Raw genomic sequence first — 72,089 nt, 5'->3', positions numbered from 1 at the left:
CATGCGATGACGGAGCAGGGAAGTCACCACTTGGGGTGGAGTTTTTTTTCCTCTAAATTGACGGAAAAACGCCTCTGCAGGTATGGCCCACGGGTGCTACGTCAGAGTCCTGTGTCAGCCGCAGCCTGAGACAGAGGGCAGCATGTGGGCGGCCTGTCTTTTGTGACGCGACATGGGCCACTGAGCTAACGCTTCCCCCTGGCGAATTCACGGTAACGGTTACAAAGGGGAATCGATTCACAGACACGCGGCCTGAGAGCAGAGTCTGGGATCTGGTTATCAATTCTTGCCACGCATGGTGACAACAAGAGAGAGAGGAATAGAGAGAGAGAGAAAGAGAGAGAGGGAGGGAGGAAGGCAGATATAGGAGGGGGCAGAGAGGGACCAAAAGATAGACCGAAGGAAAGAGGGCAGAGAAGATGAGAGGGGGAGAGGGAGAAAAGGAGAGGAAGCACGATGAAAGAAAAAAAGACAGGGGGAGATAGACAGATGGAGAGAAGGAGATAGAGGGGAGAGACAGCATGAGAGAGAGAGAGAGTGACAAGGAAGAGAGAGATGAGGTGTGAATAAATTCACAATGAAATGAATGGATGTGGAGCAGTGGCCAATGCAGTGGTGAATCTGACTGTGCACATTTAGGGGGACTGAATCAGCTTAGCACCTCATTTTTCTCAATTTACACCAGTAATGGGGGGTGCCCCGGTGATGGCAGGAGGGACTAGAGAGCCAACACCCACAGATGGAAATGAAAGCCCCAGAGGGAATAACACAAACAGTGACCTGTACAGCAAGTCCTTCACATCAAAGGTGACTGGCTATGTCTGGCATCTCACTGAAGCTTACCTGATTACAAATCTTTTAGGTATATTTATTCTAGAGAAGTTGATGGCAATATTACAATAAGGTAATGTAGACACATCTGCACTATGGCCTGATATAATTACTTTTTAAAATGAGCACTGCTATTGATACTTAAGTATTCCGTCCAACTTTACGTATTCACTGTGTTGTGACGGTTTTTATTTTGGTTTTGTTTTATTTTCTCTGTGCATGGAGTCATATTTGTAGCACATGTATACTTATATTTCATGTTGCCCTGAAATGAATGTATATCTATGAAAATTCCCATGAAAGAGGAGTCTAGTTATGTCCAAGACCCTCTGTGGTGTGACAGGTAACTCGCTGAAGGAAGTGCTGATCTTGTCCCATAACACAGGGATAAATGCAATTTGTCTAATGGAGCATTGTGTAAGGAGCTACTGAAGCTAACAGGTTTATAACCAGACCAGATGGTGCCACTCAACTGCAAGGCTGTGCATAGATACATTGTACTAGCTATAATTACACAAACTAGGGCCAGCAATGTAGCATAGTGGTAAGGATTTAATATTTTTAAGTGCAATGTGACAATGTGCATGTACTTGTGTGCATATTTGCATTTTTCCTCTGTAGGTTTTATAGATTTGTTTGGACCAGTATAAGTACAGTTTAAATGCACAGACATTAAGGTTACTGAATGTAAAGTAGGACAGACCAAATTAGTGACACTTTACGCCACTCCGCCACTTCGTGCAAGGTAATGTTCAAGGTCTTTGCCCTCTCTCTACAGTCCCTGAGGTTTTCTGCTTGTTTGCTGGCATCAATTCTGCGCACATCCACAAATCCTTATATTACATGCATGATTCCAATCATGTGTTCCTACTGATTGTTTTACCAATCCAGATGATGAAATGATCAGTGGATCTGTGCAGTGCCTGCTTTGCGCTGATGTCTGTGACCATGCATGGCGTGGACAGCTTTTTGTCATGACATCCACTCTCGTCAACCCCCAGGAGGTCCCGTCAGCCTGGCGTGCCCTTAACTGCACCTGCTGCACTGTGCTGACCCACAGTGGCGGAGCTGTTACTGTTTTGAGTGCCGTACTGCCGTTCAGCTGAGGGCAGGACCAGGCCGCGCTGGGAAGGGGGAGCTGGGGCGACACGCTTGTGATGGGCTGAGCCAGCCGCTGACATCACAGGCGCTTGGGAATTTCCTGTGTGTGTCCCCTGACACTGTTACCCTAATAACACTGTCAGCTCGTACTGCATGATGCATGATGAGAGTCAAAGCAAGTCGAAGAGAGAAGGTGGGGGAAAGTTATCAGGGTGGGTAGGAATCTGACATCAGAGTAGGTTGGGCTATCATAGCGGACAGGGCCTGGTTAATGACTAAATGACTTCTCTAACACACTTCCCAGCCCAAAAGTAAGAACAGACAAATTTTATTGCTTTTTTCTCTTTCTCTCTCTTTCTCTCCATCCCCACTTTGCCTTGTGGGTGACTGAAAAGAAAAGAAAGCCACAAACCCATCACTCATACAGAGCGTCTAGCTGCGGGAGGTGGACGAACTAGGGGGGAGAGCAGACCTACTTAGTGAAAGCAGCCACCGCCATAGGACTGCTTCGGTAAAGCAGGAGACAGAGGGTCCTCAGAGCAGGGATTTTTAAATGCTCCAACACGGACGGAGGGCCTTGAGGTGTATAGGAGGGATGGGGAGGAGGGGGGAGAGGTGACTGAGGGGCCCTTTCCTTGTACAGGTACTCATCCCAATTTTCAGCTTTAAAACTCAAATTTTGCCATGAATTCAGAGGGGCATTTTCATGTACAGAAATGTACGGTACATGTACATGTACATGTACATGTACGGTAATGCCATACAACGCTATCAGCCCCTTTCACAGATAACCAAACACCTTATCTGTTGATGTGTATGGTTTCTCAATGGTGCACAAATGATACACATATTCACAAACATACAAATATGCAAATTCAAAAATATATAATCCAATTTGATACATGTCCTTCATTTCAAACATTTCAAAGACTATCATAGAATTGCATACCAAGGAAAATGAAGGCATTTTCTTGAAAACCTAGAGAAGTTAGACAATACACGTCAAGTTGGGGCAGATGTACGTTTATAAATGTGAAGTTGCCAACACTGGCCCAAACTGCTGAAGGAATATCATTCTCGCATAGTCAGATTGTTCTATCCCATATTTATAACTCCTTCATAATTCTTAACATTACTATTCATGGCACAGTTAGCTGCTTGTGACAACCAATATAAAAAAAATGTTATGTCAGGTGCTTGTCCCCTATATATTGTCTGTTATGCAGGTTTTATGCAGGAGTTACGCAGGGGACATAATGCTTTATGACAGTGCACCTCTAGTGAATTATTACCACAAAATAAAATTCTCATGTTGAATCACATATGGAATGGAATACGCATGACCTTTCTCATTCTCACTAATTAGGCCATTATCATGCGCAAATGGTATGGCTTTGAAAGTCTAATGTACTCCCCCCCTACCCTAATTTCTCATAAATAATCATAATAAAGTTCATATTAAAATAAACGCTGTGTAGTTGCCTTGTAGCTGGTGCTGTGATTCCATATTGTAAAATGAAAGCTCTGCCTCTAACTCACTACTATAACTGCAACAGCTACTACTACACTTAATACCATCACTCCCTCTACCACTGCAGCACAATTATTATCCTCAATTCCCTGCAAAGCTAAGGAGTGGGTATGATGTGAAAAATGCATACATACTGTATAATACAATATATAATTAAGCCATGTAATGACAGAGAATAAGATATATTACAAAACCATGTAATGATATGTTTTAAAATACATAATGAAGCCATATCATGACTTAGGCCGTGCATCGGAAGACCTGAGGAAGGTGATCACATGATTGCATTTTGCTGCACCTCTGGTTCCACCATGGAACCTGAGTATTAGCGATCTCTCAGCAGAGCAGCCAGTGGTCTGGTCTGGCTCACAGCTTTGGCCTATTCCATGGTGACGGCCTTCGCACGGTGCTCCGTGAGGGATATATGGTTACAGAGGAGAAATGCTCCATGGATTAGCTGGGGGAGAGAGGGAGAGGGCTGCAGAGAGTCTCGTAAGGGATCTCTCTTACTCAATACTCACCGATTCCCGCTTTCAGCCTGGAATCAGGGAGTCGCTTTGGAAAGAATTCATTTTGTTTATTGGATTTAACAGTGGGAAGCACTCAGGTCTTGACAAAAGGGATTAAATTGGCATCCGGCAGGCCTAAATTGCTTCTGAATTGATCGGGTTACACAGCTATAAGGGGTGGGGGGGGGGCAAACAACATGCCTGCATACTGCCGGTATATTTATAGGTCTCTAACAGCTAAACTAATTTGGATGCTGATCAAAATGTTATCCGATTACATCTAACTGTCACGTTATTTTATGAGATGAGTATGAGTGTGGGAGATATGAAGGAGAGAGAGAATGAGAGAGAGACAGAGTTTCCTCAGGTGGTGATAGCTGGGGGAAGAGATGGCAAATTGCTTTTGGCATGCATGCACAAAAACACACACACACACGAGAGTGCACACACACATACACACATGCACACATCATCTTCCACATTACAGGAGCGTGTAGTGAATCCATTTATTTCTATGTTTGCTTACAGTATCTGCTCATTCATTTATCAACTTGTCGCAGCTCAACCATTTGCCACTGTTCATTTCTCACCACGTAAGCTAGCTCAGTTTAGTTCCCTCTGAAGTGAAATGTTAGCAGCCATCCATGTCTACACCTTCAGTAGGAATGAAAGTGTTTACTCAACTGTTTATGGAGGCTATGACTGTATTGCTTTCACATTCCAGGCAATAAATAGCATCTGCGAGAGCAACATTTAATGCCTGCAAAATGCATTCTGACGGAGTTCCTGCGGCTACCAGCAAATTCATTTTAGGATGGCACAATATGCGATCCATGCAGTGCTGAAAACCAAAGACACAGCAACAGCTCACAGTGATAAAATATTAAATGCATCACCTTCTTGCAAAGTGCCTTACAGAGGATTATGGAAACCTTCATATCCTGCGAAACATCACACAGACACAGGTGGAGTATGAATGGCACTGGTCAACCCGGAAAATGAAACTGTAAATGTTTACGCTCATTAACGTCTGGTTGTAATGACTGTGGATGGAAGGAGATTTTTTTTTTAAATTTTGTACTTTTACACCAGTAATGTAACATTGTACTGTATGTTGAGGATCATATAGAAACCAGCTATATGCTAGTTACATTTGTGTACATGTTTATGACATAATTCATTTGTATAAAGCTTACTTAGGCGTTATGAATGATACTTAAAATGCATTTCAAATAAAATGTTACCAAACAGGAGTTTGCAGAGGCTCCTGAGTGGCGCAGTCGGCAAAATGCTTGAGCCCTGCGGCCTGGGTTTGATCCCAGCTCTATCATCAGCTGACGATGACCGAGACCCTACTGTACGAAAGGCTCTGCGCAAGCGCCAAGTTTCATACTTCTGACGTACACGACCCGACGAGATAGGAAGAAGAAACACGCCAGCTAGTTGCACAGCGCTCCGCAGCAGTCCAGAAAAGCAGCCTCCATTCGCAACAAGTGTGCAACGTTGATTAATACAGAATACTCTACAATCTCCCTGTGGCACTACCAGAAAGAGTGCCCATGTGTTACTGTGCTGTTTTAATTTCCTCCCATGTCAGATGCAAATTCCTTTATTAAACAAAAGAGACTGTCATCCTGCCTCCCCATTGTTTTCTAACCGACACCCCGTGGTGAAGGCTATATCCACCTGAACTATCAAGTACCTCCAATAATCACCTCTACAACACCTACAGTAATAGAACAAACTGGTTTTGTTTCATCCAAGATAGGGGTGGGCAGGTTTCCTCATCAGGGGTCCACAGGTTGCTCAGGCAACGTCAGTGGAGTAGCTTTTATTCTCCACTTGACACCCATTTCACTGTGGTACATTGTGTGTTTGTAATGTGAAAAACAGCTGTTGGACAGAATATCAGAGGAGCACATTTTTCTTTCCTCAGCGCTCCTGCGTGACTGCAGAGACTGCGGTGGTGAGACTAGCATCACGTGCTGTTGGAGATTCCAAAAAACAGGCGGTTCCACAAAGCTGAAATAAAGCCTAACAAAACAAAATCTTTTGCATCAATTAAGCAACTTTCCAAAGACATAGTCTGTAACAGATGGACTTGATTACTGTACATCAGACGGTGTCCCACACAATTACTAATGGCTGACAGCAGAGCAAGCTTCATATTCGTTCCCTTCTCTTTAACACTGCTGACACTGCCTGGGGGCAGGAAACAGAACCACATCTGGTGTTGACCACCAAATGGAGGAAAAAACACAGATAAAGGAGATTTATATCAGGAGTACAGACAATATGTTATTTTCCAGCAGAACAATAGATCAGACAGTGATTGCTGTAGCTGGAGGCCTTTTACAGTTTGAAGGCTCAGGATACATGTTTTACATTTTGCGAAAGACCTGCGGAACATATTAGGCCAAGCTGCTCTGTCTGATTTATTCTCTTATCCTCAACGGGGAGATGAATGTCAGTTTCATTTACCCAGGCCATACAGCTTAACACTGTACACACACACACACACACACACACACACACACACACACACACACACACACACACACACAAACACACACACACACACACACACGTGCGCACATACAAACGCACACACATACACACACACAAACGCACAGACACACACATGCATACACAGACGCATGTACACACACACACATACGCACACACACACATAGAAGAGGGGACAGAGATATCTTGACCCCTTTAAGCCCTTGTCAGAAGGCTGTTATCTAATGACAAACTCCGAGTCATAGCACTCCAAACCTGACCACCTCAGCAACGTGCCTGACTCTCCCATGGGACCTGCGGGCACTCATCTGCCAATCAGCATCTTTGTTCACGTCCTGACCCCTGACCTGTGTGAAGTTCTTCGGTGGCCTGGCTGTGAAAAGACAGTCGTACATGCTGCTCCTCAAAAAACTGCCACAGGGACCTCACCATTGTCACCGTCACAGCGCGCCCCCACTAATACTACACATACTGCTGTTCACAAATGACACAGATTTCAGCATGCCTTTTTCCTTCCCATAAACACATAAAAACTTAACAGCAATCCTTAATCAAATACACATATTAATTTAATTACCAAAGAAAACCTTAAATACCAGATATTGTCATGCATCTGAGGGAAACATTTTGTTGCTGGTCACTTGTGCAGTTTGTCAAGCAAGAATAAATGAATAGACGATCTGATGTCAAGTCTGCTGAATGTTGGAGTATTGATCCAGAGCTTTATCGTGCAAGTTTTCCAGCTTGTTTCTGCTATTGTTGTTGTTCCTTTTGGTGAACAAATAATGATTTTATGTTTTATAGAAATATATTTATACAGATCATACCATAGATAAATTTGCATACAACACAGCATCGGTCAGTTTACTGAATGATGATGAGGAACACCACAGTTCAATAAGACTAAGGAGATCTATGTCAATTTTACAGAAAGAGCAGCATCGCCCTCGGCAATGGTTATTAATAGTCAGGATATAAATGTTGAGGAGTACAAATAGCTTGGTGTGTTGTTGGATAACAAGTTACAATTAGAGTAAATGGGTAGAGTAAATGCACAAAAACATTTACAGAAAAGGCCAGCAAAGACTATGTATCTTGAAATAAACTTCAATCTTTTAATATTACAGTTTTTTTTTCGATTGCTAACAAGCCACTTTTTCAAAACTCCTCATACAGTCTGCATTATCAACATCCATCTTAGCCAAACAGTTAATCTCATCTCCAAAGCTCACTCAAACCACCAAAACACTTCATACATGTCTCAAAATAAGCTCATTTGGCCATAACATTGACAACAATTCTCATTCAGAATGCATACATTGTTATTCATAACACACTGACCTAAAAACACTAACAACAGGGAGCATAACATAAATGATGAACTTTAATCTTTGAAGTTTGAATGATTTTTCACATAAATCAGTGTTTCATTACAGAATAAGAATAACACATTTTCACTTTATTGATTGTAATAAAGTATATGTAACAAGAATGAATCATAAATGCAGCAATTTGCTTCAATATCCTTTATTTTTTCTATATCTTTGCATATAGTACAGTTTTTACAATCATTTTCACACGTGTCTCAATACCATGTCCACTTTTTCAAAACACTTAACACATTCATATCAGTAGACTATGTGCACTAAACTGTATATACTTTTGCATTGCTTTGATACAAAATGCATTCAATCACCACTTCTTCCGAAATCTGTGAATATCTCTCTCAGTCAATGTTCACCACCAGCAAGATTCTGTACAACTACAGCAAATTTTGCAAACATTAAGATACTCTGTTCAAAACAGTTAACTTTCAGTTCAAAACCTAACAAAATTTAGATCACAAAACAACAGATCAAAAAGTTTGTTCTTGGTGTCATGATAGCTGCTTGGCTTCAAATATTTATAGGGTGTGGGGGATTGTAGGGGTGGAAAAAATATGCTAAAGATTTTTTCCTAAAGGTTCAAGGCAAGGGAGAATGTTGCAGTAGATTGAAGTGAAATTCATAAAAATTTGACCCAAAATACAGAAGACACCATGGATCAGCATTAGGGCTACAGCAGACTTCTAGTGGTAGTATCATGTGTAGTTGTTTCACTTACTGTACTAGAAATGAAAAGCATCTGCACAGATTTTTTGTTGTAATATAGTATACCTCAGAAATTGTAGCACAGAGCTGTCATGAGGCATATTGCAGCATTTCAGATTTATTTGTTTGGTATTACAATATGTACTGTAAACTTTACTTTCCTTTTTTTGCAATGCAGCACTAATGTATGCAAAAACAGAGGATACAGCAACACATAATATATGCATTTTGCAGTGCTTGTTTGTTTCTGTTTTTTAGTCCATTGTATTTTTAGTGACAAAGTAGTCTTGCTGGGAGAGAGCATTTGCTATACTTATGGCAGCACAAGTCACTTTTGGGTGAATTATGAAGTGTTTTGGTGGTTGTAGTGCATTTTGCACGAAAGACTAACTGATGTCTTCATATGCATGGTTGTTAAGCACACTGTGTTAAGAGTTTTGAAAAAGTGGCCATGGTATTGACCTAAGTGTGAAAACAGTTGTAAAAAACTGTAATTTACTTGTTTTGCCAGAAAATTTGTACAATTGATGCAACTGTTGAACGCTGCAGATTTGGTTGCACCTTTGAACCGGCCTCTCTCAAAGAGAGACTGTGGTTTACAACATGGTCAATAATTATGGCCACTATCTCATCAGAGACCACCGCTCTTGGTCTTCCTCTCCTTTGTCCTCCATGCATTCTCCCTCTCCCTGCCACTCTACTTTCCTCACCAACCTGTCTTCCTTGATCCGTGTTTCCAAACAAAGTCATTCCAAAGCTGTCCCCTTTCGTCTGTTTGGTAATGAGACTAAAAACAGGACACCTGGGTAAGCGTTCAGCTGAAATTGCAATCAGCTGTGTTTGGAATGATTATTTCATTTTATTGTAAATATTCTGCTACGATTTACTATATATTTCAATATGGTTACGGCAGAAATGCACGAAATCTGCCATCATTCTGTTTCGAATGTGTTTGTAACAGTTTTGAAAATATTGTGTTAGCATTTGAAAAATGTGCTGCAAATATATAATGTTTTGCAGGTGGTGGAGTATAAATGAGAAAAGAGTTCTTGGATTTTGGAAAATGTGGTCATTGAATGCATTTTGTGTGAAAGCTATGAAAAATGATTCACAGTTTGGTCCACATAGACTTCTGTTTCGCTGACTGAGTGAAGAGTTTTGACAATGTGACTTCAGTTTTGACCAATGCATGTTAGCAATCAAAAAAAAAAAAACTGTAATTGTAGCCTCTTGTCTCTCTTTTATACATCTTTCCTCGAAAGTATTTTTTCCTCTTTTGTTTGTCAATGTTTAACAGAAGAACATGCTAAGAAGGATTATCAATAGATTCATTCGTTCAATGATCACCTCCGTCAGGTCTTCATTCATTCATTTTTGCCTTTTCATAGTCTTGTTAATTGTATCTGCATTGTACTGTGTCATATGCCTTTTTGCTTTCTGATATTGTATATACTCAATTTTTATCTGTAACACCACTCAATATATGTTGATGCTGCAACAAAGTATAGCAGTATCTTGTAATATTGCACATCAAGAGGAAATAACTGATGGTAATAACCCTTCATGCATGTTGTTTCATGGGTGTCCTGTCCCCCAGAAAACAATGTGACTCACCACACAATGCTGATTTCACTTCTGCTATTGTAAGGAGAGTTTTGGAACCAAGCCCCCACCCACCCCCCCACTGTGCTGCCTGGCGAGCTATCAAATACACACCATGTCACACACATTATGCAAATATGTCCCTATAACTGCATCCTCCCACATATCAGTTGTCCTTGACAACCATAGCAACACATATGGTGTGTCTTCATAAAACATGCTGACACAGAGGGGAGTAAATGAAATGCTGCGTAACTGACAGCTCTGTTTGAACTGGCCCTATGTATTGAATCTGAGAAAAACACAGAAACATATAAACCCTGTGGGCTGTCATACCCCTGTCTAAGCATATCCGTCATACACTCAAAGACAATGGTGAAGAAAAGTGGATTTTTTCCTCCTTGGTAGACAATAGGCAAGGTATCATTAATTAGAACAGAGGGGGGTTCTACAAATTAGCAGGACTGTAGGCTGTTAATCAGCTTAATAATTAGCTGCAAACCTCAGCGTGAGAAATTATTTCATTTATGTAAATCAGGTTACATTATTTTTTTTGGATGGAAACTGACATGGATGCCTGTCAATGTCAAAGACTTTGGTCACTGACACAGCTTAGTGTTAAGCTCAGCATAACCACAGCACTAGGAGGACCTGGCTCCATTACATTACATTACCTTTGCAGATGCTCTGATCCAGACAGCTGAAATGTGACTTGAGTACATTTACACAAATGCAAATTTACTGAGGCAATTTGGGGGAAGTACCTTTCCCAAGGGTACAACAGCAGTGGCCTACTTTGGGTTACAAGCCCTGCTCTTTACTTCTATGCCTCACTGCCAAATACCTCTTGTGCACATTTGCCTGTCATTTTAACCACAGTCCTCCTCCTGGAGTGATACAGTAGAATGACCTCCCCTCCTCCAGACGTCACCCTATCAGGAGGAATTCTCTTTTTTCTCCCTCAGTGCTTTTAATATCCTCTCCCATGGGCCAATTCCATCTGACCACACTGCTGGGACTGGAAGCGTCACCACAGCTCAGACTGCAATTCTTGTCCGCTAAGGAATTTAGACGGCACATGTAACACTTGAGATGGGGCTACATGCTGGAGGGGTCCAGATGGTTGGCTGAGTTTTCATTAACCTATTACTTTATTTATTTCACACCTGTAAGGCCAGCCTACTGATTCAAATGACAGTCTGGGTGTTTTTGTTTTTTCTCGTGTCAAGGTCAGAGAGTGTTAAGAAACTGGTAAGCTGAGAGATGCACACACACTAACTGTTTCACTAGCTCTGTTTCAAATGAATTCTTTCTTGAATTTCTCAGGGTCATATATCTCAATATTTGACAAAGAACCTTACTCAGGAGAGAGGCAAGGAGAGAAAAGAGAGGCAAGCAGTCACAACTTACACCACTGACACCACTGACATTTATGCAAGAAAGAAAGTCTTTTTGCATTAAACTCCTCTGTTTACACAGCAGTATTCCATATACACTGTTCAGGTATCATTTCAATCATTATTTATAGTCTACCTTGTGCAATAATAAACAAGCATAACTTCAGCTATAATGTGGTCTGTGCAAATAATGTTCATTGCAATCCGCTCACATAATGCATCCCAGGTTGGTCAGTTTCCAAAACTGTACGCAGGAAGGACATTCACAGGAGAACCTGTTTACCTTGTTTTCTTGCAGAGACAGTTATGCATGTATTTCTTGATTGGTCAATTTTTCCCTCTTCATCTTCCTCACATTTTATTTTGGTTTCTTCTTCTCTCTTTGATCTAGCTACAAAAAAGTGTATCACTGTAATACCACACTCACACTATACATGTGACTGAACTGAATTTATTCTGTTTTACACAGTGGTTTCATAAAAACCTCATCAAGAGGGATGCTAAAGTTTTGATTGATTTCATTTAATCAATTGTCAATCATGAGCCAAATCTTGTTTGTTCAAAGGCAATATGTACTCTAATTATCAATCAATCAAACGATCAACCAATCAAATTTTATTTGTTATACTGTACAACTGAGATCATCAGAGTGCATTTTCCAGAGAGATTTAAAAAATCAAAACCTGGGGCCAGCTGGGTAACACATATAAGGTATCAGTTCATCGCAACAGTTCTATTCTATAGCCAGTGAGGTGGCCACGGGATAGCATAGCAGCCTCGGGCAGGCTATGAGTGGGGAGCCTCCATCTACCATTATGACTGGGCTCAGTGAGTAACATGACTGCACTCCTGTGACTCGACTGCAGCCAACAACTTGAGCGCCAGAATGCCAGGGAGGTTTCTGTTTTGCCATTTTTATAAAAATGACAGCAGTGGGGATAAATTTAAATATACAAGTCACTCCAGAGGCTAAGACACACTCACCATTTTGGTATTCAAGACCATTCTCATGCGATTCAGCAAACATGTTCATCCCTTAAAAAAGTGAAACAGGTGAAAAAATGGGAGCTTAGAGTAGCACAGAGTAAAAATCAACATGTCTGCAAGTCAATAATTAACACTGAGTTACAAAATGACTGTCAGTTAAGTGGAGGCACTGGTTTGTATGTTGTTTCATATCAAGTGCATTCTATCTATTGCATCAGTTCTACGCAGTGCTGCTACACTGAACACTTCAGGTGAATTGTCAATACTCAAAAATAACAGTGATATTTGTCTGTTTTTGTTTTTCAAGGACAAAGACACAGATGTGCTACCATTCAAGCAATGCTAGAGAGAGCTTTTTTAAAGTCTACATTTGCAGTATGGGTTTGAAGAAAGCAATTTGTGAGGTTAAGACTCAAACCTGTTATCAAAAACAGGATTTCATGTAATAGGACAGCCAAAAAACTGACTGCAAAGTGTATGCATTCCTGCACATATGTGAAATTAGTCAACAAAACATAAATAAACAAACAAATAAATAAATAGGCAGTTATTGACTGAGTGTGGAACAGGCTTGTAACTGAATTAATGTCACCATGACAAGGATCATTTTATGGTACATTTTCTGCTGAACATATATGCAGCTTTCAGCATAAAGAAAGCAATACACAGCTAGTCGTTTACATTTACACACAGAACATGCATATAAAATCTGTGCCAACTGAAAGTCAACTTATACACAAGTCAGGTGCATATGCAATTTGAGTGCCCGCCTCTTTGAATGCTGTGATTCATTGTATTGCCTGTATCTTTGTCATCATTGAGGTTATTTATGTTTGGGTAGGTGTGGCTCTATTACAGTGTCAACTTTATTGTATATGACACAAACACTGAGTCCTTGTGTCCTACGAATACCGTGTATTTTTATTACTCAGTGTCATATTTTACATAAATATATGTTTGCGTCTCCGCCTGAACACTGAGTGACTCACTCACCCTAGGATGTGCTATAATCAAGCTCTATCTCACAGGATAGTTTAACACCAAGGGTCTTTTAATGACCCATTAACTTATAAAACAGTCTTGGATAATGCAACAAAAGATACACTATGAAAAAATACAAAGGCAGAGAAAAGGAAAGCAGACAGAGGAGGGGCAGACAACCCCGTACACACAGATGGCTAGACTAACAAATAGAGCAAATAAATCAATACGTACATTAATTAGGCCAATGCTCTCGGAAGTACTGTGCTCTCACAGCAGGGTTGAGAAAGGAGAAAGAAAAGATGCCTCACATTTCTCAAAGGGGAACTTGCGGGTGTGGGTGTGTGTTTGGTGGGGTGGCAATTAAGGTGACGCGCAAGTGGCAAGACTCGACAGCAAAAGCACTGTCATCACATTCATCAGTGTGATACCTGGAAATATGATCTTTTAAAACTGTAGCTTACTCAGTGGGTCATTTATAACTGCAACTGCAACTGCCATTCCAAAATCAATGGTAAACCTTTTTTCTTGCCATACAGCACTTAACATCCTTGCATATTAAAATATCTTCTCATTATGTTATTATTACACAACATAACAAATTATCATCAAACGCCTTTGGCCAAGACACATGATATTACTACATTAAACAAAGCACATCCATAATATCTTAGTGAAAATGATAGCAATTAGCTTAATCGCATAATTCCCTTATGTTGATTGCAGCTTTTAATTGTTGGAGGCACTCCAAAGACCGCCTTGGGATTTTGTCAAAACTAATAATTGACTCAATCTGAGTAGCGCAATAAAGTTTAGGGCATCTCTTCCCCCTGTGGATTTATGGGAGAGAGAGAGCACTGATGCTAACTGATGCTAGGGGAAAAAAAAACGAACATTCTGGAGGGGCTTTTTTTTTTATACTCAACCCATGCAGTTGCACTGAGTATCTGAGCATTAAACAGACTCAGTTCCATACCCCCTCTGAGCATATCATCTCCTGCCTTGACAAATCATCATATCATAAGTCTTCTCAGAAATGAAATTGTAATTCCAGGCAGCCAATGAATCCTGGAGCCCATGGAGCTGGCTTGCACGTAATGGGGGACTCATCCAGGGTCCCTTTCGATTTTGATCCTGGATGGTGGTAATTAGATGAGAGTCGGCTGGTGATTTCCACACAGTGGCAGTTGCCATTTACCTGACTCCAGTTCAAATGTATGGAGCTACTGAAGGTCTAGTCTAATGAGTGCTGCATGACAGGCAGGAACTGCAGGGGGGTTCCACAATAAGCGTGTATGTATCCCTCAGGTTTCTGCAGATGTTGTTGATCTCTTTTAATCACCAGTTACATAAAACCTTGAGCATATGGCTCCAATTACATGACCACGGGGGGCCTGATGAGGTTGCTGACCCCCTGTCCTACAACACACTGCTGCCCACAGTAGACTCTGTCAGTTCCACAGATAATCAGGTAGGTGTTTTCATTGTGATCTATCTGTGTATGTGTGTGTGTGTGTGTGTGTGTGTGTGTGTGTTTACGTGTGTGTGTAGCCCTGTCCTTTTTTAACCAATTTTTGGTAGTTCTCTGGGAAGATGTGCCTTGAAGGGCACTGCATCAAGTGTAATTTGGTAGTTTAAATTCACCCAGTGCACCCGGTCTTGTCATTAAAATGGCAAAGAAAATTGTCAGCCACAAATCAGATCTTGAAATGACTCTGACACTTTGATAGAACTTGAAAGCAATTTTCCAACAATACCAAAGGGTCCCAGCATGATCTCTGTGCAAAGACTTCACCTTAATTGCATTGTCATATCAAGAAAAAAGCAGAAGAATGAGAAGAAGAAGAGGAAGAGGAGGAGGAGGAGAAGGAGGAGGAAGAAAATCCATGACTCAGGCTTTTGATTACATTTCAAGAAGATGACTATCAAAAATAGAGAAAGAGAAGTTGTCATATGAAAGATCGGGCAGGCAAGGTAGAGTGGTACCCCCTGATGATGGGGGCCAGCGTTGCCCTGCAAGTGAACAAAGATCACTGATCTGATCAGCTGCAGAAGAGAGGGCAGACAAGAACATTTCTATGTATAATTAAGAGGAAAAAAACAGATCTGTCAGGAAACAACTCACATACAAAGAGTAGAAGACTGTCCAGTATGTGAAAAATTCACTCACTTGCCAGTCATATTATTGTCCAGAGATGAACTGAGTGTATGAATCGTATGGACAGAGACTACTGTTGACAACCAGAGGGAGATGCGTGATCTTTTTGCACCCACAAAAACAAAGGACACTCATTGTGCATCTTGGCTGCTGGAATGTGACGTTTTTAAGGTTTTAAGCAGCTTCATGTGATGTTTTGATGTCCAGGCGGACTTCCTCTCAGTGGCTAATCTGATTTGGTAAACTCGTGGGAGATGAAGCTCATATGATTCTTACATTCCAGCATGGGCGGGCCCTTTGAACAAGTGCTGATGTCTTTCAAGGCCTTTGAAAGCCCGGGAAGGCCTTGTGTCACAGGCATGGTGGCATGTGTCATAAACCATGCTGCTTTGCCCTCCACAAAAGGATGCTCGCAAAGTACAGCATGCGACCATTGAATACTGTTGATCCCATCTGTGCACAGTCTCAGCTGGGTTTAGAGGGCGTTTTAGCAACAGATTTACAGTCATCAGTGGCAGATACCTATTACTATAAATATTCTGATTTAGATTAACATAAATTGCTTGGTGGAAACATTGTTTATGTTTCTGAGATCACTCTCTTCACCAAATGTTTCCTGTTCCTAATACTTTTCAATCTCCTGAAAGAGTGACTTTTTTCATGGAAACTTTAATAATCCTACAAAAGATAACATTTCTTGTTTTGCTCCTCCTTTGCATCATGTTTAAACGATTATTCTGGTGGTAGAACTGAAGGTATAAACACTCAGTGAGAACTGCAGTGAATGCCACCATAGGATCCTCATTTTCAAAGGTTGCAACACATTTTGAAATATTTACCAAAATGAAAACCACAAAATTATGCCAAAATAATAAAACAGCACTGTGAAAAAAAACAAATGAAATGAAACATAAAATGAAAAACAATTTTTACATTTTTTTTTTTTATGAAAGGATTTTTCTCAAAGTATTTCATACAAGGAACAAAAGGGTCAAAAAAAAAAAGTTCAGTGGAAATCAACATTCCCTGAGCACCCCTTGTCAGGGCTCAGGCACGGACTCGGACGCAGACCGCACGTACTCAGGTTCCAAACGATTTTTTGGAATTGTAGGACAAGAGCGTAATGGCAGAACAGGCAGGGTCAAAACCAGGCAGGCAGTCCGAAGACAGAGCAGGGATCAAAAAACAGGAAAAGGCAGGGTAAACTGGGTAGGCAGGCCGATCAGGCAATCAAGATAGGGCAGCAGACAGGGACAAGGTCAGGAGTCAGGCAGGAGTCGGGACCGAAAGCAACAACAGCGACTAGTCAGGCAGGTACGAAACGGACAAAAACCGAGATGAACCGACAGCAAGACAGAGACAAGCAGGGTAAATATAGGGCTGGGCTGACGAGGAGATAGGATGCAGGTGGGCAGGCAGGCAGGTGGAGGCAATCAGGTACTCAGGTGGGCGGGGACAGGGCGGAGAACGGTGCAGGGCTGGAACACATGGGCACTGTAAACAAAAACACATGGACGACACTGACAGACAGGGAGAAACACCAATACAACAGCTAGGGGCCGAAGTACTGACACCCCTTACACATCAATATGCTGTAAACAAAACTGCAATTTTTACTGTCGCTCTCCAGGACATTCTGTGTGACAAGTGATGAATTCAGCATGATGTGCTTAAGACTTTCTTCAACCACCAGGAAAAAGGCCCCTTGCTGTGTTCTCATCTTACTTTCAAAATACCTGTAGCTTGGCTACTACTCGATCAACTGATTTGCATCTCTGAGATTTCAGGTAATTGCCTTTGCTGCACTGTCTCATGGGTATCGTAGTTTTCAAAGTGCAGATTGTAATTACCTTGTCCAGAGGCATGGAAATTGCATATGTCCATTTATTTCCCCTGTTCACATAACATATCCTTGAAGTGCTTGCAACTCCAATTACGCTGAGGAAGGATGCATGTTCCAGAAACAGGATATGCATATGTATATATTCACCAAACCTTTATGAAAATGTTGGAATCCTCCCAAAAAGCCACCACACACAGTTCAAAAAATGGAATATTATATATTATCTCTGTATACATTTCTGTTGATGTCTTGGCACATCAAATGGCATACACTCCCTGAGTGCCCTGGTTTGTGTAAAGAGACACAATGAAATATGACTTCTGAGTTGCACTGAAGTGCAAGCAAAGAGGGTCTTGGCCCTTTCAAAAGCCAAGAGCACAGGAGACACAGGCAGAGGGGTGGCTTGCTGCAGGAAAGTCTTTGTGACCACCATGTCCTGTCTCATTGCAGATTTCACTGAAAACTCATTAATGGAATAATAAACCAGCATTTCATAAACACTAGAGGACAAAGGGTAGCATAAGCAGCCACTTTAAATGTCAGTTTTAAGCCTTTTCATTTCAAAAAAGGTGACGTATACAGAATCATCACCTAGCCCCATAAGAAGCATAATATAAAATCAACCTGAAACAAATTCTGCTGACATATTGTCATTACCGGGCACTAAATTACATTAGTGCAATGGAATCCAACAGGTATTTTATTTCGTGACCAGTTTTATAATTTGTAATTTAAATAAAAGTTAAGGCTTGGTAATTTTTGTTTATGATTGGTGCTTTATTTTTTTCTAAATCAATTTATACTACTGAGCACAAAATGTTTTGTCCCTCAGTGATATTTCTGTCTGTTTATATCTGTGACAGGATCATTTTCTGTTATTTTGCTGTTATGAGTGAGGAAGTCAACCACATGTCTTGAATAAGAAATGGAGCAGAGTCTGGCACCACTCTGATGCTGTCAAAATGTTATTACTGAAATCATGAAAACAAACACATCTTCTGTATGATATGAAATAAATTTCATATATTGGGTTATAAGTTCATCTGAGCTATTAATGCCACCATTTTCCTGTTCTTGAAAAGATTATTTTTAAAATATAAACATTAATTGATTCCCTCGATTGATGACATTTCTCTCAATGGAATGTGACATTCATTTCTCTCGCTGGTTCAATTTCATTTGTGACTTTTTCTTCTCATTATTATTATTTTTTCAGACAGGCTATTATATCTGTGTGTAATGTATACAAGTATATGAGTAATGTATCACTTGTAAATCCAGCCAATCGAAACCTAAGCTGGCCATACCACAACTGTGCTACCTCTAACAGGAGAACACAGAGCGATGTTTTTAAATTATAGCTTGTCTGCTCCTCTCGCCATCTGTTGTACAGTTTTAAATGTGTGTCTGAGATGCTGGGACGCTTCGTTTAAAATTCACAGTGTGGAAGGTCTAATTTAATAGCATCCCACCAGAAGTGCATGAAAAAAGGTATGATTTAAGAAGAAAATGACTTCCCAAAGTCAGATGCTAAATTACTCAGGCAAACACACTCTTATTCCTGTGGCCTGCAGCTGTGACATCTGTATATGGTACATTCAGTAAAAAAAAAAATACAAAAAGCATAAATGCCTTTGGAATCATTAATGAACATATACAACAGTCTGTCTTCCTCATTGTTTTATTTCAAGGTGGTAATGTTTTTATTAATGGTCATTCTGGAAAATGTGAACGGAATGTGAAATTCATAGTTGATTAGTTTAGAAAAAAGCTAAAACTGTGAGTGGCAAATGTGGAAATATGGCAAGCAGGAAGGTCATGAACAGGTAATACACAATCAATATGTGCTTTTTAAGTATAGCCACACAATTCACAAATGTCAAAACAGTTTGAAAAGATCAAAAATTCCCTCAGTTTCTGTTGAATGCTGGAGTGTAAAGCTGATTCCAACCTTTCCTAATATGTACACATCAGCTTTTTTATGTGTATGAGCTTGAAGTAATGTATCTCCTTTCATGAAGAAATTTTTTTTTCCAAAATAAGGATCTATATGTGGATCAAAAACCTGCATTCTCCCCCTCAGATAGCTATATTTTTGTTGCAGCTTGAAATTATTTATATAAAGTATCATGTTCTACACAGTTAGAGTGATATCTTTATATTTAGGATAATCACTGAAGAAATGTGGTAAAACACATACACACAGACACACACGCACGCACGCACTCACGCACACACACACACAGTGTGTGCTGGCACTATGTGTCTCCTCTCTCTTTCCTAGACTGAAGTCTCCTTTGCGCTGAAGAGCTGCTGCCAGTGATAATGAAGAGCCTGGTGTATATTGGAAGCATATTGCAGAGCCTGAGATTATAAAAAACAAAATAAAAACGTGATGAATTTTGATGTTGGAATATTGTCGGAATGAATGTACCAAAGAGAGGGGTGGTGATGAAACTATGGACAAACTCTTCTGTCCCAATGGGCGTGCAAATGGAAACTTGGCCAAGGATGGGACTTTCCTATTCTTTTTCAAGTGTTAGAGTGTACCTTTTTAAAAGGCATTGTATGCAGCTTCCACGCCATAAAGTTGATAACCCACGTGAGTTGCACGATCGGTGTCTCTGCCAGTGAGAGTGAGCGGCGTGCTGTGCACTGCAGGACAGGTACCTGAAGTGTGTGCCCCACTCACGCTCTGTTTCCACGGAGCTAATTACACCTGAAGACTGTGTCAAAGCGCAGTTTGAGGCTTTTTCACCTCGGCCAGACCTGGAAGGAAAGCTATGCTTTCAGTATTAGAGTAAAAATTCTCTCTCTTTTACAAAGGAAATTCATTTTAAAAATGTCAGTTGCTGTGCCAAAACTCCAGTATCCCAAAATGCTGCTGTGAGCTAGAAAACAACATATTCTCAGTAGTTCAGTAGTTACAAACAGGAAAAGACTACTTATTTACATTTTTGTGTTAAAAAAGACAAAACAAAGGTCTGAATTTCCCCAGTACGTTATCAGCTCAAGATCCATCCAGTAAGAAAAGAGCCCAATTAATCAGGTGACCCTACTATCTGTGCATTTATACTATTCTAATTTTGGTACAGTGCAATTACTGTGTACATATACACAGTCACACAGTACTTAAAACTGTTGAACCTGCTTGTGGGTTTTGCAATTATACTTGTGCAACAATGATAGTGTGTATGCATACAGTAGAACATATGCCAGTACAGTGAAAATACATACACATACAGGTCACTTAATCACAGTGGAATGAAATTGGAGTACAACAACTCTCAGGTCTGTGAGCTTTATCTGTAGATACTGAGAAAGCATGAGCTCTGAGTGAGCATGTCATAATATGGGTTTAAGCCATTGATTTTTTTTTCTCCATGTGCTCACTGTGGTGGTTGTGCCATGGTGTTGAACAAGCACGAATTGGCATTATGTGGATGGTAGCTAGTAACACACAAAAAATGGGCATGGCTATCACTCTGAATTACTTTCATTAATTGCTGAATATGAAACAGTGTGTTGCGCAGTTAAATTTACTTGTCAGTGCTGTCGCCTGACTGCCTGAGGGTTGCTCACAACCAACCACATGGATTGTGGACCTGCTAAGACTTATTGAATGTTCTCGGCCTCAAAAAAAAAAAAAAAGAAAACTGAGAAGCTGGGATGCGCATATTATAAAATTGAGACATATACATTTCCCTGAAGAGACACATATACTGTTCTGAATGGTCTGGGAACAAATAATACCCGCATGTGTTTGTTTAAATAGCCTACAGGCATTCTACTACACCAGTATTATCAGGGATCCGTCTGACAGTTTTGGAAAAGGCAATTTTTTTTCTCCTCAGTGGATCACATCACTATGGTAATCCTGACATGCTGATGCAGCCAAACTGAAAACAAGTGCAAGGTTATCTCATTAACCATACAGCAAGGCAAACAAACAAACACCCCCCCTCCCCAATAATGTGCATATTTGTGGTCTAAACAGCATGAATTTCATTGCATATATGCTATATTACCATGCACGCACCAAGATGAAAAACAAAACATTATGGTTAGATTCACCACATATAGAACCAGAAACTGATGTCTTTCCTTAATTCTGCAGGAATGATTTTTAATACAGAGCTGTTGATGAGGGTGGATAGAAGGATCACTTTCAAACAAATATTTAGTGGTCTGGTTTACATAATCCTGGAACCACTAATACTGAGTAATATGGTAATCAAAGGCCACCATCCAGCTCTCCAACGTCAGCAAATTTATCTAAAATACTTCAACAAAAACAAAAAAACCAAATTTAGTTTACTTTTTGATTTAATACATTTAATACAGATGCATGACTTACACAAAGTAATGTTAAACTTCCTTTTCAGAGGGAGTAGTTTATCTTTGGCTGTGGAGGCTGGATTGTGTGTAGGTTTTATTATAGATTTTCTGCTTGTCATGACTGCTTGCCGGCAGCCACACACTCCCCAGCTCATAGAAAACGAACTGATGCTTCGAGCAGAATGTTTCCCTTTCGCTCCCCAGGAACGGCCAAAAGCATGAAATACTAATCTTTTGCCTCTTTTCTATATAGCTACATCTCATTTCATCATAATTTTGTTTCATGTAATTTAGCTGAAGGTTTTAAACACTGGGATTGGGGTTAGGATGTCATAGGTGAATATGAAATTAACTATTTAATGTTTAACTGTGTTAAACTCCTGGTAGTCTGCATAGAGTAAAAAGTATTCAATGTACTTACATTTGGGTGGGGTGTTGTTGTGATGTTCAAAGAGTGCAAGGGTGGTCCTATAACACAGTAATAGCATGGAGAACATGTTTGGCTGGGCTAATAAGTAATTATCATATATATCAGTTATGAAAGGGTACCTGATTTCATGTGACTTAGTTTATCTATTAAATGTTTTCCCTGTAGTTCATTATCTCATATTTACTGTTCTGTACTGTACTGTTTAATTAAACACAAAATTAGTTTCAAGCTCCTATTACAAATGTATGTTAAGAAACCAGTTGCAAGGTAAACTGATTATTTCTACAGAAGAGACTGCAGTTTCCTTTAATCTATAGGGATTTATCAGGGTGACTTGGTAAACCATGCAGATATTGAATTTTTAAAGTACTGAAGTTTGCTGTGAGAGCCACAACCAAACAAATACATCAGCTATATTTGGGTCACGTTAAAATCAAACATGAACAAAACAAATTCAATTATTTTAATTTGACAGCTGGTTGTGACCTCTTGTCTGGGTTTGCAGAGCAGTCATATTCTTCCCCTGTCATTGTGAAATGTATATGATGATCGAAATCGATCTGTAATAAATATGGCAGAAAGGATATCATGGCAGAGACACAGTTGTTGCTGGTTGTTATTTTTTTTTTTTTTTTTTTTTTTTTTACTGTTGTTTATGATATAGGAGTTCTCATACAGTAGTTTCATGGATTTTGTTCCTACATCTCTTTTTTTTTTTTTTTTTTTTCTTTGTAGTGATAGTAATGAAGCATGGAGGTTAACATTTAGATACCATTAAAGGAAAAGGGGAGAAAAAGGAAGAAGGGGGAGAGAGAGGAAGAAAAAAAAAAAAAAAAAAAAAAAAAAAAAAGAAAAAGAAAAAAAAAAAAGGGGGTTGCTGGTTGTTATTGACTCCTCAGTATCTGGTGAAGAAGGAACAGTGAAACAGATACTGCTTTGTAAAGGCTGAAACAGGACATTTTATCTCAGGCCACGATTGCTGTTTGCGCACAGGGTGTTTTATCTCCGAGCCCGGGAGACATTAGCCTGCGCCCGTTGCACTTAGCGACAGAACCAAACATGACAACTGCTGAGCGTGGTGGCAGCGAGCGATTACAGGGAGGCAAACACGGACAAGGAGAGATTAAAAAAAGAAAAGGAAATGGTGTGCACGCAGAGAGGGGCTTCCTGTGCTGCTGGTCTAGAGGAGCTAAACAAAGGGTTAACATTTTAGTAAATGCTAATACCAAAATTTGCATCAAAATCCCTTTGTGACAAGTTCCCTTTCTTGTGACTTTCTACTGAAAGGCTTAGGAAATTAATTCTCCTTTGTGGCACTTTTGAAAATAATTCAGTTTTGGGTATGGATAAAAGATAATTGGGAGCACAGTGATTTGGCACACATTACATTTTTTTTGTTAGGGATGGCCAGAATTCAATTTTATCCAAAAATCAAATCCTAAATGCAGCACACCTGGATCTTTGTTTAACTGTACAAGTTCTTGCTTAATACTGAGCAACAACCCTAGCTGAAATATATAAGGATGAAATAATTCATTCAAGGAATGAAAATATGTGAATTGGCTGGTGAGTGGTTTGTGGATCTTAATAGAATGGGACTCCTGAGATCTGAGTATGACATGCTCTCCTCTTTACAGTGTCTTTGCCTCTGGAGAGTTGGGGAACGTCACCTGTCACCTGTCATCGGTGCTCTCCTTCTCTGGCTCCCCAGAGACACATCCTCTGATGGCTGATGCCGAAGCGTAGCGGCTGTGACTTACGGTGATCAAACCGAGACTTCATAAGGGAAGCAGCCCAGTCTCTCTCAAGGATTATTCTATTTTTTTTTTTTCATTTTTTTTTGGTTGATGGTCAAGGTGTGGGCATGCTACAGACCTCAATCAGAGTTGATTTTGATGGTTTAAAAAATTTGACCCTTCACCCTTTTGCCCTTAATATCACAACAAAGTGGAGAATTCAGGCCAAAAATGAACTGTTGGGAGGGGGATAGGTGGGTCCTTTTGGCTCATCTAGGGTCAGGTGTTATTCAGAAGGAGTTGTCTCAAGTCATCTGGTACCTTCATCTTCATCCTTTCTGGGCCTCATTGGAAGCCACGAGGGGAAAGATGTCAGGAAGTGTATGCTCTTGGGGCTGTTGGCTTGGCAACAAAACCTATACATAGGTGATCTCCCCTTTACTCATGTAACACCAAAGTGAGATCATCCTAAGCATAAAGCTGGTGTTCATCTAGATATCCGAATTCTTGGCAAGTAGCCAGTATCTAAACCATCCAGACACATTACCCTAAAGGGTTATTTGTAACAGCTCAGTTATTGTTATATATATGTTAGCACTCAAGCATCGCAGAGCGGATTTCCACCAAGTCCTGTGAAGAACAGCAGTACAAGCCATCCCATGCAGTCTCGGAAGCATTCCTGCTGCAGGGGCAGGGAAAATACATACAACTGTATGATATTTTCTGGCCCATGAAAGCGCTTACGTTCCCGTGGGATGGTGATATGTCCACACCAGTCATCCTCTGAGGCTAAGACTGTGTGAAATGACTGCATGGGGCCCTTTCTGGAGGTGATTAGAGTGTGAGCAGCAATGAGGATGATTTCTGTTGTGAGCAGGAGCACTGGGGCCATTCACTCACACACGCACACACACACACACACACACACTGGCAATGCTGTAAATATGCACTCACTCTAGATGCATACCCTTTTAGGTCTCCCTAATCCTGCTTGACAACCTGTCCTTTTCGGTCAAACGCATGATCAATAGTGAGCGGGGATTTCCTGTGTCAGGGCTGTTTCGCCTCATCTCATCAATCCTCATGGCCTTTCTGCTGCCATCGCCACCAGAGACACACCCAAGGGTACAGTGGAACGACCAGCATTTAAATATCACCTGTGTGTGCATGTGTACATGTGTGTGTTTGTGACCATGTATATGTGTGTATGTGTGTGTTTCAGAACATTAGAAAGTACAGTATTAGGGGGTAACCTAATGGAAATAGCACAGCTCAGCCTTATAATCTCTATTAGTGGGCAGTAATGGGAGTAAGAGGAAGTGAAGGGTCAATGATGAGTGAGAGAAAACGCGGAACAGGAATAGCAGAGGGGTACGGCATGGCCAGTCGCTGCACAATTGAGGAGGACTGGTCAGTGACCTGATCAGCCGTGACCTCTCCCGAAAAACTCTGCCTCCAAATGTCACTAGGAACGCTCAGTGCCACTCCTTCATGACAAATGACCGCAGCTGAATCCATCGGGGAGATGTGATTTTCACAAGATGGGTCCATCGATCTGATGTGGGTTCCCTCATCAGGAGAGAGAAAATGGGAGAAAAGGCTCACACGTCTCAGTGAAACCAGACCACAAAGAGACATGACGTCGTTGTCAGCCTTCTACATGCTTCTATATTGGTTTCAGGTCATGTGGTCAATTCTCAGCCAATGGTGCAAATGCATGCCCTGTGGGAAGTGAATGAAGATTTTCTGTACAGAATTTAGGTAGTGTATAAAATATCGTGAAAAAGTGGTATGAGATTTAGGCTGTGTCCCAATACTAAGTCAGCTGCCTGCCGCCTGCATCCTTAGAACTGAGCTCCCTTATAAGGTAGAATCCTAATGGAAAAGGAACCTTAAAAGGCAACGAAATTGGGAAACACTTTGAAGGCAGGATGACGTCATAGATTGTTTGCGTCCCTGGAGCGAAAATTAGTTTAATGTTTGTGTAACTAAATAACTAGCCACTAGATCAGTCACTTTAAGACTTGTCAGATTATCATGTTAAGTATTTCAGTAGCTGTAAAAGACTTCACCACAACTAAACTACCTCTACGTTAGCTAGATAGCAAGCTTGTTCTATTGGAAAGTAATGTGATTACTAGCAAGATAGCTAGCTAATTCACGGAAAGCTCATCGAGGCTTAAAAACATTACGTACATTATTCCAGTGTATTAAATAATTACAATGTATTTTTTTGATATAACCACAACAAATTATAGAGTTCGCTGTATATGGACATTTATAATGAGCTCTTCTGCTACCACTGCATCTACCGCTGTGGTGTTTTCATCCGCCATTAATTTAACGGAACTTGAGAAGCCTAAGGTAATCACAAAGACTTATGGGATATCCTACCTGGCGAAGAATACATTGGATGCTGTCTTCAATTTAACCAAAATAAGGCAGCTTAGAAGGATGCATTTTATGATGACTTCAGTTTGGGACATGCCTACGAAGGGCAAGTGTGCAAAATTGTGAAAATAGTGAAAATGCTCCCTTCAAATGCTGCCTTCTAAGGGGGCACAGCCTTAGAAAGCCCAGAAACTGTTCTACCCAGCTCCAAGTGGTGGGTGGGGCAGAGGCTAGGGATCTCTGATCGGCTCAAGAACTGGAATGCATTCACACAAGTAATGGAGTAACAGATCAGGACTTCTCTGAGAAGAGCAACCAAGAATACCAAACAAGGTAAACAGGTAGGCACAGGGGTCTGGTGGAAAACAAAAAATAAACTTGTACCCCAGCATCTTAGAACAGGGAGCACATCACTACATCTCCAATCCTGTGCTGCTGTCTAACACTCACTCTTAATATAACTGGTAAATATAACAGCCAATCAGTCAGCATTAAATTCACTGGCATTTGCTGCAGCCTATCATCTGCTCACCACGCCCTGAGCACACAGCACGTGGCTCATGCCAGTTTTAATGTAAATCAGTAGTAAAAAGCATGAGGATGGTGTAGGCTGAAGGCATTGCTTCTGTGAATATCAGGAATGGGGGCAACTGATGTTGGTTTACGTACCCGCTAACATCCATCCATGTTGCTGCTTTGGATCTAGGCTGTTACGTTGCATCACAGCTGCTTAGAAAATGCTCTTATCCAGAGTGACTTACTGAGCTTACAATTTTTACATGTTATCCATTTATACAGTCAGATATTTACTGAGGCAATTCTGGTTAAGTGCTTTGCTCAAGGGTACAGCAGCAGCGGCTCACTGGGGAATTGAACTGGATTACAACCCTCTTTCCTTACTGCTGTACAACGCCGCTGCCGGTTATGACAAGTAAAGGGAGAGGTGACAGCTTGGACTGGACCCCTGGTGGCACATGAAAGGTATCAAATGCAGCCAAGGAGGTCACGGGTGGGAAGAAAAGAAGAAAAACAGTGTCAAGTCCTTGTGCTTTGACTGTGTGCTTTCTCTGCCTCCAAAGCCCGCAGTGCTCATAGGTCCCCTGAAACAGGCAGAGCAGCCCAGTGCATCGTGACTCTCATCTCATGGACATAAAAGCCAAGACAATATCTGCATTCCACTTTGGCCAAACTGAGAACCGTGAACCGGTGGGGGGGGGGGTTGCTAGGGAAATGGGATACTCGCATGGACCCAAAATGCATGGCTAATGTGGTGACATTTGACGCAATTAGGCAACACCAGGCTTCTTAAATGTCACAGCCCCAAGATGTTCGCTTTGGTCGGTGGAGCTAAGGTTTATCTTGGGGAAATCAAGATGCAGGTGGTAAGTGGATACTGCTCCAGTGATGCCTGTCTGTAGATTGCAGAGTCAGGACTGGCCCCTTGTAGGGACAGAGGTGGATTTTTGTTTTCCTTCAGCTGCATTGAGCTCCTGCTCCTGCCTTCGGTGAAGCTTGCATGAAGGATTGCCATGGTACAGCATGACCGCAGACATGTTTCCACAGCCAGTCGGTAGGTTTCCAGACTAAGATGCTGTCACACAAGCAGAAGCACAACCCAAAACTTTGACAGCAGACCTGCTATTGCCTCAGTGTCCACTTACATCTGCAACTGGGAAAAAACGTGCTTCACCTCATAATTATTCTATTTCTGGCTAGTGCTGGAGCAGCAATGCAGGATCTGTACTGCTACACACTACTAGTCTAACCTGCATCTGTAAAGCCCCAGTGTTTAACACATGCTCTGAGGAACCAGCTCTGGATAAATGTGCTGAGAGAGATGCCAGTTCCCCAGACTTTATGTGTGTTCGAGGGGTGTTCCACTGAACAGTTCGTGGGGGGGGGGGGGGGGCGAGTGCCATTGCAGACCCCTCTTATGGGCCGTAGAAAAAAAAATGGCCCATGGCGGTTGGCGTCCCCCTCATGTGTTGGTGTCAGCTCCTTTGTGAAGTGCATGTCTTGCCGTCTGTGTGCCATGCTGATATCCCACCCAGGCGAACATCTGAAAGGTCAGGGAGGAAGAATCGACAGTCTCTGACATTTGAGCTGGCCTCGCTCTCCTTTTGTGCTCGATATCGCTGGGCCAGAACCCGGGAAGAAGGCCACCATTGCACTGAGCAGAAGCAGATTGCCAGTCTCAGGCAAAAATGCAGGCTGTCATGACCGTCTGGATCCTTCACACACACTGTTGTTGCACGGACAAAGAGCACCACCTTTTTTTTTTAAAGGGAGGTTGATGTGAAGCTGCTGTAGCTTTGGTTGGTTTTGGTACACTATGGAAACATTCCTGGAAATTTCATAACACAGCAATAAATTATTTGAATAATTTACACATCAACATAAGGAACCAGTTTAAACAAAAAAATAACTTAAAATATGGCATGGTTAAGGTTATTATGTTGAAAGGATACAGAATGGCTTTATTCTGTCATGGACCAGGAAATGGCTAATAGCTGTTTATTGCCAACTCTTTCATTGTCCAGACATACTCATAAATACTGTATGTTTAACTTCAGAGAATAATAAAAAATAGACAGCACTCTCGTGTAGAATTGACTAGGGCTTCTTTTCTAAACTTGCCTCAGCCTGCTCTCTCTCACACACACACACACACACACATACACACACACACACACACACAAAATAATTCCCTGACATTTTATAAGTGAAATATTGCCAACAAATACTATAAGTAGTATAAATTCCACCAAGCTAACCCCCCCCCATCTGTCCACACACACACACACACACACACGCACACGCACACACACACAAACACACACACACACACACACACACACACACACACACACACACACACACACACACACAGTATAAAAAGCCAAGAACACAGGGTGTCTGACAGAGATAAGAAGAATAAAGCCTGTGTCCATTCAGTTGAAAAAGTGACATTACTAGCAGTGTCTGCGCACTTTCCAAAGTCACTCAGAAACCTGTTAACCCCAGAGCCGCAATAATGCTCCTGGTTGCCCTGCATAGGGGACAATACTGCTATAATGATCATAATGAATGATTTCTCGGGGGAGAGGGGGGGTCTTGGGGGGGGGGGGTCTTAGGGGGGGGGATACACGGCAGCCATTTGGTGCCCTCATGCACACCACTTGGTGGATGAGGTAAGGGTGTCAGATTAAACGAGGGACTTTGACTGACATTGACTGGAAAAACAGCTCTAATCCACAAAATCACGTTACATTTGCCATGATGGTGACGGTTATGAAGAAGGTGATGACACTGATTTTGTGAACAACAAAAAATAAATAAAAACAATAATAACAGCTGTCAATAAAACATGTCTGAAGCGTCAGTGAGTCGATCACTCCATTCCCCAAGGGTGACATGTAAAAACATACTGGATTAAGAACTACAGTCCTGTGGTGTCCAGTGAAATTTCGAGGTGGGGGCCTATCCTTGGCCACACCCTCTCGGTTTACAGGCCCCATCCATTACTAGCGGGTATTGATCATTTCGCCCCTGCAGGATTGCTGAAATGGGACTCCATAGTCTACTACATGGGATAACCTCACGTACTCTGAGCAACAAATTAGTTAAAATGCCTCATTAGAAGTCCTTCCTTTCTGATGGAGAACACTCATTAGTGCTATGCAGAAAAAGTCATCCTTTATTGGGTTTAACTGAGCCCTCCCAAGCCATTAATGAGATGAGGTGACCTGCCATCGCGCTTGAAATATGAATTCCCAGATGTGTATTAAAACTGGGAAAATGTCAAACACCGCAGATTTACTGTGCTACCCTCGAAGCATTGGGATATCCAAACCACCAATAATTCAGCAACAAAATAAGGCGGTGAATGTGTTTGACTGCAGTATGTCTGAGTGCGTCGACTGTGGCGACAATGCAGAAACCGTTTAGGGATGTACGCCCAATTGTTCTTTTGGCAAAAACCAAGATGGAGAGTCTCATGTGAGAAATGTGTTACACCTAATATTGGCATAACATGAAAGAAGCAGGGAACTGGTCTGTTTGGAAGCCATGTTGATGAGCAGGAAGTGCTAACCACTCAGCATTGTTATTTTCCCCTATTGGGTGAAAATGGAGGAAGGGAAACAGATAGATATATCGAATATCAGAATCTCTGTCTTTAAAAACCAAGACAGCCAAGATTATCAACAGTGTTTTAAGCCATTATTCACTGTTTGCGGCCTTGGACTGTTCCGTGCTGAAAGTATGAAAGTGAGTTTTTAAATCATAGACATATTCACTGCTGTGAGAGTTGTGATAAGCTCAATACATGGACGTGATCATAAGAAGTTTTGATTTTCTCAGGCATTTCAATTGTAAGACAAAAGAAACACTCTTTGTATCAAAGGGATGTGTTCTCTATTGATGAATTTAAACAAAAAAAAACATAATTTATGTTATTACTGTAAAACAAAATCATCAAAAAACAAATTAGTGATGAATTGATAATGCAATTTTCCATCACTTATATTAATTAAAAATCTATTCTTATGATCCCTGATTGTTTGGGCCTTGAGTGCCTTTCTGTGACATTTGAAATTAGTTTTTTTAGATGGGCGGTTGCATTATATTGCAATTTGTTTGCTGGAATTTCAATTGCATTGAGATTCAGCAGCACCACTCAGCAAACAGACAGATGTGCAACATAACTGAATGGACTGCTTTTATGATGCTCATAATGACCATGATGAAAAGGGTCAAAGGCAAAATGCTAAATGGTTTATAAATTAGCCAAGGGAACATTACGCATGACTTAATTTGATTTACTCCAAAGCCCAGTACGGATAACAAGGAATGCTTAGCTAATGACTAAGTGAGACACTCTGCTAATTGTACACATCCACTGCAGGTAGGGATGTCTGAACCCTGGACCTTTATTGTGCATTATGAGGTAATGACGATTAAAGGCAGGAAACTCCTTGGCATTCCCACTCACGCACACACATGCACGTGGTCACAGTTTAAGTCGATTTCTTAGATGGTTCATGCTACTTACATGAAAAAAGGATGGACATACAACACATCCATTCGTTAACAAAAATGCTCAGCAGAAGCTAAAATTACTGTTCAGCAACACAAAGCAGACAGATTGGGGTCAGGGGTTTTGAAGGCAATGCTCAAAACTATATTTATGTTGGAATTCATTTGAATTCAACTCTGAACTCTAATGGCAGCATACCTTGGTAATAACAAATCAAAGGGGAACAGGGTTGCCACCTCTTGTCCAAGTGCCTGACAGAGGAACATTTTATGGAAGACTGCGGTATGATGGCCTGTGACTTCAAGGGTCAGAGACCTCCAGCTCCACCTCCAAGCACCTCTGTTCCACACCTTGAGAAACTTCAGCAATGTAGCATGTACAGATAGGGTTGGAGGGCAAAAAAGAACACCCAGGGTGAAAGGCTGACATGGGACCAGCAAAGACGTGGGAGGGCCCTTTAGCCATGGGGGAAGCTGACAGCCCGTCATCAGAACAAAACGCACGCAGGGTGGCCTCTAAACCCGCCTCTCCCCGGTTACTTTCCAACATGCCTGACAGGCCAGCTTGTCTGCACCATACAGCGCTGCTTCACACATTATTTAGGGTCAGGTGCACACCAGTGGAGTGGAGGGGAGGGGAGGGGGGGAGGGGATAAGAGGCTAACGGAGCCCTATATTCAGCCTGAGTGTGGGCTCTCCATTGGGTAAGGCTCAGCCAAGCAATCTGGAGCCCATTTCAGTGGTGTAATGGGAGATGGACAGTGATGGACAGTAGGTGTGGGTTACTTATTAATCAGAGAAAGGCAATGGGAGAACCTCCATCGACCTGCAGTAAATTAAATAAAGGCCTCTCCTGAAATAGCATTATCTCCCCCCCCCCCCACCTCTCTCTCCCTCCCTCCACTCTCCTCTCTTGATGATAAAAGGAGTAAAGGGGGCGATTATGCACACAAGGAACCAATGAGGGGCATTAATCACCAGGGGAGTCAAAGAGAAGCAAAGTTTTTCGAGGAGGAAATTGTAATTTTCAGTTCTTGAGTCAAAATAAACAGCATGCAGGTGTACTTCCTGTTTACAGTTTTTTGTATTCCAAAATAGCTTTGACTCATTATTTTGCAAACTGAGTTACAAAAATTCAGATTATCATGCTCGCATGTGAAATACAGAGCTCCTACTCCATTCTCTAAACACTACCATCTCATTTAATGACAGCGTTCAAATGCTAATTGTGAGTCATGCAGATTACTGGATTTTGTACAATTACGGCTCATTACAGCCCTTTACTAATCCCCACGTCCATATGAGAATGCAAGCTAACACAATTGATTGTCACCACAACACAACAGAAAAGGCTGTCAACTTACAGTGTGACACTTTTTTGTCAAAACGGAGCAGGTAAATACTCAAAGTTGTGCTCGAGGTCAACAGCATCTGAAATCAGAGCAACAGTAATTGACCATGTCATAAACAGAAGTCTAACGTGGTTGTTGAACCAAATTTGAAGAGGTCAGCTATAGCCTTAAAAAATAAAAATGGGAAAATAAAAATAAAAGAATATCTCAGGCTGAGAATGAGTAAGTGGAGTACACAATAAAGGACTTGTATGAGTAGCATTGCTAACATTGTTGTAAGTGTTAGTGTGAAAATGACTTAAGCTTTAACTGAAAGGAAGGAAGTCAAGGCCAGGCATGGCAGTACTTCATGGGAGTTGCTTCAGAACAGGAGGCGGATCTAGCTAATATAACTACCAAAAGCTATCTAGCAAATCATAACTGCAGATAACAGCATGTTCCAAATGTGCCAACTATATGCATTTTGAAACGCACCAGTTACCTATGAAGCATATCTAATGGGTCTAAATCTTTTTCAAAGAAATTAAGAAAGCAGGAAGGACTTGCAATGTGAATATGTTCAGGAATGAGTGCACAGCAGTGTTGCAAGTACTGCAGCACTGGTATGAACAGTGAGATTCATGTTGTCTTGTGTGCATATATTCACAGTAAGTCATGTGACTTATATTGCCCAATAAAATTACTCGTATGACAGCAGTGGTTTGTAGCACCTCCAGAATTCACTATGATATTCCTGCCCCCCTACCCATCACTGCTAAATGCAATTCTTTCCAGCCTGTGTACGGAAAGTCTATGGTTGCTGCCCTTATCAGCAAGCCACCCCCATCCATGCCAAGAACAAGGCATGTGATGACTACAGCACAGCAGTGCCAGGGGTGGGTAAGGCACTCCAAGAGATGTTTCCCACAATGCCTTGCCAATGAGGACATAAAAGATAATATTGACAAGAATATGTGGCCACATGTAGAAGACAGGCACAGTCTATAATGACTAGCATATGGTAATGCACAATATTATATAATATGAGAATGATTGCTGCTTTGTGCAATTACCTTAGTTCATAATGATTTATAATCATTTTAATTTATTTGTTTCTTCTACACAAAGACCCATTTATCCAGATTTTATACAGAAATTATTATGTTGTGTGGTAAGTGTGATAATGTGTGACGCACACTTGATCCCAGCACACGTGTTTTGCGCTGGTTGCAGGTTTGTGATATTGCCATGAGCAGTGTAGCTCTTTGCGTTAGGAGATTTGCACTTTAGCAAAGTGTTCTCGATAATGACTCAAAGGAATCGTTTAAAAAAAAGGTAAGCGAACACTCTGAGTGACTTGAAATGAGGAGGAGAGTGTGAAGTGCGTTGCTGATGAAAGTAACCATTTTCCCCCTGGCTCACAGACAATACCAATGATAAGTTGATGGGTGCTAACGACATGAAAGCTATAAATGGATTTACAGGATGCTGATTAAAATTGTGTGGTGGCATGCGCGAGTGTGTGTGCGATTGCATCTGTCTGTATGAATGCACATGCCACTGTATGTATGCATCTGTGTTTTGGCATGTCTGTCTGTATGTGTGTGTGTGCGCGCGCATGTATGTGTGTGTGTGTGAGTGAAGGACTGAGTACCAGGCTGTTTAAGGATGCTTTATGATGGTTCACGAGGTTATCAGGATACACACCCTGTGCAATTCAATGACACTGCAGAAACATGAAAAGCCACTCCCTTTTTCACCTCATACACTGGTGGAAGGCAGGCAGGGAGGGGGGTGGTACTGATGCCCCTGAAAACTTTTGAGTGACCCCTCCTAATGTCAGTTATAGGCCATCTGTCCCAACTGCAAATCCTTTAAGCATGCACCCAAATTACACATGGTTCTTTGCCTTCACCTCTGCATGGTCAGGATATCCCTCCGTCTTTACTTCTCCATCAAGTGAATGGATGGAGCAAACTTTATTTTTTAGCCTTTTTTTGGAATATTTACCTGTATGTGTTATTTTTCAACATTATGGGGTGAATCATAAGGGCTTCGCTGGTCAGATGTTAAATATTTAGTAAGACATTTAAAGGCGATGAGAGTGCCCCCTTCCTTTGCTTGACAGGTCCTTCTCCTCATGGCGGCTCTTTCCTGAACTGAAACAAACTAATGGTGCAGTTTGTCACTTTAAAACTGCTTTCACAGAGAGTTGCACTTTTTTTCGGCAGACTGCTATCAGGGAATAAGACTGTGTAGATCATATAATCTCATTCCCATCAGCAAGTTTACACAACACATTTTGTCCTGTGCCAGTCCTAAAATGGTCTCATTCTGGTAACGTTTCCTGCTCCTCTCCTTCATGCTATTGTTACCCAGAACAACCAAATGAAAAACAGCCTCCTTTACCGTGGTCATATGAATTACCACTGCAGCTCACAATGGACATCCACAAGAGTTAGTGTAGTAATAACACAGTTGGGCTGCACAAACGCCTTAGGCACCGGCCTTAGCCAGGGAGAGAGGACATTACCTCCGTAAGTTAAAAATAAGGGGAAACCAAATGACATTTCTCTCTGTTGGTGCCAAGAAAAAACTAAAACAAAAACAGGAACATCTGGTCAAGTTGCTCCGAATGCTCTCTTGAGGGGGGTGTGGGAGTGGGGGGGTTCCATGACTGTGGAAAATGAGGGCCGAGGTGGCCGCGCTGGACGATGCATCATCCCCTAAATTAGAGCACCTGGCCTTAAAAGCGCACCAGATACAGGCCCCATCCCCTAGCCGGTCTGAAGCAGGGACTGCACTTATGGTAATGATAAATCAGAGAGGCTCCTTGCCGCTGTCAGCATGTTTATTAACTCGGAGCGCAGGTCCTCCTCACTTGTTCTGCCATCAGAACAGACTCGTTGCTGTTACAGGGGTGTTTGATAACGAGAGGCTGTCAGCTGTGTCCCCCCAAATCCCCCTTACCACCCCAGTCCAGTCCCTGTCCAGCCAGCTGGCCAAGGTTATAGTGCTTGACTATGGAGTCAAGGTGGAGTGGAGGTGGGCGGGGCTCGGAGCTGGGCTGCTAATGCATTGCTCCTGCACTCTTGTCCTGGTGGAGGGGGCAGGGGTGGGGCCTGTCGGAGCACCTGCACTTTGCCAAAGTGCTGGGCTAATGGAAATGCGTTTCCTTTAGCAGTTTATTTGTTGGCCCATCTGCAGCACTGGACGATAATTGCTTGCTGCATCTTGGTGGGGCAGAGTGTGTGTGTGTGTGTGTGTTTGTGAGTGTGTGTGTGTGTGTGTGTGGTAGTGGTGGAGGTGTTTATCCTTGAGAGTGGTATAGAGATTCACTAATATGGCCTCACCTTTTTTTTTTTGGTGCATACCATTAAGACATTAATTATTAATCATGGGGCAGCGCAGTAAGGCTACAAAGTATCACTTTTTAATAACATATTTTAATAACGTGTAAAATTCTGTGGCAAATGATAAAATGAATTTGGCTCCCTGAACATTTTTCCAGTGCAAGTTTGGGTGGCAGGTGTGTTGATCCTAATTTCCATGACATGAACAGAGGTTCATTCCCTGCCCTGGACTCCACTTACCACCAGTACTCCTCTTCTTTATTACTGCCCAGGGCTGAGCAGAGAGGCAGTGGCTACTGTTTAGACTGCAGGAACTGAGCCCACACCCATCTAGCTCAGGGCGGACAGCAACCACAAGGACACCAAAATCCAGCAGGCTTGTGTCACATGAAGCCCTTTTAAAGGAGGAACACAGGGAAAAATGATGACACTTCCATAAAATAGATTTAGAACACATCAGATAATTAGAAAATTAATGATAAACAGGGAATCCCCATAATCATTTGCTGCAATTTTTTTAAATGAGCTTTTTCCACATAATGCACACAGCACCACACTGCAGGATCTGAAGTAGTTATTCAAAGGGATCTGAGATTATTGCAGCGTGGGAGTTGAAATACACAAGCTGACAAAGGAAAAACGGGGGGAAATGGCACTGTACATATTATGATAAGATAAGTATGTACCTATTCCATACAACCTAATAAAGCAGGTGAGAATACATGATGGAATGAATTCAGCCTTTTTTTCCTTCAGGTATGAATTCTATCACATGTAAATGACTGCACTGAAATTAACCCAGCTGAAAATGGCAGTCCCAGCTATTTTGTTTTCCCACAGTCAAAATGTTTGTGATTTGTAGCTTCATCACAACCTGTGACACTCTGAACTCCTTCCTCACATTAGCTGTATCTATGTTTAAGAGTGCCTCACACCGGGTGTACACGTACAGCCGAGTGGGATGGGAGCCGCTGGCTTTAAACTGTTCCTGTTTCAATCATACCCATCGACTGAGCTGTGCTGGGAGCGCTGGGCTGGAGTGCTCACTGAGTGTTTGTTGTAGAGTTACAGTACTCAAGACCAGGCTTGCCACAGAGGCGCTCTGGGCTACAGGAAGAATGATGAGACTAGCTTGTCTGAATGGCCCACTCTTGTCATTAGTGTTTTTTCACACTAAATAAATTTGAGATGAGTGGGTCGCCATCATCTTGTACTTCTTTATGTTGTTTTGTGACGAGAACTCTCAGAGTGCGTCCTGGGAACTAACTTCTGTCACACTCAAGTGGAAGATGTGGGGAGTGATCTGTCTCGCTCTCAACCCCACGCTATGCACCAGAGTTGTCTTCAACAGAGCCCTCTGCATAAAATCGGCCTGCAAGTCGTGGTGGTAAGTGGCTGCAGGCCATTGTACCAAGGCTGCAAGTGGCGCTGCCCTCGTGTCTGCCAGCTCCTCCACCCCCTGAGGGGGAGGGGGGGTGGGGGGTGAGGGCACAGTGGAGTTAGAGACTCAATCACAGGTCTGATCATTAGCAGGGAAGGCAATCAAAAAAAAAATCCATGCCCACTTGCCATTACTAAAGAGCTTGCAGTAGCTAGGCCACAGACTAACAGACAGTTAGGAATCGGTAATTGCGGCAGGGGGCCGTAATGCCACCGTAATCAAATAAAGAGAAGGCCATGCTTTTAGGAATGCATTTCCTCGCTGGGAGAGGTATGGGTCCCCTGCTCAACAGAGAACACCCCGGTCCTTTTAAGCCCTTATTTATGGCAGCCAGACGTCACAGGCACTTAGAGGGACTGAGCGCTTTTCCCCAGCCACCATGGCCTCAGACCTGATTTAGCAAGGGAGGCGGGCCTCTCAAGGGTGTTGGCCACCCGGACGCAGCCGGTGCGGGAGGGAGTGGTTGTCTGGAGCACTGTTCAAAACGCTCTGCCTCCCAAAGCATAGATGACAGGGATGGTTCTGTAGACGCAGAAATCACAGTTAATTTCACTTACACGAAAAGGTTTCATATTTCAGATTTGATACTATATATAAACAATACACTGTCATAAACATTTGTGAAATAAACAAAATTGTGAAAAAAAACTGTTGTAAAAAGCTTCTCACTGTTAGAAAATCTAGAATACACCAAAGATGTGATGCACACTGTTTTTAGCTCAAAGTGAATTCTTGTTTTCTCTTTTTTTCTTTTTTTGTGTCAACCTGAACAATCATTGTGCTCTTTTCCTTATTCCATGTGTGGCAAGTGGTTGTATTGTAGGACACTAACCCGTGTAAAGGATCTGACTACACCACCCTAGGAATTTCACCCAAGGAAATATTTACCTCAAATCAGTCCCATTACGCAAAAGGCACTCAGGTTTGTATACTAATAAGCGGGAGACGTGGTACCATCCATCAATGATCTTTTATTAACGATAGCCAAAAAAAATCAGCAATAATAAAAAAAGGGCCTTCAGTTATACAATCCACACATAAATCACAGAGGGACAGGGATAATACTGAGAGCTGAGGCTTACCGGTGGAGAGGCAGGCTAGCTAGGGGAAGGGAGGTATCCCAAGGAAGAGCCACCCCAAATCACAAGTGCCCACACATCCACACACAATGGTGAAGGGTCAAACCAACGATGTACAGGTGAAGACAGCACACAGGAAAGGGGGATACCACTACCAGAAGAAACCAGCCCGCCCCCCACTTTAGGCTCTCAGCTTCTGCAAGACAGGGAAAGAATACATACAATTAGTGGGGCAACACACCTAAACAGATAAACTAAACATAACAACCAGAGCACCTTAACTGCAGTTGAACAAATGCTGAAACAATAAACACTGGTTATCAGCAGCTATAGAAAAGGCCTCCTGCCAGTGGTGCAACACAAAATAAAAAAAAAAGAAAACCAAATAGACTGGTGTAGACCAAGGGCTGAAGCAATGACACTGGCTATCAGCAGCTGCAGTAAAATGGCCTCCTGCCAGAGATGAAATCAAATACAAAAAAAGAAGATAACAAAAAAAAAACAAAGGCAACACTACACAGAATAATATCAATTGCATGAGATGGTCGAACAAGCAATTTACAAATTAGGAGATAATTAGAAGGAATAAACCCCACTCGCAATGCACCTTCAGATGCATGTGTGACCAGGTGGTGGTAACAGTCAAAGGTCTTGGCTCTAGGGTACTCGACTACGCCACCTGGGAACTTTCACCCCAAGAAATGCTTACAACTTAGATTCCTAAGATATAGTACGGAGACTAGGGGGTTCTCGCATGCAGGTAAGCTAGCAAAAAAGACAGAGACGTGGTATTTCAGTTAAATACAAAAGTTTAATAAGGGTAATAAGGGCAAACAATGCTGCCAGAGGACGGGGTAATGGCTGCCACCAGAGACAAACTACTGAAAAATGTGGGGATGAGTAGGCTGATCGCCGAGGAGGTTACCTTTTCTGGGAAGGGGAGAGACCGACACACCATGCGTGCCCTTGTTCCTGGTGCCTGCTAACACACACGTACATATACACACGCACAGCAAATAGGCACGCACAGCAAATAGTGAAGTGCACTTTACTACTACAACACTGCATGCAGTGCACGAAGGAGGGGACCCAGGTCCAGCGACCCACCCTGCAGACCAGCAGCTACACTCCCTGATAACTAGGGGTAGGGGAAAAAAGGGGGGACGATTAGAGCCCCAACCAGTTGGTTAAGGGCTAAATACAAAGTTAATATAAAAATGTTGAACACAAATAGTTAAAAAGCAATAAAATAGAAAACACTGGGGCAGCCAGTACGCCTAAAATCCGTCTGCCGATAAAAATCACGAACAAACAAGTGGCCAAGCACCCCAACTCAGGCCACTTACCTAAAAACCTCATAAGGCAAAAGCTAACTAAAATTACAGGAGGCAAAGCAGCAGTGGCAAATCTTCCTAAAACGGTAACAAAACAATATTCGTCATGGTTTAGCATTCGCATAGCAGTACCGAGTACACAACATACATGATCCCCAATTGCCGCGAGCTGCACACACGGGAAGAGGTAGCCCCTAGTTTGAATTTTACCTCTACGTTCCTTCCGGTGAGCGAAACTGGTGCCTACTCGGCGTCTCCGGCACAGACTTAAATTAAAACAGTGCCGTTACACACACGCATATTTAAAATACATGATTGATTGTTTGCAACATGGATTTTAATAAAGGTATGGGTGCAACAGATTAAATAAAACGCAAATACCTTCAGTGAAGCACATACACACACCACAGGACGCGTTGGTAGAACCACGAATACCTGTTACCAAACAATTCAATTTTAAACCCATGCGTGAGCACAGCAACGATCTAACAGCAATTGAAAATCAAAAAGGGAGCACATACCTTTTCAGCATAGCGTTACGTACCGGAAAGCAGTGAACTAAGGGACTCGAACTGCCGTACCTGACGAAGCGGCCATATATATACACAAACGGGAACCTTGGCTAATTAGTGGTTAGCCCCCCAAGTGCTACTAGGGGCGTGGTCAAGGGAAGGCGCTACGGTGGCTGAGAGGCAAACGGGTAACTCTGCCGGTCACATTCTACCCCCCCATTTTGTATTGGCGTCCCGCCGATAAGAAATATAAAAGAATGCACACCAGAAGAATAAGGTCTCCTAACACCAGGGTTGAAAAACTGCTGTGGCCATAATGCTAGAGCCAGGCACCTGGGAGTTCATAGCCCCATCTGCCCTACTCACCACTGACACTGGGAGGTGATGGGGATTCCCATGTCTTCCAGCGGTAACCCGAGAAGTCCTCCGTGGGACTAACGTGCTGATGCAAGGGTCAGCTTCTGTAGGAACAAGTGGAGCAGGGACATGAGCCGGCATTTCAGTCTGCACATGGGGACTTACTGATCCAGAGGGTCCAGGAGACAAGGTAGGCGGGTTAAACTGGGCAGGCGGTGACAGGACACGGGGGGACCTCACAACGACCCACTGCCCTGTGTCGTCCTCTTCTTCCCTCCTAACAGTCACCGCCTGGGGTTCCACAGGAGGTACAGCGGAAGGTTCGGTGCAGTGGCCGTGGGGGGCAGGCTTTAACATTGTCCGGTGTACCTGTCGAATCAGCCTCAGGTCATGCAGTGGCACTACTGAATATACGACACCACCAGGAGGGGGTGCCCTCAGAACTTGATGCATGGTCGAACTCCAAGTATCCTGGATCTTGTTACGCCCTCTCACAGAGTGATCTTGGATATAGACCAGCTGTCCCACCTCCAATGAATCACTCATGCCGCTCTTTTCTACGTAGGGCCGCGGCCTGCATCCGCTCCCTGGCACCACGGAAAGCCACATCCAGGCGTCTCTGGTGTTCTTGGACCCACTCACAGATTCTACCCCCTTCAGGTTCCTGTACCCTGGCCAAGAGAAAATCGACAGGCAATTGAGGCTCTTGTCCAAACATAAGAAAATAAGGGGACTCACCGGTTGACTGATGAACGGTGGTGTTGTAACTGAAAACCAGTTGGGGTAGATACTCAGGCCAGTGGCTCTTCTGCTCAATGGGGAGCGTGCGCAGCAGATCATGCATGGTGCGATTGAACCGCTCGCATTGGCCATTGCCTTGCGGATGGTAGGGTGTTGTCCGGGTCTTCTGGATGCCATACAGATCGCAGAGCTGGAGGATAACTGAGCTCTCAAAACATCGCCCTTGGTCTGAGTGGAGGCGGGCAGGAACACCATACCTGAAAAACCACTCCCGGACGAGCACATTGGCTACCGTTGAGGCCCTCTGGTCCCGAGTAGGCACGGCCTGGGTGAATTTAGAAAACATGTCCGTCATAATTAGGACTTGCTCCTTACCATCCCTGGAGGGCTCCAAGAAGGTGAAATCCACCGCCAATATCTGGTTCGGACAGGAGGCCAGCAGGTGACCCATAAGCGCATGGAGTTTGGGCTGGGAGGCTTTTGCAAGTATGCACCGCTCACAGCGCTGACACCACTGCTTGATATCTTCCCCCATCCCAGGCCAGTAGCACCTAGTCATTGCCCATTTCATCCCCAGAAACTCCAGCTTCATGGAGCCGTAGTTCTTCTCTGATGGGCTAAGACTGCGGCTGGAGTAGGCAATTAGTCGAACCTTGCCATCCTGTTCTTGCGACAGCACCGCTCCTGGACCATTATGGCTGGCATCAACCTCGAGGATGAAAGGAAGAGTAAAGTTAGCAAAGGCCAGAGTGGGTGCACTAACCAACCTTGCCTTCAACTCCTGAAAACTCCTCTCGCAGGGGTCAGTCCAGGCGCCTTCCAACAGTGGCCCTCGACCTTTCCGCGTCTTGGTCCCCGCCAGCTCAGCTACCAGACGATGCAACGGGGCTGCTAGTTTGGAAAAGCCCTCCACAAACCGTCTATAGCAACTAGCAAAACCCAGAAAGGACCTCAATTCTGAGACATTGGTAGGGTGGGGCCAGTTTGCTACAGCAGACACCTTGCCTGGATCCGTGGAAACACCCTCACGGGAGACGAGGTGCCGCAAATACTGGACCTCTTTCCTGAAGAAGCAACATTTCTCCAATTTTGCCTTCAAGCCTTCCTGCTGAAGGCGGCTCAACACCAGGTCCAGACGGCTCACATGATCATCTACATTTGAGGAAAACACAATGATGTCATCCAGATAGAGCAAGAGCGAATGACCGTGCTGGGCCCCAAACATCCTCTCCATCAACCGCTGAAAAGTGCTAGGAGCATTGCACAGCCCAAAGGGCATTCTATTAAACTCAAAGAGCCCGAAGGGCGTGCAAAAGGTGGTCTTTGGACGGTCTCGCTCAGTTACCGGCACCTGGTTGTAGCCACTAGCCAAATCCAGCGTGAAGAACCACTGGGCCCCAGACAATGCATCCAAGGATTCCTCGATGCGAGGGAGGGGAAAAGCATCCTTCCAAGTTTTGCTATTGAGCTGACGATAGTCAACGCACATGCGAAGGCTTCCATCTTTCTTTCTCACCAGGACAATGGGAGAGGCATAGGGGCTACTACTGTCCCGAATAACCTGGCTATCCAACAGCTGACATAAGTGGGCCTTCACCGCCTCATAATCAGAAGGGGGAATACGCCTGTACCTCTGCCTAACGGGCTTATCATCAAGCAGGGGAATGTCATGCAAAACCAGGTTGGTACAACCAAGGTCACCCTCAAATGCAGAAAACACAGACTCATGCTTGAACAGCAGTGACCTCACCTTTTCCTGCTCTGACTCCGAAAGCACGGATAGGTCAATGGCCTGAATCTGCTCCCTCGTCGAGCTAACCTGTCCCGTTTGGGTATTAATGGTAACAGTAACAGTGTCAGTGCCCTGAACAACCTCCGTAATCCCGGTAGGGAGACTTACAATATATATAGCTTATTGGACTGCGGGGGTAGAGCGTAACACGTGTGAAGCCTACATTAACAACAGGAATGTAGGCTGTACCTCGATCTACACTGACTAGGGCAGGTGAAACAAGGAGGCCATCAGGTAAGGAATTGCCAGCCGGTTCCATCAGGACAACACCGGGGGCTCCACAAAACTGAGGGGAACAAGTTGCAGCTACCAGCTTGACAGTACCTCCGGGAATATGGATAGGCCTCCTGCCCCTAACTCTAGCAACCCCTGCTCTAACCCCATGAGGTCGGAGCTGGGCTTGGTGGCAATGCTGCAAAGCTTGCTGCCACAGAGGTGAGGCATGGACCACCGGGGGGAGATCAAATAGGGCAGGGCCATGCTGACCAAATAGCTCAGCATAACATTCCCGGATGACATTCATTCCTAAAACTTCAGGTTGGGAAGACTGACCTGGGGGATCTTTAACAACCAACCAGCCACGTTGAGGAATTACCTTACCAAGTACCTCAACAGTCAACTCTATGTAGCCAGTGTAAGGTATTTCCAAACCATTTGCAGCACGAAGCTGCAACCAATGGCAAGACTGGAGATTATCCTGAAAATGCTGCTGAAAGAAACTCTCCACCATAGTGGACACCATAGACCCTGTATCTAATAAACAATTCACCACTACTCCCCCTACCCTGACAGCTACTTTGGGGCACGATCCAACAATGGACGACACAGTATTGCTTACCGGCCTCTGATCATGGGAGCCCGTCGTGTCCCCTTCCAATGTGTGGCTCTGCACATTGGAGGGAGCTAGTTTCCCGCCAGCTGAGAAGCAGAGGTAGAGTTAGTCTGGCCCTGGGGAGAGGGAACACAATTACGAGCAGGAGCAACCCGTTCATTGTCACACTCTCTGGCATAATGATCAGGTCTCTGGCATCGCCTACAGATAACGGAATTAGGACGACCGGGCCTAGAATAGTGTGCAGGTACCTGTAAGGAGGTTAAACTGGTGGTCAGCTGATTGATCTGTTCCTGCTGCTTCAGCAACATAGCTCTCAAATCTGCCATTTCGGAAGCAGCAGGATTAACAGAGGGAGGGTGACTGTTCTGCTGAACCCTAGAACACTGCACGGCACAGAGGGAGGGAACAGAATAACTTCTACCTCTTGTGTAGTCACTGGGCCTACCCTCCTGCTCCCACCGGATGGCTTCAGCTCGCACCTCCAACATGGACAGCCCTGGGGTCTGGCGGACCAACCGCTTCAATTCCCTGTGGAGACCTGGATCAAGGACATGTTCTACAAACTGGTCACGCAAAAGAACATCAGAATGAGGCACTGCACCAGGGGAACCTTGTATCACCTTATCCATTAATGAGAAAAGGGCATGAGAATATTCTTGCAATGACTCTCCATCTAGTTGCTTCCGTGAGAAAAAGCTCTCTTGTAGGGCAACATAGGACTTTGAACAGCCATAGAGTTCCTTCAGAATAGATAAAATCCTCTGTGGATCTTCCCTCTCTGCCCTACTCCTATACCTGATTTCATCCTTAGCCTCCCCATCTAAGTGGTCAAAAATGAAATAGGCTTGATCAAGCAGTCCCAAATGTCCTGCCCTAATGCTAGCATGCACCTCCTCTATCCATTCATCGATACCAATACCCGCCCTTCCCCTGAACACTGGACACTTCCTCTATCTGGGGAGATACAGCAATCGCTCAGAGGAAGCGACCGGGTTAGAAGAGCTAGGAGCATGACAACTGGAGGACCCTGGCATTGGGGCCACTGTGGCTGGTGCCTGAGCTGATGCTCGTTCCTGCAACAAATGTTCTTTGTCAGCCTGAAGCTGGCACACCAGCTCCCTCAATTCCTGCAGCTCGTCCTCCATGACTGAAACAGAAGGGTTCAGTTACTCTTGAAGGAAGCAGGAGTTCGTCGCTGTCACCCCAGTGAGTCGTCAGGTCCCCCGACGTGCCAACTGCTGCTTTGCCTCTAATATATTACACAGCTTATTGCCTTTTAACAATATTTTAACATAAAAGTCCAAACAAACAAAATAAAAAAAAGACTGAAATGTACGTCTCTGTTCACTATCCTGCCGACTACGCCAAATTGTGACCAGGTGGTGGTAACAGTCAAAGGTCTTGGCTCTAGGGTACTCGACTACGCCACCTGGGAACTTTCACCCCAAGAAATGCTTACAACTTAGATTCCTAAGATATAGTACGGAGACTAGGGGGTTCTCGCATGCAGGTAAGCTAGCAGAAAAGACAGAGACGTGGTATTTCAGTTAAATACAAAAGTTTAATAAGGGTAATAAGGGCAAACAATGCTGCCAGAGGACGGGGTAATGGCTGCCACCAGAGACAAACTATTGAAAAATGTGGGGATGAGTAGGCTGATCGCCGAGGAGGTTACCTTTTCTGGGAAGGGGAGAGACCGACACACCACACGTGCCCTTGTTCCTGGTGCCTGCTAACACACACACGTACATATACACACGCACAGCAAATGGTGACCACAGCAAATAGTGAAGTGCACTTTACCACTACAACACTGCATGCAGTGCACGAAGGAGGGGACCCAGGTCCAGCGACCCACCCTGCAGACCAGCAGCTACACTCCCTGATAACTATAAGGGGTAGGGGAAAAAAGGGGGGACGATTAGAGCCCCAACCAGTTGGTTAAGGGCTAAATACAAAGTTAATATAAAAATGTTGAACACAAATAGTTAAAAAGCAATAAAATAGAAAACACTGGGGCAGCCAGTACGCCTAAAATCCGTCTGCCGATAAAAATCACGAACAAACAAGTGGCCAAGCACCCCAACTCAGGCCACTTACCTAAAAACCTCACAAGGCAAAAGCTAACTAAAATTACAGGAGGCAAAGCAGCAGTGGCAAATCTTCCTAAAACGGTAACAAAACAATATTCGTCATGGTTTAGCATTCGCATAGCAGTACCGAGTACACAACATACATGATCCCCAATTGCCGCGAGCTGCGCACACAGGAAGAGGTAGCCCCTAGTTTAAATTTTACCTCTACGTTCCTTCCGGTGAGCGAAACTGGTGCCTACTCGGCGTCTCCGGCACAGACCTAAATTAAAACAGTGCCGTTACACACACGCATATTTAAAATACATGATCGATTGTTTGCAACATGGATTTTAATAAAGGTATGCGTGCAACAGATTAAATAAAACGCAAATACCTTCAGTGAAGCACATACACACACCACAGGATGCGTTGGTAGAACCACGAATACCTGTTACCAAACAATTCAATTTTAAACCCATGCGTGAGCACAGCAACGATCTAACGGCAATTGAAAATCAAACAGGGAGCACATACCTTTTCAGCATTGATAGCGTTACATACCGGAAAGCAGTGAACTAAGGGACTCGAACTGCCGTACCTGACGAAGCGGCCATATATATACACAAATGGGAACCTTGGCTAATTAGTGGTTAGCCCCCTGAGTGCTACTAGGGGCGTGGCCAAGGGAAGGAGCTACGGTGGCTGAGAGGCAAACGGGTAACTCTGCCGGTCACACATGCAACTACAACAGACTCACAGAGGTAGCAAGCAACTAACACCACGAAGGGGAGACGATTTTAATCGAACACAGTCAGCTAAAGTCACAAGCAGCTAAAAGCGAAGCCAGCTAAAGAAGAAGCTAGCTGTAGGCAAAGCAGCAGCGTTCTTGCAGCGGGAGCCACAGTAGCACTCGTAGTTCCCCAGTCGAGTTACTAGACTCCAACCCCGGGCTACGGTCCCTGTAATACATGATAAAAACATCAGGTTTAAAAACAAGGATGATAACAAAGAGATTAAAACTAGCGCCATAATACGCTACATACCGATCAGGCGGCGTCTATTTGCTCAGGGAAGGGGAGAGCCTATCGCACTAACTCGGCTACTAACCGCGGTTACCTATAACAAAACACTCGTTCACTACATGCAACATAAGATTACATCGCAAGGGAAATAGATGCACATACCAGTAATGATCTGCGAGAAGTTAGCTTCCAGAGGAGAAGATCCACCATAAAAGGATCTGCGAAATCATAAGTAGCCAATATAACAGCAGTAAAGGATAAACAAAGGAAGCAGAGAAACGCGGATAAAACTCCAATACCTGCAACCAAGGCAGAAATCAGATAAACAGGAAACGGGGCATGCACTTGACATCAAAAGTGAACTTAGACATGTTACCTTTCCTTATATAGAGTACCCACATATAATGATTGGCTGGTAATTGCGGAGTGGTTAAGAAAGCAGAGCAGTGCACCTAAATAGACCGAACAGGAATACGACACATCCATCCTGCTACACATGATTATATTTGTAGGCAGCACGTTGTCCTGGTTGCTTGAAAGCAGATGTCCCTGACTCACATTAACATGGATAGCCACGCAGCAGGGACAGGTCCACCCACGCGACCCCCTTGTTCCTAATCTTGTTTTATTTACCCCTGGCTGAAGAACCTGTGTAATCCATCAGGGGTTCTGTGCCAGCAGTCGACATCAATGTCCTGTCCTCGCACTCGTGGTGGCCCAATGTGGAGCGGCAGCCCCCTAGACAGAAAAACCCAGGACCACCCATCCCTTTCTCAATAGTCCCACAGAGTGGAGCGGATTTTCCCCTTGCCTCTGACATATGTTCTAGAGTTTATGAAGGCTCAGTCCCCCATCACTCTCTTCAAGTGGTCTTTGCTACACAGGACGTTTTTGTCATTTGAATGTTATTTTCTTTAACAATGTCTGAAATGAATTTGCCTTCAATTTGCCATACAAAGTTAATCAAAATGGCTGACAGTAACAACTGTTTTCAGATCAATTTTCTTATCAGTGATGGATATAATATGATATTGAGGACATAATTAGTTGAATTTATTTACCATACATAGTTCTTGGGAATTGCCATTTGGATAGTACATACAAGTCATTGAAAATTCAAGATGGCCACCATTTTGCAAGATGGCGGCCATGACCAGCATAAAAATTGTAATTCCAATAAAATAACACAGACTAGTCCAATAAGGTCATAAATCCCCAAGTCTGCAAATTGAAGAATAACTATTGTATGAGTGGAAAATTTAATAGATTGGATGTCAAAGCACAGCCAGGGCACACTGGTGAAACTCAACATGGGGTTCAGTGTTAGCTAAATACACTCTGCTTTATAATGCCGTGCTTTCTGTAGTCAGTATTAATCTACTGGTTGTGGTGATAGTTCAGTGGTAGTGTAGTTTAGTTTCCTAAATGCTATCTAATATTAGCCCCACATCTAGTTAATATTGTGCATGTTATTACATGTGGCTCATGTAGCAAGAAATGGCCATCAGGAAATCATGATTCACACTGTTGATACTGATGTTGTGGTGCTGGCTGTGGCAGTGGCTCAGGGTCTACAGCCAGAAGATGAGCTTTGGTTGGAATTTGGAACTGGAAAGAGTTTTCAATACTTAGCAGCCCATGAAGTTGCAGCAGGGCTAGGGCCTGAGAAAGCACATGCACTTCCAGTGTTCCATGCATTGACAGGCTGTGACACTGTATCAAGCTTTGTTGGCCACAGGAAAATGACTATGAGGGCTGTATGGGCTGTCTTTCCAGAGCTTACACATGCCCTGTTGAAACTATCTTCTGCCCCGGATGACATACCACAGGAGGTAATGGCTATGATTGAGAGGTTTATTATCCTGCTCTATGACCAAACCAGCACATGCACAGAAATAGACAAGGCAAGGAGGAAGTTATTTGTGAAGAGGCACAATGTGCAGTCAATCCCTCCAACAAAGGCTGCCCTAGAGGAGCATGTTTTATCACAAAAGGAGGAGCACTTTTATCACAAAATGCACAATTGTTATGGAATTTTTAGCTAATTATATTTTTTAGCTATATATATATACACACACGTATATATATACTGTATATCAATCTGACTATCATAATTTAAGTGTCTAAATGATTCCCTCCCTATCCACCCCCGTTGTTGTGTGGTGTTCTGGTGCAAAATGGCTGCCATACATCACCCAGGTGGGTGCTACACATTAGTGGTGGTGGAGGTGAACCACCATCACTGTGAAGTGCTTTCAGAACCTTGAAAAAGGTGTGATATGGAGCATATCACAAAAGATGCTTTTTGAGGATAAATTAGCAAGTCATTTTTGTCATGACACACCTCCCTCATGAACAGGGCCATGGTAAGTTAGCACTCTCTTGATATCAATACAAAATTTAATTTCACTTTTCTGTTGGTGGAAAATGAAACCAGTGACATTTCTGCATTTCTGAAATGAGGATGAGAGGCTGCCTCGGACTTGGACATGGAGTTTAAAAGTGACATTTTTCTGTATGTAATACATTTCGGATTCTCAGTTGAGAGGACAATGCCCCGCAGTACTGGCACAGTGATGCCAGTGAGCCTGTCGAGACGTCACTCCTAAAGAGAGAGTAACCTTTCAGCATGTTTTATTCATGCTGCAAAAAGGCTTCCTCAAAGGAGGCAACAGTGGTAATAGCCAGTTATACCCAAGCTAATCTGCGCGCGCACCCATTTTAATTTATCTTTCCGATGGATTACAAATGTACTCCCCAAGCACATTAATAATGCAAGCTTTGAAGTGCGAGGACAAAGTAATGGCTACATCATCACCCCCACAGGCAGAAAAACAGAAGGTTTTACTTAAAAAGAAAAGGTAGAGATGGAGGTAAGATAAGAAAAGTCAGATAAGAAAAATCCTTGGATGAAGATGGGATAGTACAAAGCTTCTTCCTAACAGCAGTTGCTTCATAACAGATCAAAATGCAATCAACAGGTCAATGAAACTAATTAAGAGGCCAGCTGGAACAACAAAAAACAACACACATTGACTAGGGTTCAAAAGCAGTGCTGTAGGAAAAAAACAGAGCTGCAAATGCTTAGGATAACTTGTCAGACTCAACACTGATTAATATATTGTTGATTATAAGATGACAAGCTAAGGTGGGATGATTGCTGTTCTTGTACTTACATTTTCTCATCTCAATGTGTTTGTCAGTGATGTGAGTGACACCAGACACCAGAACTGATTACTGAGGCAGCTGTGTGTTTGGTAACTGGGATGCCACAGTGACGATTATTGCTGTATGATTACTCCATCCATTATCCTTTACCTACTGGAAACAAACTATAGGCTACTTATAAAAATAAGAGAAAAAAAGCATAAAGAAATAGATTTTAAATCTTTGAGGGATGCTAATTTCATGATGATTTAACCACATTCCTTCTGTGTCTTTATGTGGCCACAAAGTAAAAATTTTACGGCTGCGTTGTATGTCCGATGTTTGCAGCTGTGTGTATGTAATGCATATGTGTATGTACGAAGAGCAATGTTCAAAGTCTTTTCCTATCTTTATGTTGTAGCCTTTCCAGGAGGGATACCAACCAGCTAACCCTGGCCATGCACCACTCCACCACTCTGGCTACAACACACAACTAATGTGCCCTGCAAACTTAATGAGGCTGTGTGCAGGTAACGACGGTGGCCCCAGTTTATATACACTGTTAAACGACAGTGATTCCAAACGCTTAAATTGGTTGCAACTGAGATGTCACCCTTTATGGGTTTTAAAAAAAAATGTTCAGAGTGACTTGGAACACAATTCACAGGGTATTAAAATATTTTGAATCACCAAATAAATGTCACCCGTTCAGAATATGGCATGCATTATACAGACAAGGGATGAAGCCTGACCTCTATTAGCATCTTTCAAAATTTCTGTAATTTTTGTATTAATAAAAAAAAAAATCAGAAAAAATATATTACCATTTATATTGGCATTTCCAGTATTATTTATAATTTGCATGCTCCTACACAAGAAATGTTAATCATTAGTTTCCTCATACTAATAAAAACTGCAGTGGAGCTTAAGCTTGAGGTTGCCAGTTCAGCTCTCAGCTGGAAGTGGGTACTGCTCCTATACACCTGAGCAAAGTATTTAACCTGAACTGCTCCACTAAATGCACAGCTGTGTAAGGTGTAAGGTGTAATATGCAAGTTAGGAGCTGTGGTATTTATCCTAGATAAAGGCTTCGGCAAAGGGAACAAATGAGCTCTCACAATGGATTCAATGTCATGCATCTGCAGGATGGCAGGAGCAACAGCACTCTCCTCAGCGTTGCCCAGGTCTTTGTGGAGGGATGACATGACTAGAACCAGGAAGTCTGTTCAGCAAATCAGACAAGAGTAAGGTGCACAAAATGCATACCCAAATGGCCATATTAATCAAATTCAGCAATGGCACACATTTGAAATGCAATAGCCTCTTTCTGAGTAATAATCTGAACAAATTGCTGCTGAGGCACTTGAATAAAATCATTGATTGAAACTGATGCTTTCTCCACTTAGATCTTGAAAATGAATGGGCCATTTTTTTCCTTAAAGGTTTTTTTCTTCTCTAAATTACAGTTATCATAATTATCTGAGCGCAGAAGGACTTCTGATTCAACATGGGGCTAAACGTTGCTATCATCCTCACAGTATGCAATGTCTTACTGCTAAAAGCATTACATGATATTGACAGCTGAAGGTCATGACACTGTATTAGTAGTTCTTTGCCTTTACCAAGTTGGTGGCTCTATTTTAAGCATGCTTGGGGTAAATAAGATAAAAATGATCCATCCATGATTGCTTTCATTCTGTGGGGAGCAACTGATCAGAGCAAGTAGAATCCCTACATGTACAAGCTAGAGGAAGCCTTCCCTTCCTGCTGTACTTGACCAGCAAAGAAAATATGAGTGCACCTCAAAGGGGTCTGAAATATTAAACAGAGCCACGGCTGAGTTCATCTGAATTTATTAGGCACCCATGCACACAGCTGAAAAAGTCTGGATTGGATTCAGGCTTCTGGAGCGATTCAATGAAAAATATGAGCTGCCTGGTCAAAATGACCATGACTCATGTAAACAGAAATTCCTGAACTTTGCAATAAAATAGTAACAGATTGTAAAGTACATGGCTTGCGGGGAACTCACTGCTTCAGTGCATGAATGATCTTTTGACCAGTGGAGCAACTGACATTTTTATGACTGTAACAGTTCTTTTCATTACACAGACACGTGACATAGAAGCCTGAAGCTCAGGACAAGGGTAGTTATTTTCTGGACATACCTACTGATCCTGGATCAGAGTCTATATTTTGACACTACAAGGTTGGGGTCAGGATTAGCAACTGAGTGATATGTTTCCAAGGTCAAAAAGTATCCAGGTCTGAGGCTATGCTGGATTGGACTTAAGACTGACTACATGCTTGGGAAAATAATAGAACCCCTGGATGAGCTCATCCAGGAGGTAGTTTGGCCTCTAAAATACCAGACAATACAACAGACAGCAAGCCGCAAACTCCCTTAATGTTTTTTCAAAGCTATCCCTGATGTTTTCAGCAGAATGTAGATTTGGCTGTCAATAAAGCTTCAGATATTGGTTAACCTTATATCCAATGTATGCAAAACAGTCTCAGCATCCACAAGGTCACCCAAGGTGATGAGACAGTTGCCAAAGATGACAAAAAGGTTGACCCTAGATGGAAAAAAACCAGAACTGACAGCATGCCAGCACAGGAGGGGAAGGACAAAGGAAAGAAATAAGGGAAGCCACCTGAAACACAGGTGCGGGTCTACAGATATTCACAAATCATTGTCAGCAGCACTATGTTCCTTGACTCAGGGTTCAAGGACAGTTTTGTTTCGTGGGAAAACAGAGGTCAAACCATAGCTACTGGGGAAAGCTTTCCAGGAAGGCCCTTTTCAACAAAAAAGAAGAAACTGGCATGTAAAGCCTGCTCTCTATAGGAATGGGGAAAAAAACAGTACTGAAGAGGATCTTCTGGATTTGTGGGAAAGATGGAACTAATGTGGCTTTCTTCTGTCAAATTTTACAGGTAAAGCCCTGAGCATTGCAACCTCCAGATGTCCTTCCAAGCATGTTTCGGGCACGTCTGGCATTATCTGCAGTTCAAGATACAAGACTCACAAGGCAGCATAGATACACATGTATCTCTCAAAAAGAGCCTGCATTTGGTGGAACAGCTTGAAATGTTTTCTGATCACTGCAAAGTAAACACATAAAAATATCCAGATCAGCTTGTAAACATGTATTTCTGTATTTTTTATTTTGTGTGAATGTGAATGTGAATGTGAATTGCTTAGGAATTACTGGTTTTATTTCATATTTTAGTATTATAATGTTAAATTATTACAGAATTATTCAGTCAAAGTAAATTAGAGAATTTCCAAAGAAAATCTGATCAGAAAATTGTGTGCAAGTTCCCACTGGAATGGTTGGTTACATTTTTTCAGTTTTGTACTTCATGAGCATTTGTATAACCCTACTGTATACACTGAGATTGTGTAACAGGTGTAGCATGTAAAATATGATTTTCTTTCACAGGCAAAACTGAAAAATTGCATTATTTCCACTTTGGTCAGTGATTGCAGAGTTACCAGTATTGTAATTTTAGTTTACCAAAACTCTCGCATCATGACAACCTTAGCTGCTGCATTACATGCACATTTTGCCATCTGACAGATGCTCTTCTCCACAGATGACTTGCAAAGCATAAAGGTACATGATTGTGTATAATAAGTCCATTTGAACAACAGAACATGCAGAAAATACCAGGCCACATATGAACAAAAGCATCAATGCACCATGGCGCTACAATAAAACAATACTGCACAATAAAACAGCGCTGCACCCAACCCAAAATACTACAACAAATATTACAATACAAAACATCAATACAACTAGTGCCTGTGGATAAAGCACTATTCTCCTTAACACCCATCAAGTGATATGCAAAAAAGAAAGACATAAATGCAACAGCAATTAACTAGATGAGTCAGGATTCAGGCTGAAGAGGTTGCTGAGAGAGACCCCCTGGCCCCTCTGAGCATTGGAAAACCTCGGCAGAGGGAACAAAGAAAAAGATATACTGTCGATAGCAAGGGCGAGACCTTTGCAACAGCAATTTCCTGGTGCTTAATAAAACTAGCTGTAATGGAGACAGGCCTGCCGTGTGTGTCCAGCGACAGCAATTACAGAATAGCACTGACCAACAGATAAGAGATTTATGGCCTGGGTGAAAGAGGAAATGTGCTTAGTGGGATTCGTATGGGTCTGATAAGAGAGCTCAAGCATGTTTTAACTGATTTCCTTCCTTTTAGAAAATCTGTAGCATGAGAAATGATCACAACTACAGTCTTATTGATCTTCTCTTTTTACTCTAGTCTCTGAAAACTTAAATTACTTCAGATGAATAATTTGCGTTTTTCCGCTGAATGTTGTGAAGCAATTTTAAGAGGAGGTCCTCATCTAATAAAATGTTTTATATTTATTTGACAGGCTTATTAAAAATGCTTTGCTTTTCTTGAGTCTGATATGATTGTAGAAATTAGTAGAAACAAAAAAGTATGCACACATATGTATTTAATGCCTTCCCATTGCTGAAATAATCCATGAAAACTTCTGAAAAGTATGCCCTTTAGATGCCTGTTTTACAATGCCCGATAGGCAGGATAGAGACGTGTTGTGTCAGTGTGCCAAGTACAGTTTGTAAAATAAAAAGGTTACCAAAGACATTTAAAATCATTATTTTGTTGATATTTTAATACATACATGTAGCATTCATTTGCAATATAATGTGGTAGTAAATTTTAGTAAAATTTAATTGAAAGATTTATTAAGCCTGAAGGAATTGTGCTCATTTAAGAGAAAAAAGCTCACAAGCTCAAAGGACACAGCAAATACAAAATTTGAAACAGTCCTGCACAGTGCTTGAAGGGTCTACTGCTTTTATCCACTCTGATCGATAAGCACATCTTGATCTTTTTTTTTCTCTCTCTCTCTTCAATCTACCGATTTCTGAGTTTTTGATCTTAACACAGAATTCTTCCTTTGATATCCAGTATAGAGTTCAGAACAGCTTTGAAAGCTTGCCTATGATTCTGAACTCCAGCTACAGATAGCGAAATATCAGATCTGATTTGATATTCGGTGCTGCTTAGTTACCCCTTTTCTACTGTGGCACAGTTTGTAATTTTAAACAGTTTTGGGGGGTGAACAAGATTCTGTGATCTGTTCCTGTCCCAATCAGGCCAATAGGAACCTTGTACCCATGAATAGGGAACTAGATTATTATAATTGCAACAGAAAGCTTGCGGGTTCACATCCTAGGCTGGGCACTGTTTCAGTAGCCTCAGAGTCTGTGTACACTTCATTCATCTGCAGAAAATGACAACAGGTAAAAACATACAATGTTTGTTACCATAGAAAAGGATGTATTCACCAGACAAAAAAATCCAAAATGACTAGCTGACAAGGGGAACAGGGCATCTAACAAGGAACTGTGGACACTTGAGATGCCCAGCTCTGGAGCCACCTGCAACTCTACCTGGAGGATAAATGACCACTGCGCCCCAAATGGTAGTTAACAAGAAAATGAGCAGCATTAAGATGGAAAGCAGCCATGTGCTCTAAGCCAACACAATCTCCAGTGTAGCCTCCCACGCAGCTTCATGACCTCCTGGTTTCAAATTACAGGGGTGTCTGCCATACACTCAGTTGACAAAGAGCTGGAGTTGTAGCAGGACCTCAGCATGGGTCCATGTAGGCCTGGGAACGGGCTTGTCTATGGGAGAAACCCCCCATTCGTTACTGCTGGCATGGGCCTCAGGTTCTACAAATCACATGCCATTAAGTAAATCATTCCCCAGCATCAAATTCCTCTGGTGGAAAAGGTCATGTGTTTGTTGCTAGGAACAGTGAAGAGTGAAAGTTCAGATACTCAAAAAAATATTTTAAAAAGCTTTAGGGAAGTTTTAATGGAAGAGATAGCCTTGTATCTAGCTGCCAAGTCAGAAGCCCTGATTCAGAGCAATGTCTGGTTAGTGCGATTCAGCTCAAGATGTTTGGTGAAGGACTTGCTCTGAGGCAAACTTTCACATCTCACACCACGGCAGCGGATCGCAATTTGAACTGAGAATGGAGGACGACCTCAATTTGACCCGGCTTCAAGAGCCGGTTTTTCCAAAGACAGCCCCCGCTTAATGGCCCCGGCTGAATCACAGGTTTCATGGGGCGGTAAATAAAATAGTTTCCATAATAGTGCCTGCATACCCTGGTGGAGGAAATCGAAAAGAAATCCTATACAATTATACCTCTTCGGGACTGCAGGCATGTCTGTCAAGGAGCGGAAGCCTTTTTGCTTTTCACCAGTGAAGGACAAGCCTTAGACTCTAGGGAGACTGATCTTCAGGCAAAGTGTAACTGATTGTTTGCCTTTCTGAAGGTCCTGGCCTCCTCTATTTTTCCGTCAACTGATGGGGGTTATGATGGAGCGGAAGACGATATTGAAAAACAGAGGTGTCTACAAAGGTTACAGAAATAAAAAGAGACACCCAGACAATATGTGTCCTCTATTTTATCTCTGTTAGCAATGTGCTGGAACACACAGATGTCTGCTGGGTTCGTCCATCAGGCCGACTTTGTGGAAAAAGGATCTGTGGTGATGAGGTTACCTCAAGGGTGCCTGAGCAAAAGGTGGGGTTGGCACCACTGCTGGCAAAGCAAGCAAGTTTACCAAACATGTTCAATGCCACCTGCCCTTCACAGGCATGCGGTCACCGTGTCTTTCATGGATTTTTAGATCAATGAAAATCGCCTTGGGGGAATTCTGGGGAAAGTGAGGTGGAGGTGCAAGACAGGCAGAAGCAGAAGCACAGCATGAGGTCACAGATTCTACACTCTGCACTCCAATGTCTAAGAGGTTGTAGTTGGAAGGGCTGAGGTCCACCTTGTTCTAGTTTACAATGTTCCTGTCTTGCAAGTTTGTGTCTCTTTGATTATTAGCTATCTTGCCACTCCCTGTGTTCACTGAATGAACCAGAGCAATTAACCAATTGGCCAGTCTGAAATTAAAATGACCATTTAGATCTATGTTAAAAGTGGCTTAAAAGGCTCTGCTGGTAATTGAACATGCTGTCTGAAAACACATCCCATAATCATACAATACACTTGCATAAATGCATGAATTAGCTTGTTTTATTCCCGGATCAGTTACTCACTGAACGTAAAGCTTGCAGTTATATTCTGGGAGATCAAACTCCACATATCTCCAGAATGATTACAGGAAGTTCAAAGCAGTTCAAGTCAGAGAGAAAACAAAAGACATCACAGACGCCACATAATGCCCTTATGAAAAATTGAAGACTGCATGTTCATGGAACGTTTGCAGTGCGGGTTCAGTGATCCATTTTATTAAGATGATTAAAGGCTCATAAATGCTTTTAAAGTTTCAGATTTTTAAATAAATATCTCCCTCTTAGGATAGCCATTCTTTTTATTTTCTTTTTCAACCCTTCATGCAAGGTTTTTTTGGAACCTTGCAAACCGATTTGAAAGTCTATTAATGTCTCAACTGTCTGACCTCTGCAGGGTCTCCCTAACCTTATTCAGAGGGGCTGAATCCAAATCTCTCTCCATTTGGCTCTTAAAGGGGAAATGAATTGAATTTCATTTAGCAGGAGGATGCTCTCTGTTTGCCCCTGGGCATTGACTTTGTAGATCAACTGGTATATCTTTTGGATGGGCTGACAGGATTGAAGAATTCATATGTAGTTGTATTCACATTGTGTAAGGTTATGTGGAGTACCTGCTCTAAACTGATGCCCCTTATTCAGCAAAACTAAAAGGAAATTTTGTTTGTTCACAGGCATTGTTTCTTAGTAGGCACTGTCCAGATCTTCATATGATTTGGATAGACACATTTACTACTGAGCCGAAGCATCTATTTTACATAAAGATCAGTGGATCTGAGCTGCACTTGCTTGAAACTGATGTCCATGAGCTGTTTCTGTCTCAGAAACAGATGTTGCATTTGAAGAGGTAAAAGGAAGCTTTCAGTTTTACCCTTGAAGGGGCGGTATTGCATCTCACAGAGGAAAATGGCAAACTTGAGCAAAATAATGCACAACAATTAGGCAATAAAATATTGCCTGACTGTTATGCTGTCCAAGGGAATCAGCTGCAGAGGGGTGATCTTTAATGAAAATGACTGTCTAGTTAATTATGGATAAGCATTCACATTAGAAGTATGTTCTGTTTCTGGCTTATTACTTGGTCACAGGCCACCAGTGTTCCAGCTCTCTAAGAGAGAGTTAGCATAGCTTTAATGTTCTTGTCATGGAGGCTCTTAGAGTCTGAAATGACATGCACTTTCAGGAGGAGTTTCTGGTGTTTCCAGCTCCAAGCTTTCTTCACAACATTCAGGGGACTTTTCATGCCCTCTCAGGACCTGTTCTTTCTGAAGGCATCCAGCAACAAACAGTTCACTTTTTGAGGGAAGTGAAGTGAATTAAAACTGTTTGGCAATTTTTCTCCAGCACTCTACACTGACACCATTGACTATGATCTGCGTCACTTTGTCACACAGGGGGCAGCATGCACAGCTCTTATCCTTTATGAACAATGCTAGGAGATTCGGACATGATTGAAGGGGAAGCGTGGCATTTCTGTCATTTGTTCCTGCAGTGGTGCTTAGCATTTCACTGCCAGTGCTTTGAGCTTATTGCCTGGTGGCCCCAATGGAAGCACAAATACCCAATTTAAAAATCTTTTCATTAGTCAGCCCAGAAAGCCCAAGTCCTGACATAATACAAAGAAAAAATGCCAGCTGGATTTTCAATCCCACAAGTCAGTGCAAAACTTGAAAATTTGGCTGTGTTGTTTTTATGGGTAATCTTGTGGAACTGAAACATATCAGTAGGTACAGAAGTACATTTAATGAGAAAGTGAATATTACAAGTACGTGATAAAATGATTTTTCTTTGGACACATTCAGCCTGCCAGATTTTTAGCAGAACTAATAATAGTTATGAACCGGCAATTCTGTCTGATAAGGCAGCCAGTGAAGTGTATAATAGCTATAACTTAAATGATTTAATTGTCCATCAGCATGCATCCACATCAACACATCTTGACCTGTCTTGATTGCTGACTGGTAGCATAGTTGAGTAACTGTGATTGATAAGCATTCCTGTACAATACTGAGATCTCTGGCTTGTTAAAAAGGACCAATGCCACAGAAGTATGAACAATAAAATAAGGACTGCAATGTCCAACAGAATTAGAATCAGAATTTTTGTTTTAATGGTTCAAATTTGTAATATGTTTTTATCATTTTGTTTCATTTTATATTCTTCTGGGCCACCATACCATACCTTGAATACATAATGCAAAAAATGTAATTAGTGTGATTGTGAAGCAAACACACTATTGTTGTCCGATAGTTTTATTCTTCTTCTTCTTCTTCCACCAAATTTTGTCCCGCTTCTCCTCCCACAGTTTTAAAGATATCGACCCCAAACCAACTGTAACCAGTCCAGTCTGACCCCGATCGGCTTGTATACAGCTAAGCCGTACCTGCACTTGTTCTCCGGTTTTTGTCGTTTTTTCATCCCTTTTTCCCATAGACTCCCATTCATTTTCAAAATCACCCCCCCCCCCCACACTTCATGGCCTTCCCACTCGGTCATTTTTCACCCCATAGCCACCATACCTCACATGCTGCCTCACGACAAATCACCCAACACTCATCCATGACAGTCTTGACCCGCACTCATCTTTTTGCCATTTTCCGCTAACCATCTTAAGCTCAATCTGGAGAAGACTGAGCTTCTCTTTTTTCCATCAGGAACTCCCCAATGATCGATGCTCCAATCACCATTGAGGGTTCTGTGGTGGCCCCCTCCAGGTCAGCCAAAAACCTGGGCGTGACCTTGGACGACCAGTTAACCTTCTCAAGCCACATCGCGGCGGTCACCCGGTCCTGCAGATTTTCCCTCTACAACATCAGGAGGATCCTCCCTTTCCTTACCCAACAAGCAACCCAGCCCCCAGTTCAAGCACTAGTCATCTCCCACCTTGACTACTGCAACAGCTTACTGGCTGGCTTACCGGCCTGTGCTATCAGGCCACTTCAGCTGGTTCAGAATGCTGCTGCCTGGTATTCAACCTCCCAAAACATTCTCATGTCACTCCGCTACTCACTACACTGCACTGGCTTCCGGTACCAGCCCACATCCAGTTTAAGACACTGGTACTGGTTTACCAGGCCACAAGAGGCTCTGCCCCATCTTACCTTCAGTCTCTGATCACTCCGTTCCACTCGGCCATGTCTTTTTTCAGCCCTCGTTCTGCGGTGGTGGAATGTCCTTCCTCACGCAATCAGAACTGCGGAATCACTCGCCATCTTCCACAGGAGCTTGAAAACCCACCTTTTCAGGATCCAACTGTCCCCTATTGTGTAACCTTTCTGTTAGGTTTCTATTACAAAAAAAACCTTCTGTACTAACCCTGTCTCTATGTTGCAGGTTTTGTTTGTAGATCTGTTTTATTGTTGCAGGATATACAGGAGCATGGTACTGTAAATAATTTTTTTTGCATATGAGGAAGTCAGCTAAACCTGTTTGATGCACTAATTGTAAGTCGCTTTGGTTTAAAAGCATCTGCGAAATGCCAAATTGTAAATTGTAATTGTTCACTCATCCCTCCATCCTCCCATTGACTTCAATTCATTTTTCAAAGTCTTACCGCTTGGTCACCTTAGGCCCGCCAGCCACCGTACCACATATGCTGCCTCAGGTCATGTCATCCAACACTCACTGAAACCCATACTGACCCCACACTTTTCTTTTACTTGCTTATTCATCCTTCCATCCTCCCATTGACATCAATTCATTTTTCAAAGTCTTACCACTTGTTCACCATTTGACCAATAGCCTCGGGACCTGATATGCTGCTTTGGGTCATGTGACTGAACATTTAGCCAAGGTGGGTGTGTCCCTAGCAACCATATTCTTTACCATTGCAACCGCCTAGCAACCACTTATCAACACCCTAGCATCTGCCTACCAACACCCTAGCAACCACCTACTGACCAATTAGCAACACTTTGGCAACCACCCAGCGACGCCCTAGCAATGTCTCAGCAGCCATATTGTTTACCCTAGCAACCACCTAGCAACCACTTAGCAACACCCTGGCAACCACCCAACAATGCCCTAGCAACCACCTCATATACCTTAGTAACCATCTACCAACGCCCTAGCAATCAACTAGCAACACCCTAGCAACCACCTAGTAACGTCCTGGCAACCACCGAGCAACAGCCTAGCAACCACTTAGCTGCATCCTAGCAATCGTCTCATATACGTTAGCACATTTTCGCTGCCGGGTCACAATCACACTCTGCATTTTCTTCAGTAATTGCACTTTTCTATTTGCATTTAAACCTCTGTTTAAAAATGTATTATATCATAATACATAAGACTCAATGGCTAAATCTTCACAGTGGCATTTCCTGGGTTTAAATACCTTCCATTACTTGCTAGATCTCTGCAAAGTCAGTCACATTTAAAAACCGCTAGCCAATCTGCTCCAGTCATGTTCACACCCCTTCACTGCTAGACATCAACTGAATGGATCCTAATGTGTTTGCCAGAGAGATCTCCATTCCCAAATTGTTGCTTTGCAATCAATTTGTCTTTCAGCAGTCGCTAATGGGGCCAGGGATTTGATTGCCTGAAACAGGCCGCAAATTGGCATGGCGTAATCGCCTCGCACATGTGCGGCGCGCTCTCCGGTTACTCTGGACACATTTCCTTTTCGCTACTTTTACGACATAGCCTTTAATGATGAATGCAGAACAAAGTGCCTTATCCACTTGGGCTTTTGTTGAGCTATTAGCGCTTGCCGTGATCTGCCATAGATGGAGGCGTTCCCGTCAAACTGCGCCGCGGCCGAACTCCGGGAACATCTGGTGAATGAAATAAGGGGCGGGCCGGGGGAGAAATGTTGGATAATGGGCCTCAATTATGCGGGCGGGTGTGGGGGGTGTAGGACTAAGAATGTGAAAACTGAAGGAGGCTGCCTGATTGCAGAGAATAACACTGATCAATCAAAGGGGGTTGGAGGGGGGTTCATAATGAAATAGCGCTTTAAAATATTACCATCCAGGGAATGGCTCTGTGGAACTCGAACCTGAGCACGCCAGGGTGTTCCATCAATTTCACATTTTAAATGGAAAAACATTCATGGATTGGAGTGGGGGGCCACAGTGTTGTAGTTTGATGAATTGTGGTCACAATACTGATAGCTGTGTGTGTGTGTGTGTGTGTGTGTGTGTGTGTGTGTGTGTGTGTGTGTGTGTGTGTTTTGTTGGAGCAGTCCTGCCCTGTAACAAGAATATAGCATGGCTCTTGTGAAAATAGAAATGATCTTCTGACTGGAAAAGAAGGGTGCATTTTAATTTATTCATATTTTCATCAAGTGTATCCATAAAATGTTTAAATACAAATGAATGATATTGAAGTGTTTTCCATGCATAAAAACTCAATTGGAGAGCATAGTGTAAACTGCAGAGACCAGCTTTGGCCATGTGATTAAGTTAACCCTAGCAGCCAATCATAAATGAGCTAAGAGGGCCAGCAGAAAAATAGAGCACAACCTCAAGAGCAACTCTGCCCAGAGGGTCATGACTGTACAACTACCTGATCAACAGTGTTTATAAAGGTGCGCTGTGAGATGTCCAGAGGGTTCCCTTTGGCCTAATACAACAGGATGTGTGGAGGTCTGGGGGTGTCTCACAGGATGTGCAAAAATTCCCACAAAACAGATGAGGGAAGCAGTGTCTGAGGGATCAAGGCAGATTTGGGGGAGATATCAATATGTACAGTAGCCTACCCACAGGTTGGATCTGTTGCCGCATCTGCGCCAATCTACTGATCTTTCAATCATCTGGGTGACTCATCCTTTCACTGAGCCCTCTACAAGAGCCTATTAGCTGATCCCCATGCTGTAAAGATCAGTGAATTGTGCACTTGTAGATCAGATCTGACAGTGCTACCTCTAACTTCAGCAGGACATAATGTTGGCAGTGATGCTAAAAAAATCATAAGAGGACTGTTCCTCATCAGCTTCAGCTTCAGTACAATACATTGCTGAACCTCTGTTGCATCACTGACTGTCTTTTCTTGGTTGAAGGTATTCTCTCAGCAGTGAGTGACAGAAACGTGTATTTTTTTGATTAACAGCAATAACAAGCAGCTTTTTCAATCCAAATTCATATAAAAAGAGGAACAGTCAGAGATGTAGCCTGTTAAATATCATGTGGAGCAGGAGGGACAGGTTAAGTGTGCTGGTTAAGGATCTGAGCCTGGCAAATAAAAAGTTGCAGATATGATGTGTAACTGAATTTCCTTGGTAACTATCAAGCTTTGTAATGGACAACATGCAATACAAAAAATCAAAAGCATCTGAAAAGCTGATGTATAATGTAGCTAACTGCTGACCCTGTTGCTCCGCCTCCACCTGGAGGGTAGAGCCAATAGAACAGGGCAGAACTAATGAGCAATTAAATCACATGCCTAATGTGACAGCCAAAGGGGGTGTGACAGTGTGACTTCACAGAGTGTTTTAGAACCACAGCTTCCATTTGCCTTCCCTTTTCTTTTTAACAGATCTCACCTAGTGCAACTACTGGTCGCAAGGGGGACTTTCTGCCGTCTGTCAGCGTGAGACAGTAATGAGACAAGCTGAGTCATCCTGTCAGTATTTTGTGGCTCATCCTGGGCACACAGTGCTTATAACGATCCGTGTAGATGGACAAATGGGGCTGACGTGACTTAGAGGCACATGTACTCCTCATGTCCTCCACTGGCAGGGCCAGATCCGGGTGTCTGGGAGCGCATTGCACAATGCACACAGGACATGGCCTGTGATGTCATTAAGCTGGGCATCTGGGAGGAGTGTGCCGGTCCTCGTTGCAGCTTGCTAAGGGCGTGGGGGCACTGAGCGGCACAGTGGGTGTCTTGGCTCTCTGCTCCTGAGCCTAGGTGACGGCCGAAAAGGCACTGTCCCTGTCACCACCAATAACTCAGCACACACTAGCTGAGCCACCCTGCTGACAGCACCTTCCTCTCGCCCTGTGGGGGTGGGCAACATACAGAGTAGGCATAACATCAGGCGACAGCTCCGGAACATGGAGATGGGGGACAAGAAAAAGATGGAGGAGAGGAGACTAAGAAGCCGAGGGGAAAAAGACAGTGACAGTAGGTCTTGACTTTCCCCCAATGTGGCAGGCATAAATAGTAGATTTGTGAGCTTGCCTAGGTTATGTGCTTAATTGCTTCAGTAAAGATGCCATTTGCACTGCTGGCTGAGCTCCTGAAAGTTACATGGTGCAGAGAATGGCAGATGAAAAATGAAACTTTTAAAGGAGTGAGAGGATGAGGATGTTATGACACTGAGGCCATTAATGACAATGATGTCAGGAAAATGACATTAATGACCAACAGAAACCCTGACGTTCAAGCAACACAGACCTTGACCAGAAAAATAAAAACTTGCCTTGAATGGCCAAATTAACAAAATGGTCAAGGGTGATGCATATCAAAGCAATTTAGGTTGGCTTGCTGAGGTGCATGGCAACAGTGCCCTACCTGGAAATTGAGCCTTCAATCACTTTGGTCAGCTCTTGAACTGCTAGACCAGTGTACAGCACATAAATTTAACATATACTTAAATGTAAATGAACTTCTTTCATGAAAGTTGATTATCGCAGGGTTTTTTTTTTCATTTTCAGCAATGCCTTTGATTAAAAGGCACCAGTCTTCAAAGGAAGACAGACAGTGTTGGAGAGGTACGCGTGGGGGAGGTTTTAGGAGACTGGATTTGGGATGGATCAGTGTGGAGAAATGGATAGTGGCCAGTTGAGGGAATCAAGAAGGGGAGAAAGGTCAGGGGGATTAGTTGGGATTGCCGATTCCTGAGCATATGGAAGGGTTGGACACCACAGGCAGCCTGTTTGGCACAAGGTCTTAAGCAGGTGGTAGCACAAGGTAGCTAGCGATGCGGGTGATGAGGAACAGCCAGATGCTTCGAATGTCTGACTGGAATAATTGCCGGGTAAAAGTTTGTACCACAGTGACCTAGGAGATGATGAGAGTCTCTCCTAAGACTCAAGTGGGATTGCTGTTTTGCTTTGTATCCATGTGTTCACATATATTTACATTACATTTATTTATTTATTTAGCAGACGCTTTTATCCAAAGCGACTTACAAAAGTGCATACAGCAAGTATAGCAACAGTACGGGGACAGGATGTGTACAGTTCCACAATGAGACAGTTCTCAGCTGAGAGCAAGGTCTGTTTGAGGACACAGTACTATTAGATTTTTACAATTACAGCCTATAGGGCAACTAATACGATACACTTTCAAACGACGGACTTCGACAACTTCAAACGGCGCAATGAGCGTCAGGGTAAAGGCGGCAACAAGAAACAATTTAAAAGCACAATTTAAAAAGCACAGCAATTTACGACAGCACTGATGGGCGGGGGGGCAGCAATTGTGTGCTGGGTCAGTCCAGGTAGAGTCTGAAGAGGTGCGTCTTCAGGCCCCATCTGAAGGACTGGGGTGAAGAAGCTGTCCGTAGCGAGACAGGGAGTTCGTTCCACCACTGGGGAGCGATGTAGGTGAAACGCCAATGTCTGGCAGAACGAACACCTCCTGCCTTGACCATGCAGGGAGCGAGGCGTCCAGTTGCTTCTGAGCGCAGGGGTCGGGCTGGTGTGTAGGGCTGGATGAGTTCTTGGAGGTAGGCAGGGGCTGTCCTGTTGATTGCAGAGAAGGCGAGGGTCAGGGTCTTGAATCTGATCCTGGCAGCGACAGGAAGCCAGTGGAGGGATTTCAGCAGGGGAGTAACATGGGAGAATTTGGGGAGGTTGAAGATCAGTCGGGCAGCTGCATTCTGGATGAGCTGGAGAGGCTGGGTGGTGCATGCTGGGAGGCCTGCGAGGAGAGCGTTGCAGTAGTCCAGTCGAGGGAGAACTGTGGCCTGGATAAGGAGCTGTGTCGCGTATGTTGTCAGGAACGGACGAATCCTCCTGATGTTGTGGAGGAGGAATCGGCAGGCCCGTGACATGCGAGCAATGTACTCCTTGAAGTCCAGGTTACTGTCGAGGATGATGCCCAAGCTCTTTGCTGACTGAGAGGATGGTATTGTGGTGCCATCGACGGTATATATATACTGCAGTGTTCTGACTTGTAAACCTGTATCTGTAGCAGCTGAGCAGGAAGAATACAGTTGCAGAGATAATGCAAAAACACAGATAGGTTTTAAAAATATCTTTACTTGTGACTAGAGCAAACTTAATGCACTGGAAGGCATACAAGGCAGGGTTGTTCAAAACTGAGCATTGAACAAAGAAACAAGCAGGGCTTTGTAGGGGGACCAGTTATGTAGAGGACTTGCCTATCCCCACAGAGTAATTAATAAAATGAGGTCTTTTATTAAGCCTATTAGACCCCAGTTAGTCAATACAAAATTCAGACGAGACGATGATGTAATTAATAAAACAAGTTTATTAACACAACGCAGACAAACACTGATGAAATGAAATGAAATAAACAAGAGTATCTAAACAAACAGAACAGAAAATGAAGTAATGAATCAATCGGAGAAGGTTACTGTGAGACTGGACAAGACGGAAAGGGGAAACGTGATGATAAGAATTTGTGAGTTTCGGAGGGGTTATCAGCAGCTAAGTCAAACTACAGGAGATCATGAAGTGATAACCGTAGTTTGACATGTCCTGGCAAAACATAATTAGATGTGTGTCTAACTGTGCAAGTGACCTAACTTGACAAGTTTAGCTCAACTATTTGTAAGTCAATCTAACCAGTCTCGTAATGGTAATTGTAACGGGGAAAAATTATTGTTGTACGAGTCATGGATATGTCTAATCACATCTCGTACAAGATCAAATCAGCTAAGCAATAAATGATGCCAGTATTAAACAAGAATTCTCATCAAGCTATTGAGGAGGGCCAGTCCATCAGACTTGAGGCTTCTGGGTTTGTCGCCGAAGACAGAGACACGTTCTGGAGAGATCCGTTGTCTGGCCATTGTAGGGGAACAAACGCGACATCCAGGTCTGTCACTGGAGGTCTGCTTACTCTGGCTTTCCTTGCCAGACACACATAAAAGAAGTGCTACATATTACTCGCAGCTAGGTCTTCTGGTGTCCTTGCCAGGTATAAATGTCGTCGCCACAGGAATGACGAAGAGATCTGGTCATCTTCCCATTCAATGAGATAGCCGTCTTTTCCAACTGCCTCCAACTTCGCATCGGGCATTTCGGTCTCTAAGGTTGCATCGTTCATTGTCGAGGGACTTGCTTCCAAAGCCGGTTGTGGATTCAGAGTTGAGGATGAGTTCACGATGCATTGGCAGTGAGCTCAGGATGCATTGGTTTGATTTCAGGAGGCATCAGTGATCAAAGAGTCTTCCTCTTTCAGAGCTTGCTGATTTAAGAAAAATTAAGTGCATCTGTTTTCGGGGGGAAAGGACCCTCCCTCCCCATCCTAGAGCAAGGAGGGGTCCCGTAGCAGAGCTAGATGAGGTGTGATGCCATCAGCAACAGGGAGCCAGGGAGCCAGGGAGACTGGGACCCCGGGGAGCCCCAGGGATCAAGGGAGAGACTCAAGGGAACAGAGAGACCTGGGAGACAAGGGACACTGCTTTTACCACACTTATATAGAGCCGCTTAAAATGCTATAATAATAGCAATGCAACAATAAATGGCTTGGTGTTCTTTTATGGCCTGATAAGGGTGAGGGGTCATGCAGAGCCCAGTCCTCTCCTTAGGTGGCCAGGGCCATATACATTCCAAAGATTCCAGGAGCAAGCATGGTAAATTACTTGATTTTGGTTGTAGATATGTGTCCATACCCCTTACATCTTATATAGAACACAAAACACATGACTAGACTAACTGCACACAAATGAAAATGTTTTACTGAATTAGGCAAGGTATAGACAGGAAGAAAGGCCCTCTGGAGGAAGATTGGGGAAGCAGCAGGCAGCAGGTCCTGAAAGGCAGTTACGAGGATACCTGCTGGTTGTTGCGAGTAGAAGTCTCTGAAACCCTGACAGTGTCCTTCTGACTTCCTGACTCTTTTTATTCACTGAAAACTCCAAAGGAGAAAAGTTCCCCCACAAGAACCACAGTGCTTGCTGCGTATACCACACTTTCCCTGACTCTTGAGCGTGATGTCACTTCCTGTAACAAAAACTTACCTGTACCATGAGCTACAAAAAGCACAGCCATGAATTTTTCCTTAAAGACTGCTTTGGCCACCTCATCATGAATATTCATAGCATGACAGACTTAGATGAGTAAATGCAGATGTCTGTGCCTGTACTCCAAATTTTCTACACCTATCAGTCCAAAACACTGCACAGTGGGACAGATCAACAATAAACAAAAATACCTTTCAATATATTTTTTGTACGCTTGCCCAAAGCTTGGTGCTTTCATCTGAAAAACACATTGATATTGAAATGAGGGGCCAATGATTGTCTATTTACTGAAAGCAGTGCTTCTGCTATCTCCTCCAGTTCTGTTTTGGATTTGGAGCCTTTGGCAAACCTTCAACTTTCTCACAGCAGAAAACAACTACCTAAATTCTTGGCAGATAAAACTGAAGCAACTGCAAGAAAGATGATTCCGGAACCTTACCAGCCAAAGATAAACATCCAGGATGGAATTAGACCATTTCAAATTCTTCTCTGAAGTTCTGTGTGATGGAGTTCAAAGTTTTAATTGGGTGGAACACAAGGAGTTGCAAAACATATGGCAGCTCCGTTATGGATTGATTTGAGTTTCCTATACTCATTTGTATATTAATTCACACATGCTAATGTCTTAACATCACATTCATGCATTCTTTGAATATACCTGCAGTTTCAAATGCTCATTTTAGGGGGTGGATATGAGTTATGTAATCTCATATTCTGTTCAGACAGATTATATAAAGAAATTCATCTGAAATCTGAAAATCTGGCCAAAGAGGATTCCAGGAAATCATTATGGAAGATTAATTTTTGCATGATGCAGCACTTCACAAAATTATGATTATCAGATAAAGTGTTCTGATAAATTGCCTTCGCGAAGTGTTATTCGGCCACATCACTGCACGCTGAAGGGTGTTGCTGATGCCTAAGTTAGGTAATTATTGACAAAAAACAATTTATGTTTCTCAATATGGACAAATAGCATAGAGAGCATTGTTGATGTTTAAGGTAATCAGCAAGGAACTGTGCCTACACTACAGGTTTATGGCTTGAACCATTTCAGGAAAAAATTGACTGATTTGAGAAAGTGAGTAAGTGTAAGTGGTATGATGGAATCTCTTGAGTATGCCTATGAGGTATCATTTCTGGATATTTCCTAGTACTTTCATGCTAAAGCTTGCACGCTATATGCTTTGCCCCACTGAGAATATACATTACAGAAACATTTTCAAACAATTCCTGTATTTTCTCGCAATAATAAAGGCATGCTCGTCTTAACAGGCTGGGAGTTTAAGATAAACAACATTTACAGAATCACTGCCGATTACTGAAGCTGAAGCATTGGAGTGTCCAGCCAATTGGCCTCGATGGGGAATTTATGGAATTGAAACAAGGCAGAGTTCTATCTCCAACGTCCTTAAATGCGCTCACATCTTTGGTTGCCCATGGAGATTCTGATGTAAAAGTGATTCAGAGGAAGAGGGTTTTATTAACACAGAGTTTAATTGTGCTTGGTTGAGATGGGTCAGCCACAGTTCATGGAGAAAACTCTCATGGGAGATAATATTAATTGCTGAAACGTATCTACACATCTGAAGATTTGAACATGGGAAATAGAACTACAGACCAAAGCCAACAGAAAACATAGAATTAATCTAATATTTTCATCTTCTTAAACCTTATTAATGTTCAAAACGTCTTCAGTGAATGTCCCGCTGTGTCAAATCATAGTGTATGCATGTGTGTATGTATATATGTAAAGCAGAAACTATGCAAATCACCCTGGATGTGCTATCACATATGCAAATAATTGCAAACAATTATTAAATCCTAGCCTGAGGCAAATCAGTGTTTAACCAGTAATAATATATATGTAAACCTTGGGAATGATGCAAATGCCATATCTATTACAGCACACACACACACACACACACACACACACATATATACACATATTCTGTTTTACGTTGCTGAGGAACTCTGGGTGAAAATTAGCTCTGCAGCTAAATCTGGTGTAATTACATTACAGGCACCTGCAATTGTACAATATCCCATCAAATGAATGAAATAGAGAAATAAAAAGCTTAAAAGAGTGCTGGAAATATTCTTTGTCAAAATGTTTACGGCCAACGTGAGTTTGGGGCTCGCCCAAATCATTACACCTCCCTGATGGTTTTCCAGGGAACGGATCTGTCATTTCCGTGCGTGGGTATAAAAAGACCTTTTAAGTTGCCTTCAGAAAATAGACACAATCGCATTTTTCACAATGCAAAATTCATTCGCTTTTCCATACTCTCACCCCTTCATTACAGACAAATAAATCAGCTACAGTACAGAACTGGAGCTATTCAGCACTATGTGGACAATGAATGACCTGGTGAAAGATAAATCACTTTATTTATGACTTGCTGTGTTTATTGTAATGACTCAACAATTAGTGTAACCTGATTGTTGCTGTAACTGACAAATAAATCTACAAAAAATCCATGGCATTTCTATGCTGTGACATGAAGTGTGCAATATTTATATTATCAGACACCAAACCCCTAAGTACATCTAAACCAGAGTTTCAGATAGTTCACTCACAGTGAAAGGATATTAAATGTAGGCCATAGCACCTCTTTTTGTCCTCTTCAATGCATCACTTAGCAAGGGTGGAGAACTAGTGCACTATATATTCCCACAGATTGTTTCTGTACTTCATTTCTGTGCATGTAGATTCTGAGTGGGCCTTCAAGCTTGGGAGATTGTGAAGAAAGACTATTACCAGTCACCAGTTATCTAACATGGAGTTTGTAAAACAAAGTTTCTGAACTGAGCTCAGACTGATATTTGTTTGTAACTTGGTAATTATTTTCAGATTACAAGACTTTGCCACTCATCCCCTCCTCCAAAATTGCACCAGTCAGGTCCCCCAGAGTAAGCTAAACAAGGCAGTTTGGCTATTTTTCTGTTTTTTCCCTGCAATTCAGAGGTGATTTTTTCCTTTGTCCATATTCAAACGTTCAGTCTGCACATTAATTTCAGTGGAAGCCAATTCCAGCCAATGGGGGATTTGGTGTGTGATTTGACACACAGGATTGGAGATTTCAAATCTAACCATCTGCTGTCCGTACACCCCATCCTGGAGGGTTGCAGTGTCCGAAGTCTTTTGGTCTGGCCAGGTGCTTAGCAACCTGATTCCATTTCTCATTCTTCTGATTTAACAGTTATAACTTTGCCCTTTAGTTCTGGGAGAGTTAATGGATAGAGAGCACTATATATTCACTAGATTGCTGGCAAACCAGGGCCAGACAAGAGGTAGTTACAGTGTAGCCCCTTGTGATGATTGTAGCATCAGATTGCTTCATATTTCGATGCTCAGACTGATACGCTGATTCGACATAAT

Source organism: Megalops cyprinoides, chromosome 11 (genome assembly GCF_013368585.1).
Source record: "Megalops cyprinoides isolate fMegCyp1 chromosome 11, fMegCyp1.pri, whole genome shotgun sequence".
Lineage (NCBI taxonomy): Eukaryota > Metazoa > Chordata > Actinopteri > Elopiformes > Megalopidae > Megalops > Megalops cyprinoides.
The sequence above is the reverse complement of the archived record's forward strand: the minus strand, read 5'-3'. Positions refer to the sequence as shown.